The sequence below is a fragment of the Sardina pilchardus genome, chromosome 11, assembly GCF_963854185.1.
Source record: "Sardina pilchardus chromosome 11, fSarPil1.1, whole genome shotgun sequence".
In the NCBI taxonomy this organism is placed as follows: domain Eukaryota; kingdom Metazoa; phylum Chordata; class Actinopteri; order Clupeiformes; family Clupeidae; genus Sardina; species Sardina pilchardus.
Window position 1 is genome coordinate 23,559,669 of NC_085004.1, and position 70,803 is coordinate 23,630,471.

At 40.9% G+C, this 70,803-nt stretch overlaps 7 protein-coding genes across 7 annotated transcripts; 3 read left to right on the plus strand and 4 right to left on the minus strand.

The window, feature by feature from the left end:
- Positions 1–6,709: 6,709 nt before the first annotated feature.
- Positions 6,710–13,293, minus strand: atp6v0d1 (ATPase H+ transporting V0 subunit d1). Its single transcript, XM_062549234.1, has 8 exons — positions 13,046–13,293; positions 11,950–12,121; positions 10,771–10,949; positions 9,858–9,937; positions 9,645–9,722; positions 9,204–9,380; positions 8,958–9,035; positions 6,710–8,174 (listed from the first exon to the last, which is right to left on the minus strand). The coding sequence occupies exons 1-8, from the start codon at positions 13,173–13,175 to the stop codon at positions 8,013–8,015; spliced, it is 1,056 nt and encodes a 351-aa protein (XP_062405218.1). The 5' UTR covers positions 13,176–13,293; the 3' UTR covers positions 6,710–8,012.
- A 3,112-nt stretch (positions 13,294–16,405) lies between these two features.
- Positions 16,406–17,244, plus strand: agrp (agouti related neuropeptide). Its single transcript, XM_062548733.1, has 3 exons — positions 16,406–16,538; positions 16,715–16,806; positions 17,053–17,244. Exons 1-3 carry the CDS (start codon positions 16,481–16,483, stop codon positions 17,242–17,244), a joined length of 342 nt encoding a protein of 113 aa, XP_062404717.1. The 5' UTR covers positions 16,406–16,480.
- Positions 17,245–20,704: 3,460 nt separating this feature from the next.
- On the minus strand, positions 20,705–22,879 carry LOC134095552 (chymotrypsin A-like). Its single transcript, XM_062549162.1, has 7 exons — positions 22,828–22,879; positions 22,474–22,577; positions 22,019–22,098; positions 21,718–21,796; positions 21,396–21,573; positions 21,063–21,196; positions 20,705–20,866 (listed from the first exon to the last, which is right to left on the minus strand). Exons 1-7 carry the CDS (start codon positions 22,877–22,879, stop codon positions 20,705–20,707), a joined length of 789 nt encoding a protein of 262 aa, XP_062405146.1.
- A 3,747-nt stretch (positions 22,880–26,626) lies between these two features.
- Positions 26,627–29,472, minus strand: LOC134095444 (chymotrypsin A-like). Its single transcript, XM_062548981.1, has 7 exons — positions 29,408–29,472; positions 28,833–28,936; positions 28,132–28,211; positions 27,906–27,984; positions 27,622–27,802; positions 27,110–27,243; positions 26,627–26,850 (listed from the first exon to the last, which is right to left on the minus strand). Exons 1-7 carry the CDS (start codon positions 29,457–29,459, stop codon positions 26,689–26,691), a joined length of 792 nt encoding a protein of 263 aa, XP_062404965.1. The 5' UTR covers positions 29,460–29,472; the 3' UTR covers positions 26,627–26,688.
- A 2,393-nt stretch (positions 29,473–31,865) lies between these two features.
- On the plus strand, positions 31,866–34,976 carry LOC134095576 (chymotrypsin B-like). The gene is made up of 7 exons (XM_062549196.1): positions 31,866–32,000; positions 32,251–32,354; positions 32,486–32,565; positions 33,187–33,265; positions 33,663–33,843; positions 34,165–34,298; positions 34,640–34,976. The coding sequence occupies exons 1-7, from the start codon at positions 31,949–31,951 to the stop codon at positions 34,799–34,801; spliced, it is 792 nt and encodes a 263-aa protein (XP_062405180.1). The 5' UTR covers positions 31,866–31,948; the 3' UTR covers positions 34,802–34,976.
- Positions 34,977–41,310: 6,334 nt separating this feature from the next.
- Positions 41,311–49,574, plus strand: galr1b (galanin receptor 1b). The gene is made up of 3 exons (XM_062548734.1): positions 41,311–41,964; positions 42,657–42,722; positions 48,880–49,574. The coding sequence occupies exons 1-3, from the start codon at positions 41,311–41,313 to the stop codon at positions 49,195–49,197; spliced, it is 1,038 nt and encodes a 345-aa protein (XP_062404718.1). The 3' UTR covers positions 49,198–49,574.
- Positions 49,575–49,692: 118 nt separating this feature from the next.
- On the minus strand, positions 49,693–52,782 carry ddx28 (DEAD (Asp-Glu-Ala-Asp) box polypeptide 28). Its single transcript, XM_062549197.1, has one exon. It carries the CDS (start codon positions 52,594–52,596, stop codon positions 50,911–50,913), a length of 1,686 nt encoding a protein of 561 aa, XP_062405181.1. The 5' UTR covers positions 52,597–52,782; the 3' UTR covers positions 49,693–50,910.
- Between the last annotated feature and the right edge of the window lie 18,021 nt (positions 52,783–70,803).

Below are 70,803 nucleotides of genomic sequence, written 5' to 3' on the forward strand. Positions count from 1 at the left end.
TGGCTTTTGAGAGGGGCTCCAGGTCAAAGGGCCAGGACGACTTGTTGATTTAGCTGGCCCTCAAACCAACAGATTGGGTAAAGTGTTTTCACTGAGACTGACACTTTCCAAGAATAGTCATTTTGATCCATTGGTCCAGCAGCAGAGTTGAGGACAACCCAGAGTACTGAGCATGACCAGATCGGAGGAGTGTGGATTAATGGTAGTAGTGATCCGCTGGGGTAAATGTTTAGCCAACCACTGCCAAACTGACAATTAAAAAAGTATTTGGGGCATAGGGCAGGCGATTGCCTCATGGAAACATGTTATGATCATGTTATGATCCCAGACCGCCTCAAAGAGTAGGTCAAATGGCCTGAGTGGAGAATCTTCCTGGCCTCCTTCTGCATCTGGGGCACTTGAGATGGTCTCCTTAGGGCACATCCGCAGTATGTTACCCTGAGAATGACAAAGCTGATGAGGAAATGGAAACAACTAAGTCGGAGCAGAGAGATAGAACAGGAAGAGAGCTTGGAGCACACAAGGGACACATGAAGATTTTCACAGCATGAAACTTTTTGTGTGTTTGTGTGTGTGTGTGTGTGTGTGTGGGGCGGGGGGGGCAGGGGGGGTTGGGACATTCGAGACATGGCTCCCACAAGGCTTTACCTCAAGTGAAGTGGCCGTGAGTTTTTGCAAAGTGAGATGATCGCAAAACCCGTGGCTAACTCTGTGGCATTTCAGCTAATCTAAGCTCATGACATATAAGACACAGGAGGTCTCTGAGTTTAGAGAAGAAGAAGAAAAAAAGTTACTCAAGCATCTGTCATGTTCACTTACGTGGGACAAATCCAAGACCTCAAGGAAGGAATTCCTGGAAGCGTTGAGCACTTCTAAGTATCCTGCTGAAGAGTAAACCTTCTTTTATCAGAGGGATATGAATATATTTTGGAAAGCAGACACCCGCAGAATATATTGCTGTCTCGCATGCTTCCAATAATGTGACATCCAAATCACACACTAAAATGTTTGCGTTGGATTACAGTACATACTATTTACTGATGGCTCATTATGTGGATTTGTGTGCTCTGAGTGGATTAACATGGCAATCTCCCCCATTTGATTCACCCAAAGGTCATAATTTTTCCCTTTCTTTCTTTTGCAGGGTATTATGGAGACTTAAGTCCCTCTGGGCAATTCCCTGGGGACATAGGCCAGGTCTGATGGTTACAAGCCCCCCCCACCCCCAACTGAGCGCCATTTTTTTGGGCCTTGGATCTTGTGTGTGTGTGTTGGTCCTCTGGGCCACTGTGACAGGACAGGACAGGACTCCAGGGGTTAAGACCCAGTCCTGTGGGAGCGAGGATGCAAGGGCCACAATGGAGCCACTCTCCAGGCCTCCACCGTAGGGTGCCTGTCACAGGTCCAAAAATCACACGGCACAAGGGAGAGATATAAAGCAGAGATCGGAGCGAGAGAAGACACAAGAGCCTCCACCAAGGCATCCTTTTGTGAGCACTGCACTGATGTAGGCACCACGCTCTCTGTCCTGTTAATTGCTGATCAGTGACCTGTGGGAAAGTGTTCAATAACATTAATTTCATCCACTGTAAAAATAATGGACCCCATTCCGGAGGTGTGGAAACAAAGCACTTGGTAATACAATACAGAGAGGGGCCTGAATACTGATTGGCTATTTGGCTCTGCTGACCTGTTTAGATGACGTTGTATATGCCGTCATCATTATGCAACGCAAGGTGACGTATAAGCGCCCAAGCAGTGAAGACTGACACATTCAATCATCACAGTCTTTGAACAGAAACAAAATGCATTCACTGCAATATCTTGTGAATCACGTAACTAAGCAATGAATGTGAAATTGGGCATGCATGTCTTGTACCACATTTGCTCACATTTCATGAAGTCCAGAATCCAAATTGAAAGCCATCAGCCAAACAGATTTAATGAGTCAAAATTTGCCAGTGGGAACAGACAATTCTCATGAAGTTTGGTAGGCTGTGGCCCTTTTGCTTGGAGGTTGATATGTTTTTTTGACAGATTTGCATGAAATGTGGTGTGCTCCATCAGCATCAGGCCTTGTTAAGTCATTTTGATTGGTATCCTCTTACCAGTTGAAAAATAAAATCAAGCCAATTACATTTTAGGGCCCAAATAAACTAGCTGACTTGTATGATGCAAAAGTTCAAACTTCACCAAACGTTGACGCAACCATAAAGACATTGCTTGGAAGCATGTCAAGGCATGTGCAATTTCACTGAGTGTATTCAAATACACTGTTATATATCTCAAGGGGTGTTAAACCTACAAAGTCCATTCCGCTACATTTGTAGAATTCCAATCATCTTTTCTGTGTGAATATTTGCTGACTTGTTGACATTTTCTCAGAAAGCTTGGAAGAATTGCCCAGCCAATTCTGCTGTGGTAAAAAGGGGAACAAAGTCTAGATGGTGACATCTTCATATTTTTTAAAGACATACAAGACAAATCATTCATATTTCATATGAATGATTTGTCTTGTATGCCTTTTCAAAAATATTATATTAAATTAAAAATATTATTCAGAACTGTCCACTTCACAGAGACAAAGGTGACCTCAGGATACCGAGGGCAATATAAATTCCAGGGAACTCATCCAAATGTTGATGACTTGTCGGCCATCTAAGATGACAGCCAAAACATCAGCCACCAGTATTCTTGCTCTGTTTTGTGTTAAAAAACACAGGACTTACATTTTGAGCTGCTGACAAAGATCTGAATCTTTACTCGGCAGCAGGACAGTCTGTTCCAAGTTCCTAGCACTGAGCTGTTGTCAGGGAAAGTCCGTAGGAATGAGAGGTCAACTGTTGACAGCTCTCCGTAAATACCACCCAAATCCCAGAGGTCTAATGTGGGTTATGTAAAAAAAAACAAGGGCCAGCATTTACCAGCACGTCGTACATACATGTCAATAAACACATCGGCATTCACATTCTCACTACACTACACTACATAGTGGGGAAAAAAAGACTTCCATGCATGTGTGACTTTGGAAAGCAACTGGTATTTAGAGCACATGGAAGTTCACGTGTGCATGTGCATGCTCCTACACATGGTCTATCTATAACGAACATAAAAACTTTCGGTGACTTTTCATGTACATAAACAGCTTCAGCCTCAACTTCTGTCTGAGCGCTCCCGAAACACCACGGGCTCCTCTGTGTTGCAGGGCAGGTGCTTAGTTGCTTCAGCTGCATGTTAGTGCTCCCAGGACAGTAACACCTTTTGTGTCCCAAATTCCAGCTTAACGAGTGTTTAATGGAGGCATCTTGAAAGCATCACCACGGAACCCCCCCGCCCCCGCCCCCCCCCCCCCCCCCCCCCCCCACACACACACACACACACTCACCCACCACGGCGTGCTGGGACACCACCAGCGAACAAACAGGAACTCATCCAGCACTGGGAAACTTCAGACTAGCCACGTTTCCCAGTATAAGCAGAAATGACCCAGAGGCATGTTTCTGAGTAAGCTTTGTGTCATTATCTAACCACTAATTATGGGGATTTGTTGTCTGGGGGGCATGGGGGGGGGGGGGGTTGATGCACAGACACCACACATCATCAAGAATCCTGAATCCAATTAAGTGTCCATATTTTGTACTCCTAAAGCTACTTTGCTCAAAATGCTAATGGTTGGCTCTGTATGACGAAATCCAATCAGAGCGGTGCAAGTAGGGGGTCTGGCCAGACTCAGGAGCTGGCACACTCTCCTTGGCAATGACGGAAACCATAAGTCAAACCTCTTCCTTCTTTTCTTTCGTACTCTTCAAAGAATCACCATCAAGCCATGCATAAAGTTGAGCCGTTCAGACTATAAAAACAGATGTTCCCTCTCATTTTCAATGATGATTGGAAAGAGAATACTCTTCATTTAGCTTTTAAAATATGACCTCAATTAACTTCAGGAATTCATGTGTGTTTTGCTATAAATATAACAGGAAAAAGTACTCAACTTGATGCTTGATATGAGATTCTCTTTAGGGGCCATAAATAGCAGTTGGGAAAAGAAAACATTCCTTTCCCCATAAAAAGATAGCTTTGTTTATGTTTCATTTCAGACAACACACACACACACACACACACACACACACACACACACACACACACACACAATCAACAACTGGAAATCAAAACAGGTGCATTTTAGCACGTCACATCTTGTTGTTGAACACCTTATGTGTCACTGTGACATTTGTCCTTCTCATTGAGTCGAGAGAACAGTTCATCACGTCTATCCAAGAATATAAATCAGACAACACTCCTATTAGTAATGCCCACCCAGACTGAAAGACAGCCTGTTTTCCCAAAGGTCCTGCCCCCTCTTACAATTAGTTCGGGCCAGTGCTTGTGTAACCATTTTTCCCCCCATATCAACAATGTCCATCTGTCTTCAAGCCCTCGGCTCAGGACATTGTTTTTGCCTGGCTCAAAATGTAAATGAACCCCATAAGTCACCATTATCACCCTTTCATAAGCCACACTGATGACATTTTTCATTTGACTAAGAGGAAGCCATTTGAGGCAATAGAAAAGCGTAATCCAAGAAATATCGAATCTACGTATTTCTCTCCCGAACTCTCCAGTACAGAGAGGTTGGAGGTAAATTCACCCTATTGTCCTTCTACTTGGCTGCAGAATGGCTGTTGCTGGGACAAATTATTTTCAATACAGTTGGTACCAGATTTTCTGTCCCCCCTGTCAACCATAATTTTGGAGGGTTGTCTGTCAACCTCGCTGGACGTGTTCCCAGTAATTAAACAGTTTTAATGAGCCAAGATCCTTATTTTTTTTTCTATTTTATGGAAAGAGTGGGGTCATTCACAGGGTGGCGTCTGAATGGAAAGTTAAAATGTGAACACAGGGGACTAAAAAGAATCATTTGACATGAGTGCACAGAAAAGGAAAACATGCCCTCTTTCAACCCCCCCAAAAATAGTGTCATCTAAGACTCACTTGCTTTCTGGCATTTCAAAAGCTGTGTACAAAGTTTCAACTCCATGGGAATAATCATAACAAGGTAATTTGTAAGACTGACTTGCAGTCAGACATCGAGATAAATTGTTTCATACTCCCCACCCCAACAGTATTTTAATATAGACAACTACCTCCTGTCCTGGGGCAAAGAAAAAAACCCAATGTGTGAGCAAGCCTTGAGAAGATCAAGAATACAAGCAAACTACCAGTGATTTGTGTATGTGTAAAACACTTTGGTACAACTTCTGCTATTTCTAGATATGCTGTAAAAATAGAGTTGACTTGACTACTTCTGATTACTTTTTGATTGTCAGATGAGAGAGGGTGCAATTCTTACAGCTAGAGCCAAAACTTTAAATAGCCTAGAGAGCATGAAACAGCACTCTAAATGCCATGAGTCAATGGGGAATGATTGCCCTTCCTGCATGGCGAAAAGGTGCAAAACAGCATGATTAGGAATACTGAAATTAACATTAATCACTTTTTTTTAACCAAAAAGTATATATAGGCTACTGTATTCAAAATATTGAGTTTTGTAGTCACCAGCAATAACTTATATTGACCTCTTTACTTTCCCAACTCCTTATGGTATAGAGGCATTCACTAGCTCTGATCTAAAACATAGTGTGAGCCTGAGGAAAACCTTTTTTGCCATGTGTGTTATGCTGGCAAACTACCCGGAACATAAAAAAAAATCTGTTTATGTAAACATTGCTCTTTACCCTGTGGCGCGGCTCAAAGCACCGGCACATTTTAGCGAGCCAGCTGGCATGGTTACCTCCCAACCTCCGCTCGCTGAGTCATCTGTGTCTGAGGATACAAGACAATCACAACGGCTCAGACTTTGATCGCGCAGGAGACAAAAGCTCTTAAAGTCCCAGCCATATTTCTGAACATGTCAACAAACCTTTGGATGAGCCAACAGTGCGGAGACAGCGTGGTGACAGAGATGACTAGTAAGCTGAAATGCATGACTGAGGAGACACTCCCCCCTGGTGGAAGCATATAAACGCCAATTTTCGGGTCCTCTTGTCATGAGGAATACCTAGTTTATACAGGTGCCTCTTCATTCTTTTCTACATCCTCCTTTCCTTCCTTCCTTCCTTTCTTCCTCGGTCCTCATCCTCATTGATCTACCTACATAAAGAATGATGTGGCAGCAACAATGGGAGTCTATTCAGTGTCAGTTATAGATCAGTGGGAATGAGCCTGGAAGACCAAGCATCGAGGATCGAGGAGAGATGCTGAGAGGCACCCAGTCTATAGTCTAGGGGTGCCTCTCATGTAAAGTTTATACGTCCTCCCTCGCTCCTCACTGATCTACATAAAGAAAGATAGACGAAGGGATAGACTATCGTTGTTGCCGCCCCATCATTCTTTATGTAGATCAGTGAGGATCGAGGCCCGAGGAGCGAGGGAGGACGTATAAACTTTACATGAGAGGCACCTTTGGTCTATGTATAGTCTATGTTGAAGCTGAACTTCTTGCTCAATTACCCAATTTTCTGTTCAATTTACGGTTAACAGGCAGAAGTGTGGGCCTTGGCATGATTCCTGATTGGTTTCACACCTTCAGTAGTAGTAGAAGTTTATGATGTAGTTATTGAGAATGACCAAGTGACTCAACAGCAAGAACGCAATAATCTATCCTGTCTATTAAGAGATATATATACAAATGGGATGCCATCAATCCATGTACTTCATACAGCTTTTAATTTCACATTTACAACAAAAGAAAGAAAACACATCATTCAATGGAACAAGGGCACACCGATGTCACTTTTAAAATTCTATATATACTTATTATTATTTTTTAAAATATACCCTTATCGTGTTGTATATCGATCTTACACTCTCAGTATATGCATTGCATCCATGCAATGAAACCATTGCACAAAATGAAGACTTTTAGTTAAAGGACACAGGGTTTTTCCTCTAGACAGAAATGTTGGGTGACAATTACCGGTATTGTACCTCTGAGAACAACATTTAAAGGATACTCCTCATTGTCATATATTTATATCTTTTTTTATACATATCACATATCCTCAACAAAGTTCAAACATCACGTCCACTAACTCCAACCAAATCTGAGCGGTGGAGAATGCAATGTATTATTACAATGTACACTAACAGTTTGCGATGGGCAGACTCATTGAGTCACAAGGGAACTTTGAAAACTACACTAACTACAGGCTTTATCAATTCATACACATCATGACATACACAGGGCACATGAAAGATACTGATTGGTGGAATGTATGTATGGTACCGGCTGCCTCTGCATTTTATTCCCTTTGAACCTGTGAGGGCCACAATGCTCACTGGGTGGGAACCGGAGAAATATCATGAAAAGGAGAGGTGAGGTGCATCTTGGGTAGCCTGAGCCTCTGCTCCAAATCAAACAAGAACAGACCCATTTTCTGTTGTACCGTTCTCCTGTGGCCTAGGGCTAGAGCAAAGCATGATGTCTGGTGGCAAAGACATGTGAGGTTTGCCACGCTGCTTTCAGCTCTCCACAGACCACCGCTAAGAGTGTCGAGAACGTGAGAAGTTAGCCACTCCACTAATTAAGCCAGTGAGAATGCAGAAAATGCCTACCGAGGCCACCGTGACCATCGCCCAGGAGGCTTTTAAGGGGCGATCACACAGAAATGTTCATTTAAGACGTAAACATGATCTCTTTGCAGTAACAAACTGAATTTGGAGCTATTCCAGGCATGAGAAATGTCTTCTCAAATGCCTTGGACATATGGCGAGGAGAGAGAGAGAGAGAGAGAGAGAGAGAGAGAGAGAGAGGCTGTCAGGAATCAAAGCTGAGCAGGTGAAAAGCTGTTCTTCACCAAAAAAAAGAATATATATATTTATAATAAATTAAAGTGTCTGTTACAAGTGGATTAGGGACTGCACAATGTTAAAGAGAGACAGAGAGACAGAGATAGTGAGAGAAAGACCGAGAGAGAAATCAGAGAGTGGGCGAGGTGGTGACTGATTTTTTTTTAGAAAATGGGGATGTAGTTGTCAATCTTGGCGCGGTGCCTCTGGGCGATGCACTCAGCGATCCACACGATGTTCCGGCACTCCTGTTCCTTCAGCTTGACGTAGGCGTAGAACACGCTGAAGTGAAACTGGTTCAGGAAAGCCAGTTTGTTTAGCTTCACCTAATCAAGAAGACAAAACAAAAAGAGAACATTCGAGATTACACATAATCCTGGGATACTACATCAATAATCTATCTACAGTACATTTCCACCTGTTCTCACAGCAGGTATGTGGGAAAAGTTTGCCTGAGCCTCTAGGTCATGCCTCATGTCCCTAATGGGTTTAGGGAGTCTCATCTTCTGCCCAGTCTATATCTACGTAGCGTCAATTACTTTCAAAATCACTTGGCGAAACACCCCAGACTGAGCCACATTCCAGTGGCACCTCTCCAGACCACGGAGATGCTGGGAAGACTATGCAGGACCAGGACAGTGGAACAAGGGTACATCATTAGCAGCTCCAAGCTTACAAGGCAGCCACAGAAAAGGCTTCTCCCGGCAACAACTTAATAATTAATGTGGCTTTACGTTCCCTGGGGAAAGTCGTGATTCAGGCAGAACCATGTACAACGAACACACACAGTCAACATAAAAGACTGTTGTAAATAGGATGACGCATGGAGCCCAGACCACTTCAAACACGGACATTACAGTAAATCCGAGGGATATAACTCATGCGAGCCCAGATACGTACGCACACGCATGTGTGCGACTTCACGTCACTCCAGTACTGCTTTATGATGTGGTAGGATATCATTACAACAGATAAGCTTCTTTTCATCGGGCCTCCCATACTTCTATACTGTACAGTCAAAGTGTGTGATCTACATTGGTGTGCGCATGCAGGGGGGAATGAATCAGTTGTTGATGCTGCCTGTGGTTTTTTGGAATGCCATGACTTACCTCATGCTCAAAGAACCGATCCTCCAAAGTTTTATCCCCTGGGTTGCTGCCAGCACCCTCGAACAGAAGCTTGTATTCCTGGAACAGAGCGACCAATGAATGACCCGACAAATCTCACACGTCCTAGACATGGAGTTCTTGTTTTTATTTTCGTTGTTGTTTTCTGACAAAACGGAAGGTGTTGTGTCACACTAAAATCAAGTCAACAGTGTTAACATTCCAGCGCGACTAAACGGAACTACTTACGGGGTAGTAGTCCGCCACAGCTTTGACCTGCTCATAGTCGTCGGCACGGGCGAGCTGAGCGAGGCCCTCAGGGTACAGCTTGCCACAGTGCGGGAACAGCTTGGCCCGGTCCTCTTTCGACAGCTCCGTGCCAAAGGAGTTGATGGTGATGATGAAGGCTCGGCGGTCAGCCTCAAACTGATGGGAGAAGGGCAGTTTAATCTTAACACACTTCTGCAGATACAGACAAGCTAAACCGCATCTAAATTGTAATTGTAATTGTAAAGGCACAAAATGCTTAAAATTAAGTTTTGTTAGGCTGGAGATATCGGAATTTTTCTAAAGGGAGTGTCTGTGAGAGTTGTGTAGCGGAGATATGACAGGGCTGGTGCTGTGCTTGCGTGGTCTTATTGTCTGCTGAGTGATGGCTGTTTTAGTTCATTAAAAAAATTAGACGTTCACCTCCAGGATGGGGCACATAGTGTCAGCTGTGGTTCCTCCAAGGGTAGAACAGAACTTGTAGAATGCCTCTAAATATGCCTGGAAAAAGGGATACAGTGGTTCAAACGACTTAAATAATAACTTAATCACTGATTTAAATTATCTGAAATGGAATTGCGGATTAAAAATTAATAAAGGAAAAATACAGTTGCACACCAGTTGAGCAAGTTTTACCTTGTATAGTGTGTTTCGGATTATTTCAATATTCATCTCATCCAAGTCCTGCTCCGATATACAGTCCTGGAAAAACGCAGCTGGACAAAAAAAAACATTTATTAACATCAACATTTACGGTCCACTTCTGCTATGACCACAACAACAACGAACAACTTCAAATCCTGAAAAGGCCCCATACTTTAAATCTAGCGCCCCCCTGTGTCAATACAGCATGCAAAAATGCAACACTTAATCATGTTGAATTTCAAGAGCTCTGTGAGAGCAGAAACAAGCATAAGACTGCTAAAGGAACGTGCAAAAATTTTAAACCTTATCTTATGTAACTGTTTGTGATATGATCATAACATAACTTTTGTTGCATGAGACATTTAATTTTAGCTTTCGCCTGTTTTGTTTTGTTTTACAAACACTTTCTGTATATTTTATGAATTTATTAGTACCATCATCATAATCAACAACAACAATAATATTGTTATTCCCCTTTGTAAAACACTGGTTCAACAAAGGCTGCGTTCAGACAGCAGGCTAATCTGATTCATATCTGATTCCTTCTCATATCTGGGGCTGGCCACACTGTTTTTAGGAAGTGTCCAAATCAGATATAGCTGTGTTCAGACTGGGACACATTATTGACCGATCTGAAAGGTTGCTGTAGCAACGACAGACATAGAAAACGTTTCTGCAATCAGGAGGAAATTTGCTAATTCTATGTGATTAAACATATGGCCATACAATTAAGTGGTGGTATGAGCATTCATAGAATGCATAGAATGCTTGCATGCGCAAATAAGATTTTCTGAAATCTGAACGCAGCCAAAGTGACTAAACTGTTTAAGACTATGACTATGCATCTCCCTACTCAGCATTGAGTCACACCAAGGCTACCAAGACAACATATGAACTCCCTTACCCAGGGGAGTGTCCACCAGGATAGCATTGTAAAGCTCAGCTGGAGTCTGTGCAATGTTGACTGCCTCCATCTGTTCAAAGCTACCCAGCGGGTGGCACTTGGGCACCAGCTCAGAGATGGCCCGCTGGTGCAGGGTGCCCGTGATCAGGAGAATGACGTTGTCAATCATGTAGCTGTACCTGGAGCAGGAGGAGCAGGAGTGATGGATCATGAGAGAGATGCCGGGAGGACATGACACACAACTTTCCATACAGGAATGCACAGAGTAAACACTTCTAATCAGAGCTGTAAAGTCAAGAAGACCCTCTTTGTCGAGTCCAAGACCAGGACTAGTTGAGACCGACTGAAGAGAAGTTCGAGTCCAAGATAAGGCCCAGTCTAAAGACATTAAGTCCAAAATGATAGATACCAAAAGGTGAATAAAAAAGATTCAGTACTATATCACTTATTTACCACTATCCAATATTCTCATGGAGGTATTATAAGAACTGGAGAAAGTGAACAAGTCCCGCCCCCATTCATTTCAATGGGAATGCTAGGCTAGTGAAAATTGCCAAAATTGAACGATTTTTTCAGGCTTCAACATGGCGTTTCAAGGGGCTTGTTTCCGGTGCCGTTTTACTTAGCCAATTACGTGCCAGGTTACTGATTGACGTAAGGTACAGAGGGAGAGCTCATGCCCACACTATGTTCGTGCATGAGCTGAGAGTGGAACAGCCACCAATCAGCATGAGGAAAACGGCACCGGACATGATGTATTTCTGGAAAATGGCGACGACGAAGTGCCTTGCTAATCGGCGAAGCTAATCAGTCAAATCCTGACCCCCTGAATATTCTGTAATGTTACTGTAACACCATATGTCTACTTCCATCTGAATAATCAAGTTGCAGCCTTTTCACTTCACTGAGTTTTGGCAGGCATTCGACTGATCAATGTCAATGCACAGCCATAGCTCATCATGAGTTTTTAATGAATTTGAATTCCAAGACTCTGAATATTCAAAGCCCATCCTAAAACTACACCAATTACAAATCACATTATACCATGTGATATGTTACAAGATGACACACTTAAAGCATCTGCATGAACCCCCACTCCTTGGCCAATCCGCTGTTGAAGACTCGCCATTAAAACACTATGGCACTTCTCATGTGTGACACACATTTCTGGTTCCTTACGTTATGAAGTCCATGAAGCTGGCCAGCGGCTCATAGGACTGATTCCTCATGTGACGGAACTCCACCACCATCTTCTCCTTGAGTTTGTCATCGATCACAGACACTGTGAGAGGAGAGGCCTCGTTGGCCAAGAAGCTTCCATAGTCTGTGCTTTGCAGGTGGAGCTTTAGGTCTGGGGAAGACAAAAAAAGATTGATGGAAATTATGGCTTTGTCTAAAGGAGCAGCAGCTGCGACCAACGGTAGTGACACAGAGGCACATTCAACCAGAGTCTTTCCACTTCCTCAAAGTGAATTCCAAAATGAGCCAAGCACTCTTTTAGAACCCTAAATACACGTATTACTACAGGCAAATAGGAGTGTGAACAGTAACATTCCTGCTAGGCAATACAAGTATCTACAATGCTTTTGCTATTCCAATCTCAATATACTTTTCCCAGTATAGCCTAGGTTCTAATACCTTGTGTTATTATCTCTGAAAACCGACATGGCTAACAGTAGTGACTAATCCATCGCAATTCATTACTCTGTCACTCGGTAATTTCATAGATCATAACAGTTCAACATACCGAGAAGTTATTTCACAATTCAGACTCGAATAGTTGACATTTCCCGTTTGACGTAAACTGAAGTGATACTAGGCAACATTCGTAAATGCTATGTTACACTTGACAGCTAGCATCGTAACGTGAACGGTACACTCAAAACTGGAGATATTTTACAAGATTAATGCTGTCCGTCAGTCATGATACCTTCGAGCGAGCGATCAGGCATGTTGTAACAATAGGTACACTTTATTCAAGAGGATCTCTCATCATGAAGCGATACATCATCACGCTATGCATGAGCTAGTTAAGGTCAACCTGCATCCAAGCTAGCAGCCTGGTGGATAGCGTAGCTCAGATCATGAGAAACTGATGCATCTTTGGAACACAAGATCAGTCCTCTAAGTATAGCGGCGTGACCAACACGTATGTAAAACTACTTCATAGTCCTTATTAATAGTAGGACGAAAACTGAACAAAAATCGCTAGCAAGCAGTCACACTCACAGAGACAGCTAGAAATACGTTAGCAACTACAAGCTAGTTGGCTTACCTTCCAGCGTTTCGCACTGAACAAGATTCAGATAGTCCCCTTGAGTAAGGATTCCAGCCTTGAAACCCCTGACCAATCCTTCCAAATAGCCATTATCCACATTAAAATAGAGTTCGGGGAATGCAGGCATTTTGAGACTTCAAAATAATCCTTTAAATGAGGGGAAATGAAATTCAATATTTACAGATGAAGACTTCTCGACTGAGCCACTGTGAAAAATACCCGGCTGTGACTGGCCCAGTGAGCACGTGATCATGCGCACTCATGTGACAAGCCAGCTGATCGGCTTGACGTAATGTGTGCTTATAAATGCAATGATTTTTATTGCCATATGTAGCCTACGTACCCCTGTTTATGTCTAAATCTATGTATTATTGTCAATAAAGAAAGAGAAAAAATATTTTACTGATTTTGACAGGTAGGCTACACTAAATGCAGGCTTGGCCTAAAATAGCCTAGACCCAGCCTGTAGGCTTAAATGCAGCAGGGATAGGCTCCGTATGTAATATATCATGGTTCCAGTTAATCTCTGTCGAATTCTAGTTTCCAGTGTTGTGAATTCATGGTCATAACTACCTGTCATAAATAGACTGGAAAAATCCAAACTCATGAAGAGAATAGTCTGGTAAGGCTACAACTGTAGACTTCAATGGAGTAGGGCCACAGTCACACTAAGAAAACATATTTGTTTTGCCATTTTGAGAATAAAGTTGGAATAACATGTCGACTTTAATCTTGACATGTCATCTTGACAGGTCTATGATCAGAACTAGTTTAAAGCGAGAGCGCGACCACTCCAAAGTAGCTGAATCCGGATAGGCTCAGACTTGTAGGCCTATTTCAGAATCGAGTTTGACAACTACTAACTTTGAATGTCGAGAATGAAGACAAAATGTTGAGATTAAAGTCAAAATGATATTTCAACTTAATTCTCGAAATTTCGCATTTGTGAGGTCACACTGATTTTGGACGAGGCGACTGGCTCTCAGGATCCACTCTAGCTCATCCACACCAAACTCGGTCATCCATGCCTTTATGGATGAAGGGATGGAGAGTTGAAGCTGTTAGCTGTTATATAGATGTCGAAGCTGCAAATTGTGGACCAACGTCATAATAAACCCTATTAATTAAGGATGGGATGTCGCTTGGATGTCATGTGAGTCAAGGTAGGTGAGCGAATATACTTTTGCCAATAGTGTATGCTGAACGATTCACCCTAAGTTTTCTTTTTTTACCATCAAATTGGCTTTGTAATGGTGCAAACCTTGCATTGTGTAGGCTACCTTTAAAGTCACCATATGTATCAAGTTGAATCTGGTCATGACAAAAATATGTTTTTTCTTCAAGTGTGGCCCTAATACTCTGTTGTACCAGCGACTTTCTAATGTCTGATTTTGATTTCTAATGCAGCACTCAAAAAAGGCTAAACCATACATTCTTCTTGTAACATATGGTTTGCTCTCTCTCTCTCTCTCTCTCTCTCTCTCTCTCAGGATGTACTTTTTCTGGCACAGATACTTTCTTTGCTCTGTGCTCAGTAGACCTATTATATCTAATGATAGGATAGCCATTATTTATGTGGGCATTAGAGGCAAATAATGCAGTACTAAAATATAGAAGAAGAAGAAGAAACAAATTCTGCAGTGGATGGTGGTACATTTGAATTTTAAACCACGTTCTCTCTTCAATTCACCACTGGTAATGTATGCTGAGTTATTTGTACATATTTTACTTTTTACACAACAATAGTGGGCAAGCTTGAGAATCAACAAAATTGAATTTTGAAAAGAAAAATAGTAAGATGTAAAATATAAAATAGAATGAAATATAATAGAAAATAAAAAAGGTAAAATCTTAAAATTAAAATGCAAACCACACTCTTGACATGAAAGGCTGAAAATTGTTATCCCCAAATTAGGCTATATGTATTTCTATTTTTATGGCAGACCATTTCCACATCCTTTCTACCATGCACATGCTAATCAATTGGTACCCTGCATGTCATGTTTGATCATATGGTGGAACATTTTACCACAAAATCTTATACCCTTATTACCCTGAATATGAAATACTGGGTTTGACTATCCATGATTTATGGTTCGCCCATAGGTTCAAAATCATTGCCTTTTATGGTAGTGGCTTTGGCAAGACCATGATGCAAGAAATTGCTCTACAGATGAATTCTCCAGCTACCATTTCAGTGGAAGCACTTATTTTGTTATGTCGTGTTGTGATGTGGACTGAAATACTAGGGAACAGGAAATTGCCTTAATTGAATACAGAAAGGATAAAAGCCTGTATGCTTAGAGATAAGGATACACATTTGTTGAAATGAGAATTGCTTGAAGAGTTGTTACTCATCAATAAAGCAATATTAGGTAGAGGTCCAAGTGAAAGGCTTGGACAATAACTGAATAAAGCACCTGGTGTTTTTCAGTTTATTTTTAGTATAAAGCTCAATTGTGAATGTTATCACTTTAGCATATAAAACACTGGAAATCATATGTTTTAACCCTTTCATATGCTGTGATTTTGAATGCTACTTTCAAGTTATTTTCTTTCCAAACACAGAATCATACAGGCCACATTGATATAAATGGATGATGTAAGAATAAAAAAATACAAATATTGCCTTTTTCTATAAGGCAATGTTCATGATAAGAATTATAATAAAACAGATATTTTAAAAAAGATATTGTTCATAAAAAATGTATAATGATGGAAGCCATTACTATATACAGCCTAGATGTTTTATTTGCAATTTCTAATTGCCTTGCCTTAACAAACTCGTATGTGGACCTTTTAACTTACATATAAGTAAAGCAGTCCTGAAACCCCGCCTCTTGGCCCTATTGAGGCATCATGTGGACTAGTAACGCCCTCCTTACAGATCACATAAAGTAGTACCACTGGACTCCACCTCAGGATCAGTCAGACAGGCAACAGGAGGGCAGAAGGTAAGCAATGGATCACACACGCGCACACACACACACACACACACACACACACACACACACACACACACACACACACACATACATGTGCGCGCACATACTTACTTACTTCTTTTACACAAACATTTACGTATTTACACATAGCATGATCAGACAAATGGTTAATTCAAAGGAAATGTTTTTTAAAACACTATTTTCAAACCTTTCATGTGGTTTGTTGACAACAGCATGTGTATGTATAACAGTTTTGTGATATTTTTGATAATGTTGTTTTTAATTGTATATGTTTCTGTAAAATTACAGAAAGTAAAGTGATTTTACCTTTGTATATCATATTTCATATATTTCTGTCTCTTTTCCCCTCTCAGAGACTTCTCATCTGTTGAGGCCAGATTGAATTGAAATGCCAAACCTTGTTATACACTGTTGGTGGATCCTTATTTTGATTCATCAGGCCATAGGGGCAGTCCGCACCAACCGCATGGAGGACTCTAACACCAACCTGAGGATGATGGAGGCAGCTTTTCTGTCTAATTTAGGTTTGGAGTTTTACTGAGACTATAAAATCCATACATCCTATTTTACATCTTTTTAATTTCTCTATAATATCCATAATTTAATTGATCAAAACGGTAGGTGTTATCATTAGTCTGAATGGAATATTTTATCAGGCAATTTAATATGCAGAAATATGCACATATCTTTTGGCACGAAGGTAAGGATGCCCTCTCCAGAGCAGATCCTATAAATCTGGACATAGACTCGGTGGAAGATCAGCTGATGGACGAGCCTGGATCCTATGATGAAGTAAGTACCATGGAGCAGCACCGTAGCTCACCTCTGAAACCATAATGAATGAATCTACCAGAAATGAATACAACACACTCACACACACACACACACACACACACACACACACACACACACACACACAAACACACGCACACGCACACAAATACACAAATTCAGCTCCAGTGATGCACAACCCTGTCAAACCATCTGTCTATCTTGAGAGTTCTGTCTCGATGCGCTCCCTCCCTGTAGTTTCGACAGGAAGCTGGCCAGGCCGTGCAGCTCCAGAGCAGGTCCACCAAAGCACCCCGCCGCTGCATCCCGCACCAGCAGTCCTGCCTGGGGCACCACATCCCCTGCTGTGACGCCTGCGACACGTGCTACTGCCGCTTCTTCATGGCGTACTGTTACTGCCGCAACATGGACCCCACATGCACACACAGGCGTCCATAGCAGAGCCAGAGCCATGGATGGGAGTGCACACATATGTGCATAGACTCAGACACAGATGGAGGTTCCAGTGTCAGTATGTCCATGTGATTTTGTTTCGATGATTCATTAATACATTATTAATTGTGATTGGTTTTGTGCGTCATGTCGAATAAAGCTCAGCAAACTAGTTTTGCGTTCATTAATCTAATTTGGGATTTTTGGAAAATTGAATGTGCTTGATTCCAGGGTGTAAATACTTATTTTACCTCTTCAGGAGAAGGCTTTCACACTAATACATATAACTTATTTTCATGTTCCAAAACTGATACGATGACACCTAATCTTATAATTAGTTTGGACCGTTTTGTCTCCATGCATTAACATTTGTAAATATTTGCATTCAAATAAGTTAAACTCTGTATTGTGTATGGTGATAATAAAGATTGCTAAAAGACACAGTGTCATTGCATTTCAGGCCCAAGGACCTACTCCTGTACGGCAATGGTTCCCAACCTAGAGTCCAGGGACCCCAATAGAGTCCGCACAATGTTGCCTGGCTGAGGTTGTGAGGTTGTCAAAATTGCATTTGCGCACAATGTATAAAATCCCAATAACACACCCAATTCATCCAGCTATTTATTACCTCTTATCTCTGAACTTGCGTCTTAGACACAGACAAGGGGGCCTTCAAGGAAAAAAGGTTGGGAAACACTGCTGTACGGGACCACTACACTATTTGGAATTCCTTCTCACAAAATAGTTCCATTACTTTTTCTCTATGCTTTTTTCTCTCTCCATCTCTCTCTCTGTGTCTTTGACTGATAATCTCTCTCTCTCTTGTCACACACACACACACACACACACACACACACACACACACACACACACACACACAGACACACACATTTTATATACTTTATTTGATTCCACTTTACAAGTCAAGTTACATTAGGAATCAAATCTCCTGAATAATCCAGTAGATTAAAGCAGTTCAGCCATCTATCTTGAGTTTACAGGTTCAATGGCAGGAAACAGTGTCTCTTCCAAATAAGCATGCTTCCTACAGTATATAACACACACACACACACACACACACACACACAACCTTAATAACAAGGATATTGTTGCTGTTATATATTAAACACTGAGAAATGCATTGTAACTTTCCATGACACTCTGGCCATGAATTCCATGTGTCTCCAGTATTCAGAAAGTGTTGGTATTGAATTATTACGTGGCAATGTTTCAAGTGTTGGCAAATGATTTCCCTATAGATAAATCAGTCTACACTGCTTCTTCAAAGCATGCTGGCAGTGGCAGTGAAAAATGGACTTGTGCATGTTCTAACACCTGCATCTGCAGTCTGCACTGGAGGCCCTTACTGGTTTTCAATAGACATTAACTAATGGGAAGTGGAAGTTATTCTCAGATGATCAATGATCCAAACCAATCTCCATTCAGTCCTCTCTGGGTATTTTCTATGGGCCATAACCAACAACAGGCTACGTAAGGCTGCACAGTGATAAACTCGTCCTCTTTTCATTCTTCAGCCACCCTAGAAGCTCCAACTGTGTAGACCAAAGCCTCCACTGCGTGCATGTTTTCAAGCTCAACCACATCGGACTCAAGACCCCCACCCGAGCCTCACCAGCTTTCCCCATAGACACAAATGGAGCAGCGTTAGTTAGTTCAGGCAGGTCACAGAGTCTTGCTAGCTTCCCTGGATAGCCCAGCTGACTGTCAATCTCCTGTAACAGCTCAGCTGATTGCCAGCTGAGTGCCAGCCGGCCAGGCCCTGCTTTCATTGGCGGAGCCATTCAGAGCGCTTATTTAAACTGCCTTTGTCAATCTGCTGCCGGCGGCTTTTTCTGCAATTTTGCCACCCACGTGACCCGCCCCTTAACCACCTCACACTTCTGACTTATCAGTGTCTTGTCATTGGTGTTTGTTCTGTTCTTTACCCCATTGGGGGTTTATCGCTGCTCTGTCTGCCTTGGGCTTCCCATGTTTGAACAGAGCATACTGCCAAAATGTACTTCATGCAATAGTAAGTAAAACTGTTTTCTTGACAAAGTAGTTCTGACTGAACTGTTGTTCAAGGCAAGAAAAAAATTCTGTAGATGAGCACTATGGCAGATTTCTGTCATTACTCAGCTCCGTACGGCCGAGGTCTATGGTCACAGCATTGGATGGGCATGACTTGGCTGTGGAGTGGACCGTGCTCAGGTGGCTCTCTACTTGTCTTCTTTCTTGTCTTTTACACTGTGCTCCCGCACCATACTGTGCAAGTCTGCATTAGCAAGCAAACCCAATCCTCCAAGTCCATGTCGGCAGGCAGGAGAGGTGGTGGTTCCCCCTTCACCAGGGAAGCTGCGGCTGGCCCCAGTGCCGACGACAGCCCTGGGCCCTGGACAGCCTTGGACAGCCCCCCCGGAGCTCCACGGGGTGTTGGACCATGCCACTGTGACGCTCCACATCCCCTGACTGGAACTGCTGCTGGTGGCTGAGATCACGATGGATGGCTCGCCCCACGTGCATCTGTATTCACAGATTTCACCCCCCCACACACACAAGCACACACACATACATACTTCATGACAAGGATATATTGTTGCAGCGCCAAGCAATATTAAACTGAGACATAAACACTGCCAGTACATTTCATGCGGGTGGATGTTTCTAGTTATCAAAAAATAGTTGAAATTTCAGCAAAATATCAAATGGTCTTCCTCTTGGCAGATCAAAACTGGCGCTGAAATCAAAAGCTTTTTGTTTTAGACAGAATAGGTTCCATTACGTTTTTCAGACATGATATTGTAGTTCATCCTCAGTGCAACTGGCTCATTCATTCATTCATTCATTCATTCACTCATTCTACTGTATCTCAAGCTGGTGGGTGGTGAGTGCATTATGGATGCCATGCATCACCCAGGTGCTACACATTGGTGGTGATGAGGTTCCCCTTTCACTGTATAGCACTTTGGTTGCTTTGAGTGCTATATACTGTAAATGCAATTTGTTGCTATTGCTATAGTTGGTATAAAGTGTGCGGTGAAAGCAAACATAAGTAATGTTTTGTTGAAAAGGAAAACATGATATCATTGTCATTTTGGTTTAGAATAATTTAATCAGTTTTATGAGCTGAAATATTTTGGAGGATTTATTCTTAAGTACACAATTTGACTTTGCTGGCACTACAATAGGCATCATATTAGTTTTACTGAGTGAAAGAGTGCAAGTACATATATTATTATATTTCAAATGTTAGGATCAGAAAGGATTAGGCACTACATTCCTTGTTGTTGTGTTTTGATGAAATGCATTCCCTTATTGGAGCTTGACACCGAAATTCCCAACTAAATTAGAACTCTAGTTGAACACACTTTCAAGTGTTGAGGTCAAATAACAAGACAGAATACATGTGTTCTGATCTCACAAGCTCTCTTTATTTGTCATAAAGATGAAACTCAACGGAGCAGCTTTAGTTGGCGGCGAGGGTCTGGTCCACCCAGGCACGGAGGGCGGTGACGCGGGCGTACACTCCGGGCATGGTGGGGGTGCAGGTGCCACTGCCCCAGGACACGATACCAACCAGGGTCCAGGCTCCAGCCTTCTCGCAGACCAGGGGGCCACCAGAGTCACCCTGCAGCACACACAACAACAAAGGGATATTGGAGAAACGCTCACAGGGAGTAGAAGTATAGTGAAGGGAGTTAAGAGATCAAATTAGTTAAGGGATCAAAGTAGTACATTATAAGAAGAAGCTAGTTTATGTTCAAATTTGTACAGTATCTGAGTCATGTTTGTTATGAGGAGCGTGAGGAGAGAAGGGCACTTACCATGCAAGAGGAGGCACCAGAGGCACCAGCGCAGACCATGAGGTCGGAGATTCTGTTGCCCCAGTACTTCTTGCACTGAGTGTTGGTCAGGAGGGGCAGAGAAGCCTGCTGCAGGAGAGCGGGGGTATCAGGAGCTGAAAAGCAAAGCAGTAGGACATGTGAGCAGGTTACATTCATTATATTCAACACCAATTCTTATAAGTAGTCTAGTATATAACTAGTACTGTATGTTAATGATTAGTTTAGCATACTAATTATTTTGTTTTACACAGATTCACACATATTTTAAACGGGTCTTTACAAAAAGACTACTGGTAAGGGTAATCTGATTACCGTCGTGCCTGGTCAGACCCCATCCAGAGGTGACGCACTTCATGCCATCGAAGTTGTCGCTGGTCTCAGCCATGCACACGGGAGACACACGGAGACCGGTCTGGGCGGGAGAGGCCAGCTTGATCAGGAGGATGTCGTTGTTGATGGTGAAGCCATTGTATCTGGGGTGCTTGAAGACCTGATGTAGAAGAGGCAAAAAGGATCATGAACAGTGTGATGCGAACCATGCGACCACCAAACAAGGACTCACAGCCTTGAGATGTATCGCTTGTTTGATATTTCTACTTCAGATCACAATGACTGATTGGCATTTAGTACACACCTTGCCGACCCTCATGACCTGGGTATCCTCAGCATTGGAGGCACGGTCGTGCTCACCCAAGACGACACGGTGGGAGGTCCTGAAATCAACATTTAAACCTTTAATCAACATTCACTGACATTAGGAGACTTTTTTGCGATTCTCTGATCTGTTTGGTGAATCAAAACCTATGTGTGTGCTGTGTAAATATACAGCAAAGAAGTCTGCAGATAATCAATTATGATGAAACATATTTTGTCTCAGTGAGCAGTAATGTGTGTTTGCCTGAAGTGGTGAGCACATGAACAGTAATCTCTCTCACCTCACGTTGCAGTGGGCAGCAGTCACAACCCAGTTCTCGTTGATCAGAGAACCACCGCAGAAGTGGAAGCCAGTGTAGTCCTGGATTTCAGAAATTTAAGAAAGTTAAGCTCTTTTTTCTTCTATTCGCCAAATAAATCATATTTTGATTTATGAAAGGTGCTGTGGATGATTCACAGAACAATATACCTGAAGTATGTTCTAATGCAATGATATTTAATTATTGAGTATGTAGTAGAATGTAATAATACAGTGTATGTAGTAATCAAAGGCAACACACCCTGGAAGGCATATAATTGAATAAGGGGATACTTAGAAATGTACAGTTAAAGTATACAGTATACTATACAGTACATTGATTATTCTTCAATATAGGGTGGCAGTTGGAAATCTACAGCTCAAATGTACATTCTAGAGTAAAAGGACATTTGGAATGTACAGTCAGGTGTGCGTTACCTGCAGGGACACCTGCCAGGGCCAGGAGTGGGGAACGGCCTCCTCACCGTTGACAATCCTGGAGTAGCCCGTGACAACGGGCTTGATGGCAGGAACGCCACAGCCTGAAAAGATGAAGAACTCATTATTAGTCAAGATTTCTGCACTTTAGGAAAGCTACACGTTAAGCTTCCTAGCCTGAAACGTACAGTAGCAGTAATATGTTTCAACACAGAGAAGAAGTTATATAAGTGTTTAAACACTGCACAAATAATACACTTCTAACTGAGATCCAGCTTTGGTGATCCACTGAATTGTTTGAGCCGTGTGTAGATGCTGTAGGTATCTGGAGCACTTCTGCTGTTTTTTCCTTACCGAAGGCTGAGCTCACGAAGGCAAGGCAGGAGATGATCAACAGGAAGGCCATGTCTACAACATGCTGAAGAGACCACAGCCGAGACCTTTTATACCATGAGGGAGAGCTCACCTCAGCATATTGCACCCCTTATCTGCTCGTCGTGGGACAGAACACACATTGCATGAGATGGGTTAAGGCCTATAGGACCTCCCACTACGTCTTTGTAACATGTGTTACAGAATTGCCCGATTCTTTACTGCTGACCTTGGTAGCATTGTGTTTCAGACTGTACCATACTGCTAAGCAAACTCACAAGACTAAAAGAATTGTGTGCTCTTGGTTTAAAATTCACCTGTACCTTTTTCCACAATCTTATCAGTTCTGATAATTAATGGCTCCTATAAATATTTTCTTTTAAGAGCCATTCAAATCATGGGCTTACATTGTTCTATTCCATATACCTCCATATAATTTTGCCATGGCACAAACATTGCAAACAAAATACTACAACGTACACATTAATGGCACATACATATTGCAGCAATCATATAGCGCATTTTATGTTAATGTAATCCGAAAAAATGTATGCACTAGTGACCTTCAAATATGCATTCTACACATAATTTGGGGAAAGTGTAAGGGGTAACTTATGTTCCATTTCTCACGGCCTTGCCTTGAGACATGCACACATGTGCACCTGTTCTCAATGTACACGTTTTTTCCTATTGCATGCGTGATACTGTAGTTGAGTGTACAATACAAGCAGAAAGCATGTGGGCCATTTATTGTGAATCTAATGTCACTGTCAAATATACAGTAGATGCTATTTGTAGGACACAAATGTTTGCAAATTATTGAATGTATAATTTAATGTATGGATTGCTTCAAATGGTTAATACAAATCATCAACATAAACAGCACATGGCCCTTGTGTGTAGTCCTATATACTATTAACTAGTGGCAATACTGTATCTACAGTACCTGCATTGGCCCAAACACTCGACTTATAGTATAGCATATACAGTAATTGACTCAGTTGCTCCTCCATCATTTTTTAAGAGTCGTTGTTAAAATGTGTATGAATGAAATCAAATGTGATATGTGATACACTGTTTAGCATCCAGTAGGCCTATTCTTAACCATGGCCCACAACAATTACATACAACCTAATTAGTTAATCAGTAAATTAACTGAAGGTGGCTGACATTATGTTATACCCCAATCCTGAGATGTATTGTATTGTATCTCTGTATAATGTTAATCTGTTTAGATATTAAACTGACAGATGAACAACTGAATATAATTTCAAAATTAATGAAAAATAAAATAAGCCAACGCAATTTTGAAAATATTTTGGTCAGAGTCATTAACTGACAAGGACTGATTACATTTTGTATTAATCCCAGAGAGGAGACCTAAGTGTGACTGTTTTTTTGTTTTTGTGTCACACTCCTGATTGATGGCCTCTTCTGTTATATTGTTTCATGCTGGGGTTATATGTGAGAACAGAAGTCAGTCGTGATGTAAGGATAGGCAAAGGGGTCTGTCTGCATGACAGCCAGGTCTCCACTTTGTAATATCAGCAGGAGCCCAAGCTGAAGCAAGCGGTCAATAAACCTTTCCAGAGGTGAGAAATATCAAATACGAATAGCGTCCATCTTTCTGCTCAACCTGTGCAGTGCAAGATATCTCCTGATTTCATTTAGAAGGTACAGTATGTCACATGCTATTAGATCATATTTGCAAAAAATGTCAGCAAGAGATCTGCAAATAACCTTTCAGTGACTCTGCCTTTACCAATGCACGTTTTCAATCCAGTGACTATTATTTCATAGCCTGGATGTTCCCACACTGCCTTGTGCGGTGATTTCTTTCACGCTGCTACGGCAGTCTGGAAACTAACGCCCCCATTTTCGCCTGATGTTGGTGGCCGATCACAGAACAGGGGAGAAAGCAAGACCATGATGAGCTATGCAGAGACGCATTTGATAGACATCCGTGGCGCCCAATGAACGGATCTGGGCATTTTTTCAAATACGAGAAAATTAACGTCTGGTTGCCAGACCACGTCTCATTTGAGAAGTGGTATAGCGCTAGCCAGGCTAATTATTTCATATGATATTTTTGAATATTTTTACACATATCATTTCACAAAATAACACTGAAATTGTTCATAATACTAATGTTCTTTTTTACTTTATCATTTGCTTTAAAAAAAAATCTAACTTTATTGTACCACCCAGCCGGATCAGATGACAGCTGGCCTCTCTTCATCTCACAGAAATAAATCAATATTGTGAGATTATTGAGTTTCTACATTGTGTCTAGCCCTTTGGGAGAAATAAAGAACAAACAAAGAAAAGAGTGTTGCTACATGCAAAATATTTCTTTATTAAGGCATTTCATCAGATAGATAGATAGATAGATAGATAGATAGAGATAGATAGAAAAATACACTACTTTATTCATACCAAAGGGGAAATTATGGTTTTACCGCAGCAATTAATAATATAAGATATGCTTGCCACACAACAATGTTAGCTGTAATTGTGATTACAAAAAGTAGCTCAAGCCAATAAGGGAGTGAAAAGTAAAGTGAAAATAAATAGGGTTTACAATATGAAGTGCAAATGAATGTAACCTGTGCATTGTTCATCAGAATATGATCCTCACCCAAGAGAGTCAACTGTAAATTGTTATAGCAGTGGGCAGGAATACTTTCTCTAATGGTCTTTATTGCAGTGAAGTTGAAGCATGCCTCTAGCTAAAAGCACTCTGACCACTAGTTCATGCGGTGGGTATACGGTGTTGTATATAGTGCTCGAGTGTACTTCAGAGACACCTCTTTTAATCAGCTTGTTTACTTTTTTTGGTGTCATTGGCTCTGATGTTACTGCCCCAAAAGATGACTGCAAAGAAAATTGCATTAGAAACAGGAGACTGGTAAAACATGTTTCAACATTGTACTGCACACATGAAAAGACCTAAGCTTTCTCAAGCAGGATATTGTGCTCTGTCCCTTCCTGTAGGCAGCCTTGGTGTTGCACTTTCAGTCCGGGATTGTTGTCACAGTGTACACCCCGGTAACTGGAGCTTTTTACTACCTCCACCTCTTCCTCATGATGGAACACACATTCAACTTGGTCTTATAATATTTGTTATATTTGTTTAAGATGTGCAGAAGATTTATTTATAAAATTGTATTTATCTTATATAACAACTTTGTTAAATAATTGACATATATGAATATTGGTCGTGGTTGGAGATTACTGTAACTAAGAAGATGCCTGGTGTACAGGCAGAGGCGGACATCCCAGGTTCAGAAAGTAAAAGTCCTGCCAAGTATTTGATCCAACCATTTTGGAAACCAGCTCATCCTACTGTAATTAGCTGCCAGGTAGATCAGATATCACCTGTGTTACAGTAAGTGCACAGGTAGAAATTATACAGTATGGCAGGACTTTTGCTCTTTGGAACCAGGAATGGTCCGCCTCTGTGTACAGGTCAATTGGAAGTGCATACAGCATTATTATTTCTAATAATATTAAGAGTCTGAAACACGACTGCCAGACTGGAAATGATATAAATGAGATCACACTTGCTAGCAACCTGCTCAAGTGAGACATTACATGAGACTACCCATCATATAAAAATGTGTAGGTCACGTAGTGATGTAGTAGGAACCTTAAGTCAAATAACCAAACATTCAGAGTTATAGTAATGGAATAAGCTGACCCTTTTGCTAGAATAATTTTGCATCTTTAGGATTTTTTTTTGGTACATTAACACAAAGAGAGAGAACAACAAAGATGTCTTTCAAAGTGCAGTTTTATTATTTAATTAAGACTATGGTGAAACTAAAAACAGTCATGGCGGCTTTAGTTGGCGGCGAGGGTCTGGTCCACCCAGGAGCGGAGAGCGGTGACGCGGGCGTACACTCCGGGCATGGAGGTGGTGCAGGTGCCACTGCCCCAGGACACGATACCAACCAGGGTCCAGGCTCCAGCCTTCTCGCAGACCAGGGGGCCACCAGAGTCACCCTGCAGCACACATAACAACAAAGGGATATTAGGGACAGGCGAAACACATCTGGCCAGTGTTCAGAGATGATTTGATCATGCTGGCTGAAACCCTTGGAAAGGTACAGATCCTTTGGTTTACACTTACAAAGCAAATCAATACATAATGTCGTTACCGCCAAAGCCTTAGAAGACTTTGACATACATAAACAGGAAGCTTTAAAGTAATGAACGTTCCAATGGGATTAAGTGATAAATACAACATCCTGTGGGCGCATACCATGCAAGAGGAGGCACCAGAGGCACCAGCGCAGATCATGAGGTCGGAGATTCTGCTTCCCCAGTACTGCTGGCACTGAGAGTTGGACAGGAGGGGCAGAGAAGCCTGCTGCAGGAGAGCGGGGGTATCAGCGGCTGAAACAGAAAACAGAGTCTCCGTGAGCGAGGTCTGAGGAAAATCGTGAAGGATGACAAAGTGTGTAAACAGATCATCTTTTTTTTGACTGAGTCAAGTGATGTCAATGTGAAGCCACATTTTAGGTCAACAACATATCACAAAAAGATGACCTGACTAGATTATGTTGGGTGTGATCTTTGCTACAGAGCAGATATATTCTATTACAAATCTAAGGATCTGAGAACTTCCCCATCACTGGTCTGCTCATGTTCATGTCAATCTAACAGCAGATTTATAATGAGCCTAAGCTTTGATTACAACAAGTGCATTCATTTGAAATGATGCGCTTTATTTGATCCATAACTATAACAGAGCACAGAAGAAGATTTCATTACCGTTGTATCTGGTCAGACCCCATCCAGAGGTGACACACCTCATGCCACCGGAGAAGTTGTCGTTGGTCTCGGCCATGCACACGGGAGACACGCGCATGCTCATCTGGGCGGGAGTGGCCAGCTTGATCAGGGTGATGTCGTTGCTGATGGTGTAGCTGTTGTATCTGGGGTGCTTGAACACCTGCAGCAGCACAGGACAAAATATTGTCAGTGGCTTGAAGAAAAATGTATAAGGAGTTAGATTGAACAGGATATAGGTGGATACATTTGATTTGAAAACCCACCTGGCTGGGTCGGATGGTCTGGATGCCCTCAGCGTTAGAGGCGCGATCGTGCTCGCCCAGGACCACGCGGTGAGAGGTCCTGAAATCAACCAGTACAGTGTGTTTGGGGTTTAGTTTTTTTGGAATGTCGCAATGTTGGAATAAAAGCTGGTGTTACAGTATGTCTTTGTTGATGTCTTTGGTTCATTTGTTTTGTTATGGGGTCAGCAAATCAAAGCACTCTTACTTCACACCGCAGTGGGCAGCAGTCACAACCCAGTTCTCGTTGATCAGGGAACCGCCGCAGAAGTGGAAGCCAGTGTAGTCCTGAATTGCAACAAAGAAATTAGGAAGTGAAACTTGGATTAGAGAGAGTTAGGTGGGGATCACACTAGCCAGCGGCAAGCGGCAGGTTTCCTATTGTTCTCTATGGTTCGGCAGCGGAACGGTGACAACGCTGGCGTAACGCTAGCGTTGAGTAAACTGGGAGTTGAACTTGGTTCAACTTTGAAGCGCAATGCTCTCATCATAATCCGTTTTAGAATAAGAACGTAGCAACAAAGATTGAATTTAGTAACGAGATAGAATGTTTTGGATTATCATTATGGTCTGAGCGTTGCGTTGCCGCTGGCTAATGTGATCCCTGCCTTAACCTTGTTACAATATAACTCAGTCCACTATAACTAAAAGTCTTGGTTTGTGATGACGATGATATTTGATTTAAATTCACTTTAACCATCACAGACTAGATGATACTCAGATCATGACCATACAAACCTTAAAGAAACTAATTTCAAGAAGGAATCTAAATATGATCACAACTGATATAGCCTATGTAGGCCTACACTGCTTATTCTTCAATAAGGAGTGGCAGTTGGAAATCTACAGTTCAAATGTACATTCTAGAGTAAAAGGACATTTGGAATGTACAATTAAGGTGTGCGTTACCTGCAGGGACACCTGCCAGGGCCAGGAGTGGGGAACGGCCTCCTCACCGTTGACAATCCTGGAGTAGCCGCTGACAATGGGCTTGATGGCAGGAACGCCACAGCCTGAACGCACAGAGGAATGTTATCACTTACTGAGTACCTTAGCATCATGTTGCATCCCAGAGAAATGTAATATTTTGAGTGAGATCTCTTTGTCTACTCTATTTCTTCTAGACATCATTGAGCTCAACTTCACATCAATATGAGATGTGAAAAAAGAAGTGATGAGAAATTGCCATCCTGTCGTCTGAGCTCAAGTCCACTGTTAAAATGTGAAAATGCTTTCTTCTCAATCTATTCTTTTGCTCCTTATTTTTCCTGAGGGCCGTTTAGGAGAAACGGGTTCAGATCTCAATGAGAGCCTATTTATTTCTCATGAGTTTAGGAAATAAAGCATCTTAAGTTGTAGCACTGACACTTTTTAAAAAAGAGAAAAACATGCCAAATGGAAACAATCAAAGTAGAAACCTAACAACTCTGATATCACATTGTGAATATGAGCAGCATCGAGGAAAAGTCAGCTCATTGGCTTACCGAAGGCTGAGCTCACAAACGCAAGACAAGAGAGGATCCAAAGGAAGGCCATGGTTTTTAGCTTGAGACTGTCCTCTCAGGCACTGGTCCTTTTATACACCATCCCGGGGTCTGGGCAGTCACTCATTTTGGAAAAACTTCACCCTCAACATCTGGTACACCTCTGATAAGACCTGTTAGATTCTCACAAGTATTCTAATTATATTGCAGTTGTTTGCATAGTAGATTTGAAAAGAGTGAAATGTGTTCAATGGAAAATAGACTCCCTGAGGTCATACAAATGACACAGTACAGTATCTTCAAATATATGAAGCAGACAATGCACACCTCTTCAACAGATTTGAGCAATCAAGGGGTCTCAAGTTAAATCAGTCAGGGCTCAGATTGATACCGAGGTTGTAAGGACATAGACAAGCATACTGTAGGTGCACATACAGGACAGCTATAAGGGCACTTGGAGCCCACATTGAGGATTGTGATATCCTGTAACAGTAGAAAAAGTGAAGCTGAATTTGTTCAATCAGCCCATTAGTCAGAATTGCTCCAAAATGTATGATTGTGTTTTGCTCATTTTACACATCCATAAAGTTTATTTCATAATCTGGGTGATAGTTTTTCCGTAATCCTGTGCACAGACAGCCCACGGTAACGCCTTTGAACCTAATAATTAAAATATACAGTAGGTGACATACAGTAGTGATAGAATAGTAACATATAAAGTTATTAGAAGGCTGAAACGGTTCTATTCTGATGATATGTCAATAACCTTAGATCAACAAGGATTTACTTAATTTATTAAGGATTTACCAAAAATGAGCCACCTATTCAGCAACAACAAAAAATAGTTGAATAAATAAACATACAATGACGCTCTCAAGAGACATCATCAGAAACATGTGTGACACAAGGTCAGCATGAGGTCAACTCCTCCCAAGAAATAGAAATATGCACAGGTAAAAAATATTCATTTTTTCATACTAATGCAAGGAATGACATAGAACATGTTTAACTACACATTTAAGTCTTTATTTTCCACTTTATTCTGTTCCACGTTATTTGTGTAGATTTCAATTACATCTTTACAGGACCTTTACTCAGTCTTTTTTCCTCATATTTGGTGCCAGGAATTTCCAAAGCAGATGCACTTCCATTTCTGATTTAGAATACACATTTGTAAATGTATATACAGTATATCTGTAAATGAATCCTCATTTGCAATAGTCAAACATAATTTAAGAACATTTGTACACGTTTCATGGTGATATCTATTAGTTATAAATGTTACCCTATTTATAGTCTCTCACCTCACAAAAAAACTAAAAAAAAACTATTTTCTACAAGAGAATGGAACTGCTGCTCATTTAGAAAGGTTATCACGTATCATTTTACTTCTGTCAGTCTAAATGACACCTTGGCTTTTTTGCCACTTCGACTGTACCGACATCTGGACTGGTTCATGTACTGAAATATTATGTGTTAAGATGTTGATTGTATGTGTAATCAAGGTATTGTCAAAATTATAGATGTGAGTAATATATCAACCCAACTGAATTTTGAATACTGTTTCTAGGAATAACAGGCACATTCTCAGGCCTTCCCAGGACACAGGCATTACAAATCGTCCAGATTAAACAAATGTATACACAATGTGATCTAATCAGCCTTGGTTTTGAAAGTTCCTCAGTAATAATGCCCATTTCACTGTTCTAAATGTCAGGTTTGGGTATAAAAGTCAGGATGAATACAATTTATCTGCCACTCTGCAAAGGTTATTATATATCAGAATATAGGCTTTTCGACCTCACGTATACCGATAAGTGATTTTGTTTTTTGTTTGTCTGGGCCAATGGACTATTTTGTACTGCTTTGTTTTTTTTTTTCTGAAACAAATCATTTTAATTGTGATTGATATCATACTATCAATATTCAATACATTTTCTGATTCCACTGCAGTGTGTATTGCAGCCATTATACTGTTTTTTTCCTGGGAGCAATTAAACCACTAAAATAAGATTTTTGCTTTGAGAATCGCAATGACTGCTGTATTGACGCATTTTTCCAAGCCTTTTACCAACATGTCCCTGTGATGTCATGCATTTTGCACAGATGGACAGATGCCATTTCATTTCAGCGCTTTCTTCTAGGAATTTCATATTTTGGTTGCATAGGGAAACATCCACTGGTTTGATAATGATAGATCTGTGATCGATCGGAGATATGACATAACCTTAGGGATCATATTCAGAGGAATCCTCAAGCAGGAGGTTTGCACAGCTATTTTCAAAAGGCCTTTGAAGGTCAGTTTGAGATATGTCACCGCTCAAGTTCTATCCAATGATCCAGCATTGTACAAAAAAGAAAAAATCTCTGAGAACTGAGCAACTGTTTTCCACTGATAACTAGATGTGGCAACTCTGAGAGATTAATCTTTTACCAGGATTGGCGATGCCTAGCTGTCCTGAAATGCTCCGTTTGAGGTTTTATTGAGGTCTTACAGGTATATAAGGCCACCCCGTCCACAGAGCTCTCATATCCTCAGAAATGGCTTTCCTGTGGTTGGTATCTTGCTTTGCTTTCATCAGCGCAGCCTATGGTGAGTATGTTTTTTTTGTACAGTTTATTTTGCTCTGAATAGCCCTGAATGGCCTGTCCTGAATTACCAATTTGCATCAATCATCACCAAGGTCTTTGAGTTAAATGATGTCTGAATTAATGAGCTTTTGTATTGAGTCACTCCAATTTAAAAAAAAAAAAAGGTGACTTGTGTTAAATGCCAAACCATTTCTAGGTTTATAAAGGGCACGTAAACATTTCCAAATCTCTTCTCTCTCCTTCTTTCTTAGGCTGTGGCACCCCTGCCATCCCCCCCGTTGTGTCTGGCTACGCCAGGATTGTCAACGGTGAGGAGGCTGTTCCCCACTCCTGGCCCTGGCAGGTGTCCCTGCAGGTTGGTATATCATGAGGCTGCAACCTCCTCTTTTTTTCTTTAGCATACTTTCTATCAAAAGCTTTGTATTTCTTGATTGAAATGTTAAATAGTTTTACAGAGTAACACATTGCAAGTTTTGAATGTTTCAGGATTGGTCTGGTTTCCACTTCTGCGGCGGCTCCCTGATTAACGAGAACTGGGTTGTGACTGCTGCCCACTGCAGCGTTAGGTAACTGTCACATCTGTTTCCAATCAGCATATCTGTGTTGAAGTTATGTTAAACAGTAGACATGCCTGTTAAGAGCATCATATTTATTATTTTTGCTCGGTTTATTTCGCTGAATGTCTTTAAGAATACAACCAATGATATACAGGGATGGAGGAGGATGTTTGATATGTGTAATTTGCTTTGGAAAAGTTAAAAAGGCTGTGAGCAACACTTGTTACAGTACATCCTGCCAGCTTTGTAGGAGGCCTGCATTCTATCTACAGTGGTCACGCAAACTATGTGGCAGAAAGCTTTCTTTTCTTTGCATGCTTTTTCAAAAGCCAAGAAGAGTCTTGGGGACATATTTTTCTTAGAGCATCCATATTTTTGTACTGCCTTTCAAAAAGTAGGCCAGCAGAACCTGTATAGCCAGTGGAGCTGTAGAGCCATCTGGCTTGAACAGTCTGAACAAAATGGTTTACTGCAGCACCTTCAAGATGTTGTTGTACCATTTATCACATTTTAAAATGTTAACCACCTGTCCCCACAAAAGAGGTGTGCAAAAGCGTTTTGTAAAATGTTAACCATGCCGTATCCTACCTGATTCAACTTCACACTAAAATGGCTCCCGTCTTGTTCCAGGACCAGCCACCGCGTGATCGTTGGAGAGCACGATAAGGGTGCCTCCGGCGAGGCCATCCAGACCATGAGAGTGTCCAAGGTACTGTAGAACATTACGTTTGTATTTATCTTTATGTTACTTAGCAGAGCAAAGGCGAGTTACAACATAGAATAACAAGAAACATTATTTAGCATTATTAGCAAAAGTTTTTAGTAATACCAGGTAACAGGTAACAGATAACAGGTTTTAGTAATATCAAATGTGTCATGTTTCGAATCATGATTAAATGATAATGATTAAATGGGCAGGGGCTGAATGCTTTACATTACACTAACTTACCAGCTGAGATACTGTATGGTTCTTAATTCTCTTACCACCAAGCTAACTAAGTAAAACACATAGCCTAATGCTTCTTGCACTGAAAAGGAGGTTTGAGTATATTTATGTGGAAAACAGAAAAGAAAAATGCAAACCTGGCACTCACTTTCCTCTTCAGGTGTACACCCACCCTCAGTGGAACGCACAGACCATCAACAACGACATCGCCCTCATCAAGCTGACCGCCCCCGTCCAGATGAGCGCCACCGTGTCCCCTGTGTGCCTGGCTGAGACCAGCGATGACTTCGCCCCTGGAATGAAGTGCGTGACCTCCGGCTGGGGTCTGATGAGATCCTCTGGTAAGATGCTTTCATGTGTTATTCTGCAGGGATAACTGGACTACACAATGATCCAATGACTTTTTGATCCAATGACTTTTTAAAAACATTTTTTTTTAAATAACTATAAAACTATATCAAGCACTCAAACACAGGTGTACCTGATACAACTGTTGACTATTGACATTTGACACAAACATAGAAAACAGTCATGTTAACAGTCCTCTGATATTGACAACCTGACCTAGTTGATAGTCTAAAATGAAGTCTGACAAAAAAGACTCTTTCTTCTGCGTGACCATCATGCTAAACACCCCTAACCTCTCACTCTCCCTCCTCCAGCTGCATTCACTCCCAACAAGCTGCAGCAGGCTGCCCTGCCTCTGCTGTCCAAGTCTCAGTGCCAGCAGCACTGGGGAAGCAACATCTCCGATGTCATGATCTGCGCTGGTGCCGATGGTGCCTCCTCCTGCATGGTGAGACATTCACTTGCCATCCCAATGCCTCAGTAAACACGCAACGCTAGTAGAATATCTATGGTGTCTGTTGTGTTGGCATAGTCTTTTCCTGCTGTGGACAGGAGTACATGCTCTTGCCAAATGTTCTGTTCACATACATTTTCCATGAACTATTTGCAAACTTAATCTTTCCTACTCAAGAACAAAATGGGAAATAGCAACGGGGTGTTTTTTTTCTTTCTGATGCACATTTTTAATTAATGCTCTCTTCTTCTTCTTCTTCTTCTTCTTCCTCTTCTTCTTCTTTTTCTTCTTCTTCTTCTTCTTCTTCTTCTTTGTCTTCTTTCTCTTGTTCACAGGGTGACTCTGGTGGCCCTCTGGTGTGCCAGAAGAACAACGTCTGGACCCTGGTGGGTATTGTGTCCTGGGGTAGCAGCACCTGCTCCACCTCCACCCCTGCCGTGTACGCCCGCGTCACCATGCTCCGTAGCTGGGTGGACCAGACCCTGGCTGCCAACTAAATGGAAGCGACAGTGTCAAATTAAAGCCAACTAATGTCACGCAAATGGCAATATCTCACCGCTGTATATACTACTGTGGGAAAGTTAGTTGCACAAGGAATTTAGCACCTTTCCTGTGTTTGTCTGAAATGAACTCTCGTTCATCACAATAAAAACAGTGACATTCTGAAAAGCATCCAGTTTTGTTATGTGATTCTTTCAAAGTGAGGCTATGACTCAATACTAGCACTAGAGGGTGATGATGATCCATGTAAAAAGCTTTAAAGGCGATTTGTTTATGTTCATCAATTAATTTATTAGTAGAAGCTTACATTATATTTCAAAAACAACTTACATTATATTTCAATCAGGTTGCTCACCCCTTTCTTCAGTATTCGTAGAGAAACTCCACACATTGTTTTGCTTTTGTTTGAGAGACAGATTGCCCACAATTTGTTTGTTTACAGAGCCTTGGCTACCTACAGAGAACACATTTTTTCACAGTGTACTTACTGGATGGGCGGCTAGTGGAACATGTTGGTTGAATGTAAAACATTTTTTTTTATGGCCTTACGTAAATTGGTATTTGAACAAACCTCATCATATCCATCATGTGGCCAAATAACACATACACCTTTTTTAGTTTTTAATTGAATGGTTATTGCTCAATTCGTGATATGTCAAAACTTCACAAATCATTTAACAAACCTTTTAGACATAATAAATATGTTAGCTTTGAGCTAATATTTCTCCAGTATTCTTGCCAGAGAGTCAAATATAGAAAGATAATCTTAAAGGCTTTAACAAAAATAATAACAACAATAATAAGTAAATAGTAAAAGTCATTGAAGCTCCGATCTATCAGTCATCTTTGTATGACAACTGAGCATCAGGTGTTACCATGACAACACCATGGGGATGACAAAATACAATTTTAGAGAAAGGGAAAGTGAAACAGTTACAAGACATTTACAAGCTGAAGCACAAAGCTGAAACCTGATATGCAACTCTGATTCATTGACTCATCTTCTTTCTCTGTGATTCTTTCTTTGTCCCTTTCTTCTATTTTTTCCTTATCTTTCTTTCTTTTATTTCTCAACTTGAAGCAATCGATCCCAACAGAGCTCTAGACACAGTGCTAGCGACAAATGAGTAGGCTACACTATTCAGCTAACATTTTCAAGGTTTCACAAGCCACGAGTTCTGAAGACCTCAGACAGCTAATCTCAGCGGGGATACGGATGGATGGATGGATGCTGGGGAAAACAACAAGTCAACAAAATCACAGCAATCACCTCCATCAACACACATTTCCATGGAGAGAGAGAGTAATGGTAGTGTGTGCTCCCATACACAGCAGCAGTGCAGATTCTATTGCACCGCAGGAACAATCAAACGAGCTGAAGAGAAACAAATTGGGTGCATGTTCAATTCGCCTCTGTAATTCACATTATACATAGGAGATACAAAGCTGTGAGAAAAATACACGCTCAACACAATCTAAAACCTGACTGAAAATATGACATTGATGACCCAGTTTGATTCTTTTGGACATACTGTATCTGCTGTGTGCTGAATTGTGCCACACAGCAATGTGCTCTAAGTAGAATGTAGACTTTATCTAAAACCACAGAAGTCTCAACAGAAGTCTCAAATCTTATATGCAGCTGAACTGACTGACTGCTCTATTATTGATTGAATCTTCATCTTGAACAGTTGAAGGAGTTCAAGTTCATAGAATGCAACTACAGTATGGTACTTGCGCGATGCCTGAGCACATTCTGGATGAGTCTGTTATGACAGTGGCAAAATAATTTTATCCCTTTGTAAACTGCATACACTCAGTGCTTATGTTAAATGTGAGGGATGTGTTTGCACGCTTGACAACTTTTTCCATGAGGCTTGCACAGAAGAAGAATGGTTTCAAACACACTCACGGTAAGTCTTTACATCAAAGGATAATATGTTCTAGTGTGATAAACAAGCAAACAGCTATTCAGGCAATCTTTTTTAACCACATCATAGGCCATGTCTTGTTGAAACCTAAACACCTTATTTAGGACTTGAATGTTCAAAGCACTGTTGACTTCTGAATGCGTGGAAATGAATTAAAAAAAATGACAAGAGAGATTAATCAAAGTGAGAACTGGAGCCCTCAGTGTGACCCTAACGAGGTCGATGAGAGCTATCCGTCGTAATCAGCACGTCTCTCCACATACTCCTCTTTCACAAGGCCAAAGCCTGTGAGGGGGAATATCAACTCATCGCATTTCTGAAGCACATCAATCTCATTTACACACAGTGGGACACAAGGGGATTATGCAGACCCGCGAGGACACGAGCAGCAGTCACTCGCTGGAGGGGCGATCCTTTCATATCGGCTCGCTGGGTGCTCTCAGTGAGGTCTTCGTGGGCAACAAGTGTGTGTGTGTGTGTGTGTGTGTGTGTGTGTGTGCGTGCGTGCGTGAGTGCGTGCGTGCGTGCGTGCGTGCGTGCGTGCGCGTGCGTGCGTGCGTGTGTGTGTGTGTGAGAGTGTGCGTGCTCAATGAATGCCAAGTTGTATTTAAAGCATTCAGTGCTCTGTGAAATATATGTTAACACCCCATTTTAAAATATCTCTGAACTGATGTTGTGGTGCATCAGACATACTGGGACATTTGCTGTGACATTGGGTAAACATTTGAAATTCAAATCTATTAACTGCTTTTATGCTGTCTTCCTTTCTAAGTATTTTTTTCTTTTGCTGTAAAAGGAACTTTCATGTTCTGGAACTATTTACATTGACATTTAAATGGTAGCTTATGTAACTAAATTGCTGTGCATGAAGATTAAACCGCAGGTTTGTTCCATCATTCAAGCACTAGCATTTCCCTCGGCGAATAAAACATCTTTTCAATCCTCTCCTCTGCAGATGCACAGACTTGAATATCAGCAACTAAGCAGCTGATCACACATGAACCACCACATGAAAATATGACATGTTTAATATACTTACCCTCTTGTATGCTTCATTAAGCAGCCAGCTTTTATTATGTTCGCAAGACCATCAGATCACTGGAGGCAGAAAGGTTCACTGCTGTCCTAGTGGAGATAACAGAACTTATATGGCAATGAGCTGTGCAGACTGTCATTCCTGCCATCTTTACAAACACCCTGTGCCACTGTGCCCATGTGAAGAGATCTGTTATCCCCCAGCTGACATGCCGTTCACAGCAAAAAACACCCAGCCAACAACACACTGCCTCTAATGTTGTACAAGACAATTAACAAAATGCAAATCCAAACATAATGGGCTGTCAGTGTGGCAAGGATATCTATAATTATAATCAGATTATAATAAAATTGAAGTAATTTTCATGCCTCAGGAGATGTTCACTTTAGGATATTTCTGATCTTACAATCAGCAGATGTTTCCCCTGCCCACGCTTTGACAATCTTGCTGGAGTACTAAGACGATATCAAATGCAGAGACCTCCTTTTTCCATCAGACATGATTTGCTGTTCACCCCCTCATCTGTCCTGTTCCCTGCAGTCAATGTGTTTTGTTTTTCTGGACATGTACTTGCAAAACAGCACTAAATTACATTAGTTTCAGCATACTTTAGAGCTTTCATGCTAAAAGCTCTAACTAACAAGATGTCCTATTTATGATCTCCATATTTATGATCCAAAAGTCCACACCATTAGCACTGGGATACGGGTGTACTTAGTTTTGCGCAGGCGTACCACCCCTCAAACTTTTCATGCTTTGTCTCACATCTTCAATTCAACACAGCTTGGGATTTGGATTGGTTGTTCTCTTGACTGAGCACAACCAAAGCGGTGTTGATTTTTTTTCAACACTCATCAACCCTCTCGCCTTCCTACTGTTCTCTCATCTCTCTACAGCTTAATTGCCTTTATTATGGGTGAGGAGGGACTTCACTCTCAAGTGCCTGTGCAGGGTGAGCCCAGGCCAGTATGAATCAGATTGTGAGATAAGGAGATGTTCTTCTGCAGAGGATGATCTTTCAAATTGAATAGCCAAACTAAACCATGACATTGAACAATTATTAATTCCAGAGAGAGTCCCCAGCTTTTTAACATCCTGGCTTAGAAGAGAAACTGCACCAGAATAACCTAGTCAGGAGTGTGTGGAAAGCATACTCTCCTTCCTGATCCCCAACACATTTGTTTTTTTTTCTTTCATTCAGTCATGATCCTCTGTGTATTAGGAGTCCCCAAAACTGCATGGCTTAGAAACCTAAAGCTCTTCATCTCAGTGAGAACAAAAACAGTCTATTTTTCATCAAACACAATTGTGAGACATCAATAGCGAGCATGCCCTATGGACACAGTGCTGTTCACAAGATGAAGAGCCAAGCTGAGAGATCAGAATTATGTATGCAGCCCCGAACATCCTGGGGAATTTGAGCAGTGGCGTTGTTGCGTTGAAATGACAGGAATTTAGATTATGCTTTATGGTTTGTCAATATCTTATAGCTCTAACCTAATTCAAATTTTAGCAATACTTGACATGATTGCTTTTGCCAGATAAACAATTTCATTTAATATCAACAGGATTTTACTGAAAGTGCTTTGCACTTCCTATGAGCACAGTAGACACATTTGTAAACTGTCACTAAAGATAGGCCTATATATGTTGAAACGACTTTGCTTCTTTTGAACATACAGTCAGTATGCAAGCCTCACTCGGCTGAGGTAAGGACCTTGAGCTAACATGATCACATTCTTGTGTTAGAGAATAACATGGCAGTAATCCTCACGCACGGCCTTCCAGAACTCAAGTTCAACTTGACCTTGAGCACAGACTGTTGGCTGCTGTGTGTTCTCTGCAGAACATTCAGACCCACAGTCATTAGTTAAATAAGCTTTAAAACCATATACACCTGTCTCTTTTGATATAGGCCTAGGCAACACCCTCAGGGCTCAATGTTCCTGGTTTACAGTACCTTGAACCACAGATAAATATCCGAATATAAAATAAATTGCTCATGTAGGCCTATCTAGAGCAGTAAAACAAACAAGCAATCTTCAGTCCTTGGTTGCCATGGATATATACTGTGCTGCTGTCTGTTTACCTATAATCCCCTGAGAAATCTTGCCGAATGCAGGATATCTTTCATCCCTGTAACCATCTTTTTAGCCTTTTAGCCTATGGTGCTTTCTTACAGCTAATCAAATTTTCAGCCGTGGGCTTTGGTAGTGAATAATGAATAGGCCTACTCTCGCTCCCAATAACAGTTTTCACTGTAGGCCTAAATATCAAACGGCAGAGTGAATGTGTGTCTATAGAAGAATATATTCCAATCAAAATAAATATGTCAAACAATTTCGATATAGGCCTATCAAGGAGGTGCCATAAAGGTTTGCATTTTACACAAATTCAGTATCAAATGTATCACACAAATAATTCATGTGCAATTTATTTATCAGGCTATTGGTAATCAAGAGCAAGCCTAGGTGAGTGCAAATCCTCTTACATATAGCTATTTGATCAGTAAAGACGGTGATAGGACAGCAAGATGGTAATACTTACAACTTGTATGAAAAATGTAAGTAACCCCCGCAGACAGAAAGACTCGATTCGAGTCTACCCTTCACTTGGGGTAAGGGTAGCCTATATAGGCTGTAGCCTAGCCAATGTAAGCTATTGGAGATCCTTAATATGCAATGCAACACCTGCCCACTAGAGGGTACTATCACCATCTATGCCTGCTTTAAGAGCCTTGCCCCTATTATTTTTGAGGCCATTTCCAATTAGCCTGGCAGCCTTCATTGAGAAGTGGTATGCGCTGGCCACGCTAATGTCCAATCGTTCCCCCCCCCCAAAATAATCGTAAATGAAACGCAACATTTGAGGGTAGACTTATGAATATTGCTGTAGGTCCCATTATAGGCTACCTTCAATATAGGCTATATATTTTCCCCCCATTAGATTAGGCTGAATACATCACAGAAGGTCACAGAATCAAAATTAGCCCAAGTAATGTAGTTCGTTTTATAGGCTACTAATGGCTTAAACATTGCAGTTATAACTAAAGGAGATGTCATTCTTTGGACAGACGTTTGTTCTTATTCTTGCTGCACTGGGAAAAAAAACATGAGCGTCTGCATTATCTGTGAAATAGATGAGACGTAACACCATTCCGATATTTCAAGTGAGTTTCCTTCCTAGCTCCTGTCCCTGAAGCCATAGACTATTCAATAGCCTATTGAAACTGATAAGAGACGGTTCCATGATACCGCGCAGTTCACGGGCGACATACTGTATGAGCTAGGTTGGTAGAGTGCTTGACAGAGGCGGTATGGACAGCGCAGACTTTTCTCATGCTTGTAAAGACAGACTCAGCAGAAAACGTCTGTAGCCTACTCTGGGAAGACATTCGAAATGACTCCATTCGAATTAGGCTATAAAACGTCCTATCAATTAAATGGAAGACTGAATCCATTCTGAAGACAAAAAAGTTGGATCTTTCTATTCTTGGTGTTCGATGGGAACTTTGAGTTGATCAACAGAGCTGAAAAAAATGACACCTTCAAATGAGACAATATTTTGGACATCGGAAGAACCGGACAACCGAACGACTGGTGACTCTATCGGCCCTGAAGTGGTAATTGTGCCGGTCATATTTGGATGTATATTCCTTTTAGGCATTTTTGGCAACACATTAGTGATTATAGTCATTGGAAGAGTCAAGTCCAGGCGTTCTCGAAGTACCACGAACATTTTTATCCTAAATCTCAGCATAGCTGATTTGACATTTTTATTAATTTGTGTCCCTTTTCAAGCAACAATATACAGCCTGCCAGAGTGGATCTTCGGGGCTTTCTTGTGTAAATTTGTTCACTATTTCGTGACGGTGAGCATGCTTGTGAGCATCTTCACTCTGGTGGCTATGTCCATTGACAGATACATTGCTGTTGTCCACTCGAAGAAATCACCATGCATTCGCAATAGAAAGAATGCCCTCATTGGAGTCTGTATCATTTGGATGCTTTCTTTCATCTTTGCCATACCAGTTGCTCAACATCAGATACTTACCGGCCATCCTGAGGCTCCCAACAGTTCATTTTGTTGGGAAATATGGACCGAAAGTGTCGCCAAACAAACCTACAAAGTGACTATTTTAGTAATTGGGTATCTGTTACCACTGTGTTTGATCACGTGCTGTTATACCAAGGTAAGACTTAATACACAAAATGCTGAATGATTACACTTGTACACTTGCCACAATCCTTGAAATGAAATTGGCGTCAGGAAAGATGTCGTTTGGGAATTTGAGTTCGCATTTACCTGTAGTCTACTTCTTTTTTCCCCCTTCTTTTTTTACAGTCTGTGACCTTTAGAACAAATCATAGGTGCTGGTATGCTGCATTGTGCCTGCGTGCAAAGTGCATAACACGATACAGTAGCCTATATTGAAGTGTTATCAGAGGAAAGTGAAAGAATTCTTTGGTCAATGGATTTCTCAGATAAAGCCTACGTTTGGACTGAAATAACTCAACATCATGGTTACAATAGCCTACATTGAATCAATTGTTGTAGCCTAGTGGCACACATTTACCATCTCAGCGAAAATACACGGCGAGATAAACGCATGTTATCGCTGTATGCTCCTCCTTGTGAAATGTCTTATAACAGAGAAGTAAGGCGTTTATTTTATTGCACATCATAATAAACTCTGTTCGAGCGGAAAGATTGCGCTTTCCTCTATCATAAAGGCATCTCCAGATAACCTACCTTTTCAGAGTGCCAAGCAAACTATCATGCCACCTGTTGCACATATGAATTGCATGCGTTTTACGCATCTCATATGTAGGCTACATTGCTTTATTATGAGTTGAATGATGAACTTCAGTCACTCTGTTATAGGTCCTGTATCATTTACACAAAAAGATGAAGAACATGTCCAAGAAATCTGAGCGTTCAAAGAGAAAGGTAAGATACTCGATTTCTTATGCAGGAGCATTGCCAGTTATAGGCTATTATAAATCCTTTTATTGGGAAACAAATTGACAAAGTAAATTCCAATATCACTACAAGAAAACAGTAGGCTATGTAAACCTGTGGTTTCAGTGTTAGTGGTTTCAGAGTGAACAATGAAAAATAAACATGACAATGTTCTGTCTGGATGTTCATGTGGTAAAGAAAAGACACAAGCACGACAAGACAGATGCAGCTCAGTGAGATAGATAGCCTACTATGTGCAAATAACTTGGAAGAGAAAGTAATTATTACGATGAGGCAAAATTGGCTTCTAATGTGCCTGATAGAGGATGCTTTTAGAGCATAATGATAACACTGACGCTATCTATAGCAACAAATAACTGTCCCTGCTTGGGTTGGTGCCACTCAGCATATAAAAGCAAGAGCTACGCAAAAAATACATCCTGCCCACAATAAATGGGTGTAAAGACGTTACATCATAATATTGTTTTCTGTTTTGCATTTTCTAGTATTTGCATAGATCAGAAATTAATAGGCGTAAATCACATGTCAGTTTGCCTGGTTTAGTAAAAGGTTGTTGTACAGGCCTATATGTACTGTAAACAAGATTGAGGTCACAAAAGCAGAGGCCCTGCTTTCAGGCTATATTTTTGTTATTGCGATAAGAACGGGACAGTTTTTTTTTTCTTTTTCATAGTGCCTCGAAGTGCATTATGAATTTGCAACAGTTCTGTGCATAAGTCACATAGTTTTTAGCATACAGTAGCTGTTTTGAAAAACAGTTAACCAGCCAAAGTTAGAGACTTACCACAATGATTTACAGGATATCAGTAACAAACTGCAAAGGTAGCAGAAATTATGTGTCTATGTATAAGACAGTGGCTAAGTCCTAAATTTTTGTTAATGTAGACCTAAACTCATCAACATGAAGAGTAGATGAATGTAAGAAATGTACTCTTGGCATAAGAGGTACTCGCTTAAGAGGTAGAAATTGGTTTAGGTCAGGACATGTTAGGGCTGAGAGGAACAGAGTGGTGTGCCTTTGATCTTCATCTTATGGTATACTTTCTGTAGACACCACAGAAATAACTTCTCCAAATAAACCATTTTGTCATTTTGTATTTCAAAGGGGTCTTTTTACTGGCGCAAGAACTCTCAACTTGGAATAGACAACAATGAATTAGCATGGAAATTGGTATTAGATAATTAATGGAAGTAGCTGCCATTAATTGATAAGAGCTTATGAAAGTGTCTTATTAATTAAGGATTCAGTGTGCTCAATAGTGGGGCTTTCAAAGTGAAATATAATAGCTTTTTAATAAACAACAGTGCCAGTATGCATGTGTTGTGTCTATCTGCCTCAGATCTTTACCATAGGCACCTTCAGTTATTTGCTATTTCTTCAAATTACACAAAATTGCTGCTTGCAAAACAGGATCCTCAACTGTCCTCCTTAATTGAATTTCTGCTAATGTATGTGGTTGGATCTGTCCTGTGTAACAATGCAGACATACAATGCTTATACAGTGTGTTTAACCCTTGAGTTGGGCCTATGCCCGGGTTAATAATTTTTTGTTTAGCGTTCACATATCAGCATTTTTTTTTTTCAGCAGAAAATGCTATGTTTTTACCCAACACCCCACCCCCTCCTAAAACCCCCCCTGAAATATGGCAACATGTACTGTACTTGTGAGTGGTAGCTGGGATGATTTCTTCCAGGTAAATATTTAGATTGCGGGGGCTATAAATAGCATTCAGTGGAGGCATTCGTCTTCTTCCCCAGGAAATGTTCAGTGTGATTCCTGCCTCTGAGTAGGGCTACAAGGAGGCAACCTACAATGTAAACTGGTCATAGCCTTAATTAGGGAAGTGCATTACATCAACATCCTCAAGGCTGAGATGGTGAATTCAGACACAGAGCTGCTCAGCATTATATATTGGTACTAATTACAGGGAGAAAGAGAGATGTAGCCAGATGTGCGTGTACGTACGCATATCACAACCGACATACATGTCCATATCCATGTACGGTATAATATCAAAGAGTAGTGGTTTATCATTCAACTGAATTCAGTTGTGTTTGATATAAGTCTAGAGCCTGAACAGTGTCTTGATCTCAAATTCTGAAGACCCATAATTTCCACAATTATGGCCCAACAAAGGCATACCTCTAAATACATTTGCATTGAAGTAGAAATTATGTTGATCAATGTGCTTTGTTCTTAAATAAGGAGAACAAAAAATCATTAGTGATCAAATTGTTGCCAGATGGATAAGCTGTCCAGCCAGTTAATTGATTGATCTGGCCTGAGTATAACCTGGGTGTGAGTGTTTGGGGACCTAGTTTGGGTCTTAGTTTCTGTACTTTACTGATTCCCCTCCAAAGGACATATTTATGAAAGACTGTGACATCTGCTGTAAGTAAAGGAAAAGTCTTTTGTGAAACCTTGTTAAATCAATTGATATCAGTCGTCATGTGCCTTGTTATGGACAGAACAGTGCAGAGAGCCTGAAATGCATCTGCTCAAACAACATCTATATAATGAAAACCGATTGTGATGCAAGCTGGCCTCATATTTTTACTACCGTCCCAGCCACTCACCATCTGATGCCCAGAAATGGCTGGTGCCATGGTATTTTGACAGTGCCCATGTTGCCTGCCTTGACAGGCTGAATACAAGTTGGCTTAGATGCTGAAAAGGAGCAGCTGCAGAGCACAGGAACAGGCTGTGGGCCCCTCACCAGATACATATGAGAGACCCCTAGTGTAAACAAGTGCTGTATCTGACAAGTATCTACAGTACGGCCTCGGTGCTAATATCTATTTACAGACCCGGGAAGGTCATAACCGTAGAGAGCTGCAATACAACCGACGTATTTTTTGAGAGACAACACAGCGCTTTTCAAAGGCTTTGAGACCTCTGTTTTTTTTAGTGTCTGCTGGTTTTCTATTGCCCGTGTCCGCGGCCCCTTGAAATATCACCCTGTGTTCCTCACACACTTCCTTTGTTGAAGGAACAGTCATCAGACTGTTTAATCAATAGTGCCGAACTCCTGCAGAGGCTCTGGTGATGAAGTCCAGAGGCTGCACATTTCCATATTTTCAACATCTGGTAACGATGGATCAGGTCACCATAGCTTTTGCGGGGAAATTATAAGAGGGCTATGTACTGTAACAGTAGCCAGGGTGAGGGTAGAGTCAGTGCTGCTGCGCAATGTCCGTAAACCTAAACACTCTTAACACCGTAAAGGTGCCATCACTGTCATGTGTTGGATTTACAGTTTTAAACATTAAAAAAAAATAGCTAGAAATAGCAACAGTGTGTGAAGAAATAACCATTTTGACGTCATGTCAAAAAGATCTCTGTGTTGTCCAGATTTCCACTGAAGTTAGCAGGTACAGTATTGTTACTATCTCGTGGCACTTCGTACCTCAAGAGGCACTCTGTTGTGTATATAGTGATACTTTCAAGATAACCGTAATCCTATACTTATAGCCTTTTAAGAGACATTCTAGTTGTGACCGATACTACCACTCATAGATTTTAGCCACTTTTCTAGTGTGCTCATCTTGTCTTGGATTCACGTCTGGTGCCTGCCTCTAGGCCTCTTATGTAATTTAAGCCATGAGAAGTTTTGATTTCAGTTTTTGAAATGAATTGCAGAGACTTCTAGGTCAGACACGTCTTTGGTCTGCTTCATTCCAGTGACATCTAGTGACACAGAACTATTCATTTCTCCGTATTACTCCACAGACTTGACACATAATGCCTCCCCGTACCATCTGCTCAAAAATGTTCAAACAGTTTCCTGATCATTTCTAGATGATTGGTTTGAAAATATTTGTAAAAGCTCAGTAGTCAGAGAGGTTGTTACGGATGTCTGATGAACAGATGTTTTCCGGTAATGGATAACTGTATGATATCTAGACTGCTCTCATCCAGTTAACATCCAATACATTCTGGGAAGCACAAAGAGCTGTTTTCTCTGTCAACTGATGCAGGACGTAAGCCCAGACAAATCTGTTTCATTTGTTCGATTTGTTCTTCAAGGAACACTTATCACACACAGCACTTATCACTGAGCAATCTTTCATTCAGCCTTTTTTGTCTTTTAGCTTTAGAGTCATTCAACATTGAGTCTATATGACCATTCAAACAATGTCAATAGATTTAAAATGCACTTATAATTAATTATGGCAACACTGTGAGCACAGTGTGTGTCTCCCCTTCCTGGAACTCAAGTACTCAGGATGGAAACCTAATCAAAATATCGACCTATTTCACCATCACTGTGTAAGGGCCCAAGAGGTGCCATGTCATCTACATGCTTAAATGACATGACATTTGGCACGATTGGCATATTCAACTTTTGTGTTATTCGAGGAGATAATGATAATAAAATTCATAGCTTGGGAAACTCCTGTTGTTAATATTAGCTCTCCACAGAACCGGTTTGTAAATGATCTCTTTAGGCTTCTGACTGTAGTTCCTGATATCACGAGCAAAGCTCATTTGCATTCAAGTTCAAGAAATATGTGCAAACAGTCATTGTAACTAACCTAAAATCAGTAGGCTACAGGCATATGCTTTATTTGGTTTGTATAGTTTGTTTAGTTATGTTGAATTTAATAATTAATTGTGCTTAATGTAATATGTGGCCTCGCTGTGCCAACAGCAGGGGGAAAAAAAAGATAAATCTGTCTGATACGAATGACTTAATATTCACATTCCAAATCTATCAGTTACTTTTTTGAACAGGTGCCCTGATAAGTACCCTTATTACACTCACACAGTCTCCTTTCATTTCAACCAGTCATTTGCAGCGGAACAATGCATGTGCTTTTTACTGCATCTGTCACAGAGGTGTTGGGGTTCAGTGGCCTTATAATCATGTCATTTTTCATTAGCTGCAGCCTATCAAACTAAAAGCTTACAAAGAAAAAAAAAAAGCTGTCGCATCAGGGCCTGTTTGCTGCCCTCATCACCACTGATGGAAATGGAAGGGTGAGCCATGGGGGTCAGGAATAAAAGACCAAGAGCCAAGTCATTTCACCAGCCATACAGAGACATAATATTCAGAATGAAATGATGGGTTTTAGTCAGTTCCCCTTTGTTCTGGTCTGAGTGGGACAGAATGGAGGTGCACGGCTGCACAGGAGGGTTTTTTTCCCCCTGTTTCAATTATGATTGAAACAGTCTGAGAGCTACGTCGGCATGGCAGCACTTTCTTGCTCAGTAATTGCCTAACATTGAGGGGCCCCCTTCCAGGTTCGCTTCAATTTAGCGACTTGGGATTTGGACAAATTCATTTTTTGAAAGCATACTTAGATATCCATCATGCAAAATAGATTGACTAAGATATTGCGCATTCATTATAATGTGTAGAGCGGCAGAAGATGATTCGCCTTTATGTTCGATCTACTTGACTCGTCAGTATTCTGCACACACTTTTACATAAGGGGCAACTAGACCAATTCAGGAATATTAACAATACATTGAACAATACTCAACAAATGCACAGTAAATTCTGTAATGATTGTTAATATAGCACACTTATATCGCAGTTTTACAACTGAATGTATAAAATATTCTCATTTTGACGTCTTATCAACTCTATTATCGACTTAGGCTAATTATATTCTTCTCTTTTGTAAAAAAAGAAAAAAGAATAGTTAATATTCATTTCTAATATATTGATATTATGCAAAAGCTATCTTTATCTGAATGAATGTCATTCATCACTCTTATCAGCATTTCTCTCACACAGATACATCAGTCTGGCTCATTTGTAATATCCCTAAATGTCACCCTTTTGGTTGAAAATTAATTCACACATTTGATAAACTAACATGAAAGCAATACATTGTTTTTGGAACACCGAACTGAGTTGGTAATGAAATGGAGATCCAGTTCTACCTGCTGGATGTGCATTTTTAATATAGAAGTATTTACATTTGTACAGGCGAAACACGTACATGGTACAAGAAAAACGCTGTTGCAGTGTGCTCCTGTCCTAAAATAATGACCTGAGTTCAGTGAGTTGGTCATTTAATGGACACCAGTTCTTACCTGAGATAGATTGTTTAAACTATATTTATGGTGCATCAATAACACTGCTGTGGTGTGTTCCTGTCTCTCTCCTCTAGACAGCTCAAACGGTACTTTTGGTGGTGGCTGCCTTCCTCATCTGCTGGATGCCTCACCACATCATTGCCATGTGGGTGGTGTTTGGCAGCTTCCCTCTGAACGACGCATCCTTCGCCTTCCGCATCATCTCCCACTGCCTGGCTTACGGCAACTCCTGCGTAAACCCCATCCTCTACGCGTTCCTCTCAGAGAACTTCCGCAAGGCCTGCCAACAGGTCTTCACCTGTTACCTGTTCTACCCACCACCGCCAGTGGAGAAGGTGGTGCGTATTCGGATGGACAACTTCTCCACCACGCACTCCACAACCAATATATGAGGTGGCAAGACAGCTATGTACTGTGTGTGAAAAAATCACAGAGACTCCTGTGTTAAATTCGGCTGTATACCATCCGTTACAAGGCTCAAGAAGAGAAATGGTACACCAAGACTTTCAACTTTACGTAAGTGGCAGGAAAGGGCCGTAATGAGATGGAGGAAGTGGCATTTCAGCGCTGATTTTCCAGATGCAGTTCGTTTGATTATTGAAATCAATTTAATTTTCAAAGGAGCAGAGTGCAGATTGAGCCGCTAATGCTTTCAGCAGCTTGAAGTATTCATTGTGTAGATAATTCATTTATTCATCATGGTGAATTCTGGATTTTGGAAGGAGCTTTCTCTTGGAAAACACATAAAAGAGAGTATGATCACTAGAAATAAAAAGTAGATGCTGTCTTGTAAGACAAACAATTGATATGAATGCCATGATTTGCCAGTATCTTTATTACCATGTGTATATATTGAGTTCAAACCATCAGAACAACCGTTCTGTAAGTCTAAATGGATGCATCTGTGAATGTATATAGTCTGTATTTCTGGACAGCTAAAAGGGTTGTTCATTATGATCTGAAGACAATGTTTTAATTCTATAAAAACATGTGCAGGCCACTGAGGAGCTAAGCTGCATATGACAGCCTCCTGACTATTTGGGTCTAAGTACCCACGAGGACACGGTTTGATTCTAACCTGAGGTTATTTCTTGACATTGTACATAAATACAATTAGGCCTACACCACAAATACAGGCAAAGATCCTACTGAAATTATTTTGGACGTTTGAATTAAAGTATAATGCAAACGGTTTTCTTGTTTGCTCAGGACAGTGATTTTGCCATTGGCCAGAGGTTTTAAGCGCTTACTGCGTAATTGGCCAAGTATACATTAGAAATTCATATGATGTAAAACATCTGTTTATTACATTGTAATGCATTTTAAATGGGTTCTACTGTGCTTGCAGTCTGTAATGTTTTGTAAATGTAAAATGAAAGGTTGTGTATTGTGCTTTTCACTATGCCACATTCAATGTTTTTCTATGAGTAGGCATGGTGTACTGTAGACTGTGTGCAGATTAGGTTCATTTGATTGTTACACTAGTTTTGTGGTGTCTTCTGTCAATCACAAACATTACAGCAGAGGAAGTGTTAAAATAAGGAACAATGTTTCAGTATTAATCCCATCAACATATATTCTAGTTGTACAAAAGAACCATGCAGAACACTGTGAAGTATTTTCAGAGCTGCTGTAACTCCTGCAAGAATACCCCTTGAGAAAAATCTCTCAGGAAATATGACTCTAAAAAAAGCTGTTGTATAATAAAACAAAATGTATATAAAAAAAACTGTACTGAAGCAACTCCTTCAATCATTATAACCCCCTGGCTAGTACATGTTAAGAGTTGCATTTCCTTAAAATGCACAGGTGCTAGATATAGATTCACATGTAACTTATTAAAGTTGGTTTGGCATATAGTGTATAATGTACAGTATACTGTAGCTTTTTCAGCTTCACTCAGAGTTGTACCAAGGTGAATCATATACATGCCACACATACCACAAAGCATTTATACTTGTTTTTATATGATGATTGATGATTAATCAATAATTCAGTTTACAATATCATGTCCTGTGTGTTGAGACAACATATACACTGGAGATTCAATTAAATAGATTTGAATTTTAGATGACTATCTAGACAGCAAAGACATTACAAGAAGGTCACAAGTTTTCATCTTCATCTTCTTTGGGGCTAGGCTTGTGTATTTCAGATTCCATCCCAGGTAGACAGGTTCTTCTCCGAGCAGCAATCTCAATCTTCTGCACCAGCTCCACGTCCCACTTGTGGGTGACGAAACTCAGCACCTCTCCCTCAGCCTGACCGCCTGCCCGGCCCACCCTCCCTGCCCGGTGAATGTAGTCTGTGTGGCTCACAGGGAAGTCGTAGTTCACAATCAGTTTCACCCTCTGGGTGTCAAGGCCTCGGGAGGCAATGTCTGTGCAAACCAGTACGTCAACCAGGCCTTTCTGGTAGTTCCGGAAAATTCCCTCTCTCATGGCGGCTGGCATCTCACCTTGTAGGCGCATGTGGCGGACACCCAATTCATCCAAGGAAAATCCCAGCCAATTCACAGTAGACGCAGAGTTACAGAAGACCAGTACGCCAGCCCCATCCTGCTCAACCTTCTTCAGGGCATGATTCAGCTCCAGCAGTTTGTCAGCACCTATCACTTTCACAAAAGTCTGCTTTACATGAGGCATTAGGTGGTGGAGCCTCTGGCTTTTGATAGTCAAGATGCTTCCAAGGTCTGTCACCTTGCTGATCACCTCTCCCACACCCTCCGGAAACGTGGCCCCCACCAAAACTAATTGAGCTTTTGGTTGTAAGCCGCGGGTCTCAGACACTGTGGAGGCAACATGTGTGTGCAGCAAGATTTTCTCTAGCATGTCTGAAAAGCTGGGATCAAACATGGTGTCAGCCTCATCCACGACCATAAATCTAAGATGGCTTAAGTCCACATACTTCCTCTGTGTGGCTTTAAGTAGAGCACCAGGAGTGGTCACTAAAACATCTGGTTGACCACGGGTGAAGGCTGCTTTGATGTTGCCAACACCCATGCCGCCTCCAAGCACCTTTACCTTCAAGTTAAACTCCTGGCTAAGCAATCGCGTCATCACCACTACTTGCTCGGCCAACTCTCGAGAAGGCACCAGAATAACAGCATGAGTATTTGTGTCAGCAGAAGTTCTTTCTTTCTTCTCCAGCAGGTCATGAATAATTGGCAGCAAGTAAGTGAGCGTTTTGCCGCTACCGGTCTCAGCTGCGCACAGGACGTTATGGCCACGCAGCAGTTTCGGAATTACCTTCCTCTGCACAGATGTGGGATGGATTATATTCTCGCGACGCAAAATCTCCACCAATTCCTGACGAACATGAAATGTATTAAACGTAATAGACTTGTCTGGGTCCAAGTCGCTCTGTTCAAATTCAGTGACAAATGGTGGCACAGTCTGAATGCTGTTTATGGTAAAATAGTCACCACATGATTTATTGTGTTTCCAGCCTCTGGAGCACAAGCGTGCCTCCTCAAATTTCCCAAATGTATATCCTACTGACTGGTTTAGTTGTGGATTCTTGCTTTTAATTAGCAGTTTGCCAGGTTTGATTAGAGGAACCTTCTCCGTTCTCCGTTTGATCTGTCTCGTTGTTTCAATACGATCCTGCGTAAGTTTGGGGATACGAATGACAACTGGTTCCGTAGACGTCGTGGACATAGGTCTACTACTGCCTGAAGATGTCACATTACGCGTACAGTCACTCATGTACGGCAACGCGGAATACTTGTTTTCTGAAAGTCGTTTGCATGTATACAACACATTTCGTCCGACCCTGACGGCGGTCAGCATTTTCGGCTTTGGTTTGGTGGTCAAAGTAATATAAATACATAAAAAAAGCTGTCACCCACCACGACGGATAGACCCCTTACATACGTCCAACCTGTCCATAAACGTTTTTTTTCTGGAGCGGAAAAGTGAATATGAAGAAAAGTATTAAACTGTCATGTTTAGGTAGTCACGTTTCAGCTTGATGGGTGAACGTCTCATAATAATGACGTAATAAAATGCTGTCGCATTGGAAATGACAAGGGTTTTCTTAAAGGAACCGCACACTTAATGGTGTAACAGTTTTTCTCAGTCGCTTTGGTAGGCCTACATTTCTCAGATCAGAATTGAAATTCGCAAAATTACCTGTTCAATCTTCAGATCATTGTGTCACTTTTGCACATCAAAAAAGCAGTTTCTCATTCCTTTGATCAAGTTGCAAATGTTTTGGTACATCCATGCAAATGATCATGTAGCCTAATTCTCGGCTTATAGTTTTTCTCAGTCGTTTTGGTAGGCTACATTTCTCGAATCATCCTTGAGATTTGCTAAACATTAAGTGCGTTTCTCAAAACTACTTGTACAAATAGCAAAACACTATGGATTACCTGCAAAAGCATTGAACATGTCAGTGCATCAGAATGACAAGTCCTTGTGTCATTGTGTACGGATAAGACAGTCAAATGGCTTAATCATGTTATCATTAACAGTGTACTCTGGAGGGATGTTCTGATGTAAGCTATGGCTAAACTTTTTATGACTTTTTTGTCAATTGTAGGTTACACTTTAGTGTATGTCGGAGTTTGATTGACAATATTCACATTTACGCTTTTACTGTTGTTGTTTTTTTACACTGTAGGCTAATTTGTTGACAGACCTGTCATTGTGATACAGAAAGGAAAAGACAGCACTGCATAGCCTACAAAGAAAAAAATGAAATGAATTATAGGCCTACATTTGACCAGAATCTCCTTTGGGAAAACTGCATATGCAGTACTGTAGGAATTAGTGCAGTCTTCTTACACCTCCTGACGTTCCTGTCTTTTGGGCCACACATTCTCATATGACAACACGTTCAACCATTTTGCAAGACAATGAACTGATGCCTAAATCCTGTGGGTCTGTCAACAAACTACAGTAAAAAACAGTAAAAGTGTAAATGTAAATATTGAATAGCCTACTCCCCATACTGTACACTAAAGTGTAACTTACAATTTACCAGAAATGAATGAATATATACTTTTTTGATCCCGTGAGGGAAATTCAGAAATGTCATGTTCGTTGACACAAATATTTAGTTTTGAGAGATGGACTAAGGATTTTGAGCAAGAAACTGTCTTTTGCAGGTAATCCATAGTGTTTTGCTATTTGTACAAATAGTTTTGAGAAATGCACTTGCTGTTGAGCAAATCTCAAGGATGATTCGAGAAATGAACCAAAGCCACTGAGAAAAACTGTAAGAAATATTTTTGACATTCAACCCGAGAACGTTTTAATGCATTTCTTCTCATATTTAACACCAGTCCCTAACTATAACCATTACTATATCAGTGGAGACAGTCCTCAAGTCTCAGTTAGATAAGTGTCTGCACTGAGATGGGGTATTTGCATGCCATGGCATTGGCAACAGGATCAAGAGTGCATGTAGCCTAATATTATGTTGCAGTCATTACAGCATATCCATAGCCAACAATCAGGAAAAGAAGGAGTGTTTGCTTAGCAGGAGCTAGAGGTTTTCAGTGTATTGGGGCCAAGAGCCAACAGTGATGATAACTGATGGGTATAAAACAGGTTACCCTGGTGCCGTGAACCGAATGCGGTGAAGGGATGAGTGTCACTGAGGACAGTGGGGTATGTGAGATAAGAGTGCAGTGCAAACTCCCACTCAGAGATTATTTGGAGATGACTGTAGCCTACTAGCTGTCATGCTGGGGAACACCACTAGCAAATACTTAAATGTGTTCATTCAGCAGCGCTTGGTCCTTGGCAGTGGTCATAGCCTGTGGGTGCATGGTGAATTATCTGCTGGAGAACTCAGTGAGTCTCTGATAGGTTTGATCCTGAATAAAGAACAGTGCTCTCCTCTGTGGAACAAATCAGCTGAACATGCTAGTGAGCGAAAGTACTCAACGCAAAACGGGACTGCCCATGTTTTAAGTGAAACATAGAAAGTAAAGTAAAGCATGAACAAAGGCATAATGTAGGCCTGATATGAATGAACGAGTGTGTTCCCCTTGTATTTGGTGCAGAGCAAGCTCTTTTCCAAATTATGTGTTGTTAAGCCTCCAAACTACACCTTTGGCCACATGATTTCTTGCCACATTTCTCCTTTGGAGTAAATAGATAGAGCATTAGGCTGCCATTACAGAAAGAGACGGCAGTTTCACACCTAAACAGATTTGCACTTAACAGGCGACACTAATAAATTATGCATGAACAAGATTGCCCTACTAGTAGCAATTTGAACAGTAACTTTGCTTTCAGTGTGTTTTATGTGACAGGCCTAAAATATTTCAATTTCCAACAACACAAGCTCATTTGTGCTGGATGTTATCATAAAAAAATTATATTTTCCCTTTTGAGGAGAATCACATTTTGGCAAAATGTGAAGATGCTGATGCACTATTTTCATTCAGATTTTCCTTTTTTTTTTCAAATGGGATCTTGTGTGACAGAACATGATATTATACCCAAAACTAAGCAAGTAATTGTGAGAAGAATGTGCTAGACATTCCTGGGGTGTTCTGAGAGCCCCTGGAACTTTTCATTAGCATTAATGTGCTTTGTTCTTTGGCACAAAGCAATTTGGGACACAACTTTCTGGGGAACTATCTTTTATATGGAGAGAATAATTGCTGACAGTTGCAAGGGACTGGTCCTTTGGCATTTTAGATTATTCTGCAGTACTGGCATAATGTTGATGTTTTGGTCATTGCAGCGCTGACTGTACTGTTCCTCCAAGGCATTTTATTATTCAGCCTCAACCGTTCAACGTACTGTAAAAACTGCATTCAAACTGTGTTGCATCTTACTTAGGACATGTGGGCGTTGTAGTTTTCATCTCTGTAACTTTTCATATTTAAACAACAACTTTAAAATATACACAACGTACAACATACTTTGAATTACACTACATGTAAATCCCCACTCTCTCTCTCTCACCCCGTTTTACATGTAATTTTTGCCATTTTCATGCACTGGTAAATAGAGTCTTTACTGTGCAAGGTTTGATGAAGATCCTTCCACTGGCTTGGAAGATAAGAAAACACTGTTGGGTAATGGAGGAGCCACGTAGGCTACAGGCACAACCACACATGGACAGACAACCAGAAAACAGTACGCCTATCAGGTGGAGGCATAATTATACCTTTTCAACTGTTACTGCAGGGCTCCAGATGAAAATAAACTTCATTATAGGTTCTGTTTCTGAGGTGCTGCTTTTGCATTTGAATCTCTGGACGTTTCAATAATATGGTAGGCTTATTCTTTGTATTTCCTTGATGCCCATTTTATCCTTCACGCTTTAAAAGGGTGTAAAGGCAACTGATATAGTTGACAGTGTATAGACCTGGGATGTGTTTCTAGGAAGGGTTGGCAATTTCCTTTGCAATCTTTGGAGTTGGATTTGGTGTTTTTAGAAAAGCTAGTTACGAATTACGGTCTTTTGACTCGGCTTCAAGGCAACACTGCCTGGGAGGCACTAGGGTTAGTCAAGAGTTGAAGTCGACGATAGGGGCCCAAAAGATCATCGAGCAGTTTGAAAGCTCAGTTGCAAATATGGGCAGAAAGTTTGGGGGTCGGAACAACAGGTCGAGAGAAGTTGTTATCATGTCGTTCATAAATATATTGCGGTTGTCAATGTATATAATTGCACTAGTTTGACTAGATTAACCCTCTATGTTCATACCCTCCAACTGAGTATTTTACTTACTGTACAATAATGCTTTACGTACATTCATTCATCTTGCTGACCACAACATCCACTCATTCACACCTGCTTGTGAGCAGAGGCTGAAATTACAGTAAGAAAATACTGGGACATATAACATTTTCTTCCACTGATTATAAATTGGTTGTATATTCTCTTGCATTTGTGTATGGCATAACTCTGTCGATGCTGTAACAAATGTGCAGGACTAATTTTTGCACTGAATGGGACTGAAAACGTTTTGCAGGGTAGCACTTTACACTCCTCATTGGTTGGATTAAAGTTTGCATCAACAACATTGGTGTGTGAGTTCTCTTTTTGACTGAAAGACTGTGATACTCTTGGAACTAACGCACCCACCAGGCCGCGAGTCATTGGTGCGTTAGTTCTAAGAGTTTTACAACTCATGCATGAGATGAAGCTTGTACATTGGGAACAGGTACAGCTGTGTGTAGACAAGGCCTTGAGAAATGGAACCCGGGTTATCACTCACACTCTCAACAAGTTTTGTGTAAAATGCACAATATAAAGTCACTACAGAATAGTAGAAAGTTAAAGTGAAAGACATTAGCATGTATTGATATTAAATAATACTCTAATCATGACAGGCATTAATACTATGGACAGTGCAGTTCATATAGGTTATGTGTTTACTTATTCTGTGACTACTCTGAAATTGTAGTCCTATGGTATAACATGACATTGACTGATCAGCTGTGCGCATATCGTCCTTCTTTTGAGGCTTTTTTTTAACAACTCTGAAGGGGAACTTGACAAATGGGTATTTTGTGTCAGACATAAATTCCCATTATGACTGTTACTGACAGCCCTGAGAATTTGCCCTAATTATTGAGTCATCTCTTTCCCTGTCAAACTCTAATCTCTGTTATTAATGGCTTGTTTACTTTAGCCATGGAAATCCTGTGTAGATGACCATGAATCAAGCTGACCCACTCAAATTTAATGTATACTTGATGGCACCACTGGTGTAGTAATAAAACATGACATACTCAGCCGTCAGCATAGCAGCAGACATCCTCGAGAGACACTGTAAATGTGAATTTGACATTTTCAAGACCATACTATGGCACTAGAAACATTATTTATAATATATATTTGATATATTTTGGGGGCTTTTTATGCCTTCAATGATAGAGACAGTGGAGAATCGACAGGAAGTGAATGTCGAACCCGGGTCGCCGGCTTATGGTGCAGGTGCCCCAACCAGTTGCGCCACAGCTGGCCAGAAATATATATTTTTACTGCAATATGATAACCCAGGGCAATGTTTTGGCACTAATACATTAAGATCTATGTCTGAGACATCTGTTGCAAAATGGATTTGGAGTTTAGCTTGATAACATTTTGGATAAGGTTGATGTAGGTTGCTGACATTTTGTGTAAGTGGCTAATCTATTTGCATTATGTTGCATATAATTTAATAATTGATCCCCAGGAGTATCTTATAAACTATAGGAAACAGTTACATATATCAGTATTATAGCCATTGTCATAGTAAAAATGGGATCATAATGAACTGGCCTTTGACCTAGTCTTTGTTAGCTAACTTTGACCATTGAGTTTACCTTTACTAATAAAGCTAGGTAATAAATTACTAACCATATAAATGTGACTCATGTATTTTTCACATTTACCTTTGCCAGTAAATACTGATAATCCATTAACAATTCTTCAGGTGGGTACTGTCAATTTTATTAACAGCCTTGCTTACCGTGCAGTGTCTCGCCAAATTTAGTTATTTTTCTCATGACGACATTAACAAACATTCATTACATGAATTATGGTTCATCATTAATTTGATGCTTATTTCAGTTCAGAAGAAATGTAAACAGATTAGTCCTTCAGAATTGCACCTATATATTTTTTTTTTTCATGAGCATAAGGCCTATACGGTAGTAGTGTGTAAATAAGACTATACTTGGTGCTATGGTGATGCACTTTAAATTCTATGGAGGGTTATAAAAGCTTTTTAATAGGCTAATGTGCAGCTAATCACACCAAATTTTCTAGAGGCAAATAGACCAAAAGCAATTATGGCTTAAATGTTATGTCCCCTATGAGAGTCTGAGCCAGATGGCTGTCATGGCTCCCTCTCTAAAAATGTTGGCTGTTGTTGAGAAGATCTCAACTCAAACGGTTCCTGATCCCGCGGCAATCTGAGAGAGAGGCTGAGATAAGAATCAAAGGTTTGCCTGCTGACCCTTAAAACTGACTGCCATTTCTCTCCTTGCCTATGTTGTGCAAATAGGAAAATCAGCTTTTCTCCTGCAGACAAGCTTTTGTATCCTTTCTATAAGGATTTGGCTCAACTGTGGTTCTTTTCTGTTTTTCTCAAAAACCCTCTTAACGCTACCTTTTTGAAAATAGCCTTCAAGGTTATTGGAATCACAAGGTTTTATGTGTGCTGAAATACGCTGGTGAACTCATTCACCCTTATTCACCTGTCTTTTGTATCACATGCTCCAGCTGTTGAGTAGGCCTAGCACCAACAGAAAAAAAAAATAAAATAATAAAATCACCATCTGCTAGCTTCCTTAGTGTGTATCGCCAGTTTTGAGCTCATGCTGAGGCAGTGTGACTTGTGAAAGTTAGGCTGGCACATGTTCCCTGGTGCTCTGCCGTACAGTACCTCCACTCAGATGCAGCGTCCTCTGAGTAAGACACTCCAGAGCCCGGAGGTCAAACTCTTCCCAGCATGCCTATAATGAGGCGGCGGCGGTGAGGGTCTGAGTAGGTGTGTGTGAGGGGATGGGTGTGTGCTTGTTATCTGCGAGGTGGCTGTATGTCAGGGGACTGGCGTGGGTGTGCTTGTTATTTCTGCACTAGCTGTAGCCCCCCCCCCCCCCCCCCCCCCCCCCCCCCCGCCTGCAGTGGAAGAGTGAGGGCAATGATACTCTGTCCAGACAAAAGACGAAGAGAGAGAGAGAGAGAGAGAGAGAGAGAGAGAGAGAGAGAGAGAGAGAGAGAGAGAGAGCAAGAAACATTCTCCATCCTAACACTTGGTTAACCAGACCAAATTCCACCATTTTAAAGCTATACAGCAAGGACAAAGAGGCTTTCTCGAGCTGGTGCTACGTATTATAGCCAAATTGTATTGATCTACATTTGCATGTACTATTATTTATTCGGTGCTTTTTTGAAAATACACTTGCAAAATAAGGATTATCATTTGCATTACAGTACATTTATTAATTTAGCAGATGCTTCTATCCAAAGCCACCTCTTCTTGCTCCTTGACTCCTCCTTTTCTTCAGCTGGGCCCACGTTTGTTTGGTTTTCTTGGCTCTCAACTGATCTTCTCCAGGTGTGTTTTGGCCTCCCCAACTTCCTCTTCCCCCGTGGATTCCAGGATGTGTCTCAGGCACCTGTTGGTGAAGCTTGTCTGGAGTTTGTTGGTGGTGGTGTCAGTCACTTTCCATGTCTCAGATCCATATACTGTAGGAGGATTGCTTTGACGTTGGTATTGTATTAATTGAATAACCTGTTTTGGAGAGACAACGCTTGGAGATCCAGATCGCAGTGTCTTATAGCCGTGTCTTGCCTTGTTTATTTGGCTTTTGATGTCCTGGTCTGATCCCCCATCTTTACTGACTGTTCTTCCCAGATGTGAAGTGATTTACAGCAGGCTTGTGCACAATTCCGAATTTTAGAATTTGCCTCCATTCAATTCATGAGTTGGAATTTGAATTGAATTGGCCCCACCCCATAGGAAGTTGAATTTGAATTGGAATTGGAATGACAGGAAGTGGAATTCAATTCATGGCAATTCAAAACAAATTCACAGTCACATAACAGGAAGAATGTGTTGAATCTCACATACATTCAGTTCAGGGAAAATTACAAATTGGAAATGTAATTGATTACTGTTTTCAATTATAAATTCTGTGTTTGTTGAGATCATATCTGACATATTTTGTGAAACTTAATTGTTAAACACTGCAAAAAAGGGTGTCTAAAAACAAGATAAAACCACTAAATCTGAGGTAAAAGGTACTCAAAACAAGTTAAATTTTCTCCATGCAGCAAGGTAATTTCACTTGGCAAGATTTTGTGAATTAAGATAAATAAAAAAATCTAGAAATAAGCATGTCTACAGAGGTATTTGGAAACTTAACATAAGCCGAAATTGCTGGTTTTAAGATTACTTATAAATATCATTTTTACATCCCCAAAATAAGTAAAATATACTTTTAATATTAGCATAAAATGCTGGTTGTAAAATGAGGTTCCTTAAATTTAAACAGCTTATATACCTTTTTTTGGAAGTATACTTTCTGGACTTTATACCTTTATTCAAATAGTACAATGAAGATAGACAGGAAGCGAGTAGGAGAGTGAAAGAGTTGGGGAGAGATTGGGATATGACCGCAGGTGAGATTCGAACCGGGTCCCTGTGGGTACATGGATGAGTACATGGTACTAATGCTGTAAACTGTTGCGCCACAGTACCACAGCTTGTGACAGATCTAGATTACGTGTGTTTAAAGTTGCTACATAAGTTGTTATAAGCATAAACTGCTGTTTTTAAGATGATATCTTAAATCTTAAATGTTATCTTAAATTAAGTCAAATTTTCTTGTTACTGAATCTTAAAACAAGCTTTATTTTGATGAGAATTTGAGGGAGAGATGTAAAAGATCTAATTTTAACAGTATTAACCTCATTTTAAGATTTCATGCCTACTGTACTTGAGACAAAAAAAGATGTGCTTGATTTAAGATAGTGTAAAGTTGAACACTTACGTAAAGTAAGAAATTCACTCTTCAAACAATAACACTTCTAATCAATTTTTTATCTTGATAAGAATCAAATCATTTGCAGTGTACCCTTAAATTATGCATATGAATTGATTTGAACTTCATTGAATTTCAATTCTACTTCCCTTAATTCAAATTCGAATTGTAATTCTGCATCCTGTTTTTAACCTCAATTCAAATTCAATTCAAACTCAAGAATTGAATTGGAATTTAGGAGTCATTCTCAATTCAATTCTGAATTTTGCACAAGCCTGATTTACAGAAGTCAATTATATATCACAAGGGCCATTGTGTCCTGAGTAACTCAGAGGTAAGTGCCTTTCTCAAGGGCACACCGGTGGAATCCGGGTATTATATTGAACCTGCAACTTTTTTCAGGCTACTTGCCCGGCTCCTTCGTTACCATCAAATAACATTCAAGGTAAACTGCAAAGGAGACCTCTGATTATGATTATTGTGGGGTATAAATCAGGTGGTGAACTTCGCTTAGCTGAAAAACAAAACTGCCTCAGTTGCACTGTTCATGAGGGCACTGTACATCTTTAATACCGTCTGTCACATTAACTTTGGTTTTACGTGATTACAGTATAGGTTTTTGTACAGTGGGGAAAAGACTTTGTCACTATTGTTGCTCACATATACAGTTTCTTTGATTTTTTTTCTAGCCTAAGCGTGAAGACTTTTTAAATTTGTGTTCCTAGTGCAGCTAATGGAAACTCACCTGCACCATCAACCCCCTCTTCTAAGTGTCTGAATTTACATCTGGCAATTAATCTTTTTGTCTGTCTCCCTCTATGTCAGTTACACAGTATGTTTATCGTGCTTGTGAGCACAAGAACTAATGATGATTCCTGCGGGGAGAGCATCTGCTATAGGGAGACTCACAGGTGGAGATGTCAGTCAAGCTTTGCAGGAGACCAAATGTTGAGACAGTTTACGGTGGGAGGAGTAGCATCCCAATTACTGTATGTGCGAGCATCTGCAAACCAATGTTTATGATGAAAAAGATGATCTTTTTTGACATAGACCCCTCAGTCTTCTCCCTGAACTACACACACACACACACACACACACACACACACACACACACACACACACACAATATTTAAAAAAAAAATGATTGCCTGAAATGTCAAGAACTGGCATTTTCCCTAAGATTATATTATTAATTCTGCTCTCTAACCAGTTCTGTTGAGAAGCAATTTAATGTTTCAGGAAAAATAACCCTCAGAATCTTAAAATAAAAATAAAAAAAATAAAATAATGATAATAATAAAAACATACATTTCAGCCAAGTAGTGAATTCAACTGCTGAGCTAGACAGGCATTTCAGCTGAGCTAGACAGGCATTTCTGCTGCATGAATTTCACATTTATTTGGACAGTGGTGACAGAGACTCTATGACAGAGTGACTGCTACTGCTGTGGTGTAGATGGATGCACATTTAGACCAAGGTGGAGAAATAAGTGCCGTTTCAAATTCTACTTCCCACTCTTCGCTAAGACCCCCAACTTGTGTCTGTCATGATGTTTCAAGGGTGGCATCTACGCCTTATGCTCAGATCTGTGGCTCATTTTCCGAGGCGTTACACATGGTGCATATCCAAAGACAGGTCAATTAGGCAGGCAGATGAAAACAGGAAACTGCACTCAGAGGCTAACCGCTTATGTAATGTTGTGTTAAGTCGAAAGCCGAAAGAGTGTACACTGCTTTATTTCAATACATCACTTAAGCATCAGTCTCGGTTTGCAGTTTCCCTTTTTCTTACTTACCTGCTATAGCCAAGAGGTTGGGCATAGTTCTTGTGTTAGTTAGGGAGGATAGATAGATCTGATGAGGATGTGGCGATCTGGAGAGATGCATGTATTAGAATAAGTAGAGGCAGGTCTCAACAGAGAAAGATTCAGAATACGATAATGTTTTGCAAAATAGAACTTGAGAATCTCAAGGGGCTGGCTTGTGTCGTGAGAGAGAGTTTCCAGAAAATGTCTGCTATTAAAAAAAAAAAAAAAAAAATCTAAATTATGGGCTGTGGTAGACAATAGGTTTAAAAGCACAGTACACGTCAGTTTGGTAGTAAAGGTGGATATTTTTGGTGGTGTCTTTTTGTCACCTCCTCTAGCTATAATAACACGCAGAGAGTGGCAGTCTTTTGGTGTCTCTTTATCTTGTCCACTTGTTTTAGTTTATTACAGTGCTTGCATGGCTGTTCAACATCACACAGTAGTCTGTCTGGGTCTATTTAGGCATTTAGGACGACCGCTCAACTATTCTATATACTCTGCAAATGTCTGACAACAATGTATTTTGGTTAAATAATTCAAATGTTATGTGATAACCTTTTAAATATACTTAAAAACAAATCGAATCGAATGAAATAGAATGGCTTTATTTTCGCTGCAGAGTAACTCTTGACTTAGAGTGTCTATGAGTGGTATACAGACACAACCAATAGAGTCCTGAAACAATACACAGTGCACAGGTACATATGCACTACATATTTATGAATAAGTAAAAAAAAAACAACAGCGAACACACTCACAAGTTTAAAAGAGCAATGCGGATGTGGCTTACACACTACGTGTGCACCCAGATACACACCAATACTCACACATAGACATATATCAAGAAGAATAAACAATAAATAGCAATAAATAGCACATTTCTGATAAGACAGTATATTGCGCTGTCCCCATATATGCACAGGGTGCACTGAAATGCAGAAGTCACTATGTGGGGGGAGTTGTGGCTAGCAGCTGTGCTTGCTGTACTTATGAGACAGAGTTCAGAGTTCAGTGTGTTCATGGCAAAGAGGTAAAGGCTTTTCAGATGTTCAGGCCTTGATAGGCCAATAGCGCCTTCCGGAGGGCATCGGAGGGAACAGGGTGAGATGAGGCCTTGATGAAAATGGCATAACAGCTGCGGCTACACACACTGATCCACACTGATCCACCTTTGCTAAATCCTTTATTATCATGTCACTGTCGTGTACAGTAACCTAAAACATTGCTGGAGGCTTAAACATCTTGGAGGCTTAAACATCCATGCTGGTTTTAACTATCAATATTTCTTTGCGCCAGCTGGCACATTTAATGCAAATACCGTCAAATGGAGTGAACTGAAGACGACAGAACCATAGACTACCTTTGAATAACTGCTCCAAATGAAACGTTTAGTTATGTACTGTAGATTTCATTTGAAATAAAGCCTATTTTTAGTGGGCATGAGTTTGTTCATTTAGTGTAGGCCTGATGTAGCCTATACTAAAATTAATTTCGCTGTAATGTCTGCTTTGCCGGTTTGTGTGTGTGTGTGTGTGTGTGTTTTCAAGTGTTTGTCATCTTCCCACCTTGTTTACATTTCACACCACTGCAGTAGATTTTCAGGGCCACACTGAAGTACCTACAGTACCTGAGGTAGGTAGTTTCAACCTCTTAGAAGTCCTCGGAAATCATCTCTACGTGGGCGTTCTGGCCGAGACCCCGTAAAACTACCCCTGCGTTCCTGTAGTGGAACCCATCCAGATGTTTGTGGTGTGCTGCACAGGGTTCTGTAAATGTCCTCTAGTAAAGGCAGCTGAGTATTAGCTGTTCTCTTTGTTGATCTGCTGATTCTGAAGAGCCTTCTTGTCAGCCTCAGATCAGTTGGCATACCACACCAAGATGTCATAGCTGAGTATGCACTCCACAGGGCTGCGACGAGGACACCAGCAACTGCCTAGACAGGTCTCCTGAATAAGTAGGGCTGCTTCTCTGTGTTCTAGAGAGGTGGTATTGGTAGTTCATGTGAGGTCCTTGGAGATGTGTGTGCCAAGGAATTTGAAGTTAGACACTCTCTCCACTGTGTCCCCTGGTGATGTATAGTGGAGCAGGTTCCTCGCTCTCCTGAAGCAGATGTTTTAGAAGTGTTGAGTACCTGGTTGTTGATGGAGCACCATCCAGATAGTTTAAAGTTACCATCATTGGTTTAGTATAAATATTTTTGGTTTGAGAATAATATCCCAGGTCCATTAAGACATGTTACAGACAGTAAGATATATGAGGTTTGTGCAAGTAAGCACACACAAATCTACTTTAAAGGATAATATGACATAGCCTACACACTGCATATGAGACTCACATAGAAACGAAAGAAAAAGTGCACCACAACAAAATATCAGCCTACTAAGCCTTTAGCTTATTCTGTCCTATTACTGCATGATTGTAACTGACAGTAACTGAGGCATCCTGATGTCAGGGATAACAGCCAACAAGGTGACCTGTTCGATGGAAATAATGGCGAGGTGGAGGTTTAGAACTCTGGCGACGTGCGCAGCACACCGAGACACATACTGATATTATGTTAACTCTGCCTTGAACCCTAACTCTGTATATTGGTGGTGACAGTTGTTTTGCCCCATCAGTTTTCTGCCATATTGAATGCCTGGATATGCAGATGTGGGCTTCTCTTTGGTGGATTGGGTAGTTTGTCTGTCTCCCTTCTGATCTCTAATTTGGTGTGCTTTGCAGTGCGTGGCTGTGGTCGGGCGGCTCTATTTCCTGGTGATTACCCGTCTCCCAATTACTCTGGGTGAGATTAGACACCAGCTCTCTGCGCCAGTGGCTCCGTGCAGGGTTGCTTAGGTGATGGGAGTGGGGTCATTGTGACACTGCCTGTAAACAAACTATACAAAATGTCCCCATGACCCCTCATCACACACACACACACACACGCACGCACGCGCGCACACACACACTCTCTCTCTCTCTCTAACAGTCACTCTCTAACACTCAGAAATGGTTTATAGAATGCACTGCCCATAAACCAAATTGAAATGCACGCAATGTAGCATACAAGGTTGTAATCATGAATAGTTCTTGACTGCTATCTAATGATTTAATAAATTGATAAAACATTTATTAGTTTATTAATTTCCCGTTTTCTGATACTAAATACTGGTTGTTGGAATGTAGGCTATAATTCATTCATATTGTATAATTTTGATGTATTGTCAAATTGAAATCCCATCTTAGCTACTTTGTTGCTTAGCAGGAAACGTACAAACCGGGAACAAATTCAGATCTTCTTTATGCAGCCAGAAAACTTTCCAAATAGTGCTCCTGGGGCATTCCAGAATGTTTTATTTACTTTCCTTCACACTGTGGTGGCAGGATTTTTTCTGATGAAACCATAAACCATTTAGACATATGAATAATTTCACACTCTATAACTGGTTTGGAGAAATAAGCTGGTGGAAACACATATTAAAATGTGTCTGTGTGAGTGTGAGTGTGTGTGTGTGTGTGTGTGTGTGTGTGTGTGTGTGTGTGTGTGTGTGTGTGTGATCAAAAGACAAAGAAACCTTTCAGTTGGATGTACAGGAAATCTGTAATTATTTGTATGTAATGTGTGAAAATGCATTGAAATAGTAGCTTCTGCAACATGTACTATCTGCATTTTGAAAGAGGATGAACACAGATAGGGAGCCTGGGCAGAATACTTGTGTGTCTGGTGCTCGACTGAGAGTATTCAACATGGACGTGAGGTGAAGACTCACACTGTGGGGTCTCTGATGATCCGGGGGAGGATGGTCACAACAGGGTGATATCCTCCCACAGCGCGCAGACCGCCATCCTGCTGGCACTGCTGCTCAAGCCTCGAGAGCGGACTAGCCGAGCCACTTCACAAATTCATATGTGAAAGAGGGCAGCGAATGGCAAGAGCTATCCCACCACAGATTGTTTGTTTATCGTGCACTGGCACCCCTCACAATGAGTGTGTGTGCGTGTGTGCGTGTGTGTGTGTGTGTGTGTGTGTGCGTGTGTGCGTGTGTGCGTGTGTGTGTGTGTGTGTGTGTGTGTGTGCGTGCGTGTGTGCGTGTGTGTGTGTGTGTGTGTGTGTGCGTGTGTGCGTGTGTGTGTGTGTGTGTGTGTGTGTGTGTGTGTGTGCGTGCGTGTGTGGGTGGGTGGGTGTGGGCGAGTGATGAGACATGATCTTTGCCGTCAGTGGTTTGTGTTGGTTGATAATGGCCACATAATAAAGAAAGCGTGCCGCACGTTGTCATGTGACCACCAGACATGTGTTGAGAAGGGTAGTGTCATCGTTCATCGATCCCTGAACAGCGCTACAGAGCCACAGGCAACGGCCTAATGAGCCAGAGCCCTGGGATCAATGCAGTTGCACACACAAAACAGACACACACAGAGAGAGGGACAGAGCCAGAGACTGAGTCAACTAGACAAAGAGGAAAATACCAGCTTAAAGTAGTAGCTACAGCTATATACAAGTGGAAATAATATACATTTAAAAAATGGGAACATATGCCGTTATTGCATTTATCTGTTGGTCCACACTTTTCAACTCACCATTAAAGCAAAAGGCAAATCAAATCCCTTGTATGTGTGAACATCGGCCGTTAAAGCTGATTCTGATTTGATTATGACCAAAAACACATTTTCTTCTCACCATGAGAACAGATGGAACTGATGAATATTAAAGCTATCAGCTTCACTCTCTCCCTGGCATCTCTCCTCAATGATCCTCCAGTTAATGAGAGATTATTTGTATTGATCCCCATGTAGCTGAGACCCATGCATGCACTGAAAGACCCTCCAACTGATTTGACAAGTGCAGGACTAAGAGGAGTGCTCTGCACACCCAAACACACTTGCCACTTGTGCAGAAAAAAGGGGCTCATTAAGAAGTGTAGGAGTATGGCTTTGTTTACAACACAGCCCCTTTACTCTAGCTATGGGCTATTTTGTAAAACTGAGTTTCGAGTTAGTACAGTGTTGCCTGTTGGCTTTGTAGCAGAGATAATTGGGATCTCTATATTTTGACATTAGGTTAATTAAGGCCGGTTGAATGCTCCCTAAGGGCATAACCTATGAGATCTTAAAGTGGTGAGCATATCGAGGAAGCCTACTCTGCCCTGGAACTTTGCTTCCCCATTATGACATTGTCCTGTCTAGCTTTATACTTGTGGGACCAAATTACCACATGCACACACACACACACACACACACACACACACACACACACACACACACACACACACACACACACACACACATATTGTAGGCCTACATTATGGCTCAGAAAGCCTCTGTTTGATGCTGAATAGCTAAATCTGTCTCTCTTGTGTGTCAGTGTTTGTCTGCTTAAGTCTGCCATCTGCTGGACATATTGCAACTGATGGAACTGGAAACTGTTTTGTAAGATCACGATCCCAAGCTGTATGTCAAATCATACAGCTTATGAGGTGTGGTGATGGCCATTTAATATAAAGAATATGAACACTGAAAGTGCAGTTGTATATAAATGATCCTTACCAGAGCAGCCCATCCTAGATTCGGACAGATCTTCAGATAATTAAAGAAAATTACTCCTTTCCTGTCTGTGGCTCTGTTGAGAGGATGGAATCATGTCAGTCTTATCAGTATAGTTTTGAGCCACAGTAGGCCATGTAATAAAGAGTTTTATTCATGAGTCAGGCCAGTAAAGAATTGTGCCCAGATCGCAGATAGCCTACCGACTTTCATGTTCAATCGTTGCTATGCCAGCTTGTTATTTCATATGGGAAAGGTCATTAACCTACATGAAGTTATTACTTTTTCAGTCATTTAGCTGTCAGGTGAGTGACCTTACTCACCCTCTTTTATTCTTTTCTTTTGTGACACCTTTTTGTCCTCATTCTCTGTCAAAGTGAAATTGAAATATCTAAATCAATCACTTCCGTAACTCCAGACATTAATAAAATTGAAAACTGTCATAGGCCTACCAGTCAGGCAAGTCTACAGGTAATGTTGTCAGCTCAGATTGTCTCTTCATTACCTATACGGAGTTGTTTCCGTCCTTGTCATGATAGTATCATGAGACCACATGAATTATAAAAACAGACCAAAAAACAATTAAATCAATACTCTGAGAAGGAACAATCCCATTAATGTTCTAGAGGGGGCACCATCACCCTCAAAGTCAAGTAAAATAATAATTTTAAAAAAGTTTGATTTAATATCAGCATTTACACTCTGTATTATCCAGGAAATTATGTGGAGATTATATGACAACCAGGTTCAAAGCATGGTTAAATGTTTGTGCCACATTGCTCACCATATAGCCTGCACCAGACTCATTCAGAGGACACGTGATGGAAACATGTTTCCAACGCTAGCATGATGATGGACATAGACTTCATGTTATCTTTGAAATCAGTGGTCCAGCATAACCAATCACATTTATCGCGGACTCCTAACATTACTTTCTACTTCGCCTAGACTTTATAAACAATAAATAGCAGCAGTCAACAATGTGTGGCCTTTGCTGAAATAAATGCACACATACAGTAAATGTATGCATCATCTTCCAACTGAAATTTCTATGCTTGTTGGCATTGCTACTACCATTTACCACTGCCACTATAACTAACTAATGTCATCCCCTTTCATCGCTGACTGGCCGGCTCTTTTTGGGGGTCTGATGGAAACATGAATGAAAAGCACTCAGAGAGTGCAGACCTCCGCCAAGTGAAAACATAACCGCCTCCTGGATCCAGATGGTGATACGGATCACTCCCAAAATGTAATTGTTTCTTCCTTGGGACACTTCAAACCTTCCCTGAAATTTAATTGAAATCCCTAACTTTTTGAGTTATCTTGCAAACAAACAAACAAACAAACAAACAGACAGACAGACAGACAGACAGACAGACAGACAGACAGACAAACAAACAAACAAACCAACAAACCCCAATGAAAATATTACCTCCTTGGCAGAGGTATGGTGTTCCAGAATAATATCTCCCTGAGAGGAGATCTAGGTGGGCGTGGCAAGGCTACTCACCAAAAGCACTCCTTCCAGAAATTCACAAAGGTTTTTTTTATCTTCCACTTTTGCAACCACGTTTGCCTCTTGGTCTGTAACTTTCTCATCTGCTTCATCAAAATGTTCTTTCATGACGGACAGGCATTAACTAAATTAAAAAAACAAAATTAACTTATCTAGTTGGGAAAAAAAGAATATTGTATGCATGTTTTTACTGTTCACAATAGCCTGGAAAACATCTTCACCATTGCCCAGCTATCTTTCCTTTCTCTCAGGAACTATTTTGTGGCTCACATGCAAAATCTGATGGGTTTTCAGTCATTTAATGAATTTACCTTGATGCCAACTTGATTATAGTTTCAGTATCGAATTAGAAATGTCAGTAGTTGAATGTGGAAATTCATCCTTGCTTTCAGCTAAGTTAAATAATGTTAGAGAAATCCCGGAAAAAAAAAACACTCACATGTACATGATTGGGGCCATGATAGGGTCCAAGTAACCCAGAACCCACTCTGTACCTCGGCAATAAGACGAACAAGTCACCAAGTGAGTCACTGCTGAAAGGCCATGTATTGACTGGATGAGACTAGAATACCATGGATTCTTGAGCAAGAAACATTTACTGTAATGTGTTCATTTGATTTTTAAAGGATAAGGCACAAGAAAATACATTAGATGCAAGTGGAGGCATCAGATCCCAGCCAAACGTTTGGAGAACTGGAA

What these genes read in the sequence shown, in the direction of transcription:
- LOC134095444 (XM_062548981.1), bottom strand. Translation starts at nt 29,459, where the DNA reads ATGGCCTTCCTTTGGATCCTCTCTTGTCTTGCGTTTGTGAGCTCAGCC. An exon ending in GCTGCCCACTGCGGTGTGAA is followed by an intron (nt 27,985 to 28,131) that starts GTAAGAGTGCTT and finishes GGTTGATTTCAG; the next exon opens with GACCTCTCACCGCGTGGTCC. An exon ending in CTGGTGCCTCCTCTTGCATG is followed by an intron (nt 26,851 to 27,109) that starts GTATGCGCCCAC and finishes TGTGTGCTGCAG; the next exon opens with GGTGACTCTGGTGGCCCCCT.
- atp6v0d1 (XM_062549234.1), bottom strand. Translation starts at nt 13,175, where the DNA reads ATGCCTGCATTCCCCGAACTCTATTTTAATGTGGATAATGGCTATTTG. An exon ending in AGCTTCATGGACTTCATAAC is followed by an intron (nt 10,950 to 11,949) that starts GTAAGGAACCAG and finishes CTCCTGCTCCAG; the next exon opens with GTACAGCTACATGATTGACA. An exon ending in ATCGGTTCTTTGAGCATGAG is followed by an intron (nt 8,175 to 8,957) that starts GTAAGTCATGGC and finishes CTTCTTGATTAG; the next exon opens with GTGAAGCTAAACAAACTGGC.
- ddx28 (XM_062549197.1), bottom strand. Translation starts at nt 52,596, where the DNA reads ATGCTGACCGCCGTCAGGGTCGGACGAAATGTGTTGTATACATGCAAA.
- agrp (XM_062548733.1), top strand. Translation starts at nt 16,481, where the DNA reads ATGGAGGACTCTAACACCAACCTGAGGATGATGGAGGCAGCTTTTCTG. An exon ending in AGCTTTTCTGTCTAATTTAG is followed by an intron (nt 16,539 to 16,714) that starts GTTTGGAGTTTT and finishes TTTGGCACGAAG; the next exon opens with GTAAGGATGCCCTCTCCAGA. An exon ending in AGCCTGGATCCTATGATGAA is followed by an intron (nt 16,807 to 17,052) that starts GTAAGTACCATG and finishes TAGTTTCGACAG; the next exon opens with GAAGCTGGCCAGGCCGTGCA.
- galr1b (XM_062548734.1), top strand. Translation starts at nt 41,311, where the DNA reads ATGACACCTTCAAATGAGACAATATTTTGGACATCGGAAGAACCGGAC. An exon ending in TCACGTGCTGTTATACCAAG is followed by an intron (nt 41,965 to 42,656) that starts GTAAGACTTAAT and finishes ACTCTGTTATAG; the next exon opens with GTCCTGTATCATTTACACAA. An exon ending in CTGAGCGTTCAAAGAGAAAG is followed by an intron (nt 42,723 to 48,879) that starts GTAAGATACTCG and finishes TCTCTCCTCTAG; the next exon opens with ACAGCTCAAACGGTACTTTT.
- LOC134095576 (XM_062549196.1), top strand. Translation starts at nt 31,949, where the DNA reads ATGGCTTTCCTGTGGTTGGTATCTTGCTTTGCTTTCATCAGCGCAGCC. An exon ending in TTTCATCAGCGCAGCCTATG is followed by an intron (nt 32,001 to 32,250) that starts GTGAGTATGTTT and finishes CTTCTTTCTTAG; the next exon opens with GCTGTGGCACCCCTGCCATC. An exon ending in GCTGCCCACTGCAGCGTTAG is followed by an intron (nt 32,566 to 33,186) that starts GTAACTGTCACA and finishes GTCTTGTTCCAG; the next exon opens with GACCAGCCACCGCGTGATCG.
- LOC134095552 (XM_062549162.1), bottom strand. Translation starts at nt 22,879, where the DNA reads ATGGCCTTCCTGTTGATCATCTCCTGCCTTGCCTTCGTGAGCTCAGCC. An exon ending in GCTGCCCACTGCAACGTGAG is followed by an intron (nt 21,797 to 22,018) that starts GTGAGAGAGATT and finishes TGTTGATTTCAG; the next exon opens with GACCTCCCACCGTGTCGTCT. An exon ending in CTGGTGCCTCCTCTTGCATG is followed by an intron (nt 20,867 to 21,062) that starts GTAAGTGCCCTT and finishes TGTGTGCTGCAG; the next exon opens with GGTGACTCTGGTGGCCCCCT.